General features: G+C 45.5%; 1 protein-coding gene and 1 pseudogene across 2 annotated transcripts; both read right to left on the minus strand.

Moving 5' to 3' along the window:
- Positions 1-37745: 37745 nt before the first annotated feature.
- Positions 37746-59714, minus strand: LOC149525763 (endogenous retroviral envelope protein HEMO-like; annotated as a pseudogene). Its single transcript, XR_016348479.1, has 2 exons — positions 55358-59714; positions 37746-42920 (listed from the first exon to the last, which is right to left on the minus strand). The product of XR_016348479.1 is annotated as an endogenous retroviral envelope protein HEMO-like (transcript).
- On the minus strand, positions 53282-55362 carry LOC142826495 (uncharacterized). The gene is made up of 2 exons (XM_075919035.2): positions 54352-55362; positions 53282-54121 (listed from the first exon to the last, which is right to left on the minus strand). Exons 1-2 carry the CDS (start codon positions 54799-54801, stop codon positions 53723-53725), a joined length of 849 nt encoding a protein of 282 aa, XP_075775150.1. The 5' UTR covers positions 54802-55362; the 3' UTR covers positions 53282-53722.
- Positions 59715-68201: the final 8487 nt, after the last annotated feature.

Raw genomic sequence — 68201 nt, forward strand, 5'->3', positions numbered from 1 at the left:
GGAAAGCTGGAGACCCAATGGCACTCCACTGGCATAGCGGTCTACCCACATCCTGAGCTGCAAGTTCTGAGCCTAAATTAAGACATTTGTAGTGACAACAGATTGGGTAGAACTGAGGGAATCAGAGCTAGAACTGATAGGGTGAAGAATCTGTGGTCACTGTGACCTGGATCCACAAATTAACTTGAGCATTGCAACACTGAGAGTCACAACACCTAACTTTTAAACACTAAGAAAAATCACAGGAACAACAAAGCGATCCACAAAGCCTGAGCTGGGTACCCAGGATCTCTATATAATGCATGGAAACCTGGGTACCCAGGATCTCTATATAATGCATGGGGGTCTAAGACCGAGATTCACAGAATACTAGATGGGGAGCGGTCTAAAATAGCCAATGAGAGATGACGAAAATAGAAGTGGGTCATAAGCCCTGCCCCTCTCATAGACTTAAGTGACTAAATCTGGGCTGCAGGGAGGACCTTCTCTCTCCTTGCAATCCACAACCAAGAATCTTTTCCAGGAGTCAGGAGGTTTAGGTAATTAGCTTATTTCCTGTGCGAATGAGTTAGGCACCTTCCTAACATCATACAGGAAAGAGGTAGTGTCAATATCTAACTTTCAGCCCACTGGTTCCTGCACTTAGTTAGGATGTGGAAAACCCAGGTTCAATTCCCCTTCTCAAGTAAATAGGGGAAGAGGAACTTGAATAATGGTTTCCTACCACTCAGCAGAGTTCTCTAATCACAGAGCTGTGGGATTGTTGGAAGATGGGGATGTTTCTACTGATTATACATATGGAGAGAGTCATTGGGACAGTCAGAGAGAATGACTCAGTAGCCTGACAATTAGAGTATCCAGTGGGGAAGCAGGAGACCCCTCCTCCAATGACTAATTCTTTATCCAAAATGGAGGTACATCAACAGAAAAGTCTGAGGCAACTCCTCGTCAGTGGTTGGAGCACTTAGACCTTACAGTTTGGTGTAGCTTTAGAAAATCCATGTATATAAATCAAGTAAGCTCCGGCGGAGGCTTTTTTATGCAACAGAGGGGATGAAGGGGCTGCAACAAAAGAGACAAGGGTAGAAATATTGGATAAAATGAGGCAAAGTGGGTGTGAAGGAGTAGAGAGTGAAAGACGTTATAGTAATTAAGGTGGATGAGTGCCTAAATAAGAGTTTAGCTGTGGGAAGAGGTTGGGGGGAAAGGGAGAGACAGAACTAGGAAATGTAATGGAAGGAAAAATGGCAGGATTTGTATCTGGCCCAGGTATGTGATGTGGGAGATGGGGAGATGAGAGGAGCTCAGGTAAAGGATATGAATGATAGACTAGCTTTTCACTGGGCTTAAAGATTGCAGAGAGCAGGAAGGGCGTGGGAAGAAAGACATTTATAAAATAAAATTAATAAGCTGACAACACTTTAATTATAAGTGTGAGAGGAGAATTCTTCCCAATCGAATGGTTCCACAGGAGCCCAGGTGTGGTTCCCTCCAGTGCTTTTTTTGTGGCAGAACTGCCCGTTAAGCAGTACCAGCACCTCCAGTCAGAGCTTACCTGGAAAGAACAGAATGTACCAGCACCTCTGTATGCAAATGTCCAACAGTTGGCTGGGTCATGTGTCTTAAAGGGGCCGTATGTCTTAAAAGGGCAATGCCGGCCCCACCCTGGCTTTTTTTTTTTAATACAAAAAAAGCACTGGTTCCCGCCAAACCCTGGCTCTGGAAGAAGGGGAAGAGAAGGTCAAATGATTGTTTGTGTGTGATGTGTGTATCTTAAAAGACACATGCAGTTATTTATTTTTAGGCTGTTTTGTTGAAGAAGGGCAGGGAAGCATGTTGTCCTTCAGGAATAGACCGATTCATCTGAAACTTTTGTTAGCAGCTAGAGTAGCAAGAAATTGTATCGTCATAAAAGTAGGATAATTTGAGAAAGAAAGCAGTCGAGCATGATTATACCCATTGGGGGGTAGCCCACAGGACTGGTTGTGACAAACTTATCAGTCTATAATGGAAGCTGTCTTTTTTGTTGCTGTTATATAGCCCACTGCAGTAACTTCCTATGGACACCAGGGGCTTAATGCAGTTCAGATCTTAGCTGATGTGACAGAAACAACAATTCTTATTAGATGCTTGAAAATTACAGGCTACTGTAAAGGAGGGTTGGGGGATTGCAATCATGAGTGAAAAAGCGGAAAGATGCCACAGGCTTTTAGGTTTGAACTCTGTAATTGCTTGTGGATTTTGTGAATTGCAATATTTGAAGATTCAATTGATGCTTTTTCATTATGCTTTGAACAAAATTAATGAAATAAACATCATTATAAGAACACGCTTCAAGATACCCTAAAACCGGACAATGTTAACTCAGATTTTTTTTATGTTAACTAAAGAGGCTGCATCTACAAAATCAACTAATTTCTCGCTTTTAAAAATACATCTTAAAATCACATTAAGGAAAACTATAACATTGATTGTTACTTCTATGTAACATCCTACACCAGTAGTGGGGAACCTCCAGCCCACGTGTGGTTCATCAGAGTTAGCCACTGGCAGGTCACCAGACACTTTGCTTACCTGAGTGTCTTCTGACCCAGCTGCTCGCAGTTCCCATGGACTGCAGTTCACTGTTCCTGGCCAATAGGAATTGTGGGAAGCATCATGGGCCAAGTCACCACTTCCTATAGCTCCCTTTGGCTGCGAAGGGTGAATCATGGCCAGCAGGAGCTGAGAGAAGCCATGTCTGCAGATGCCCAAGTAAAAAAACCATCTGGCAGCCCACCAGTGGCTAACCATGATGAACCACATGTGGCCTGTTGGGCTGAGGTTCCCCACCTCTGCCCTGCTTGAATCATGGGATGGTCTTTAAATAATTGCCTATTAGTGGTAGAGAAGACATGGAAAACTGCAGAAAAATAATGGACCTTTATTAATTACAGTCATTTGAAAAAGCTGCAGCAGACCTATTTTTTAAGAAAAATAGCTAGAATATAAACATTCAACTATTTTGTATTCCTATGATTTTTTATAACTAGATAATTAGATACAACTAGACGGTTAGGAGTGGAGAAGCAGAGCAGCTGCCCAGGATGCAAAAGTGGGGACAGGAGAGAAAAATGAGACATCAAAATGGTGGCAGTGCTGTCTTCAGCGGTGGGCACTCAGCCAGCAGCCACCTCTCAGGGCAGCGCAGCCATCCGTAACAGAAGTAAGTGTGGCAATACCAGGCCCGCTGCAGGGCTCTACTCCTTACTGTTTGTTTCCTTATCCTTCCCCCACACCTAGGCTTTGTGCCTTGGTAACAGCCCTGCCCAAAACGCTCCAAGATCATTTAAATGCACTAATAGAGGGGTGGGGGGAATTGTGTACCTGCAAATGTATACAAAATTCTGAAACTGTGCCAAGTAAGCTAATTTAAAACAAAATTTCAGTGGAAGATGAGTATTATAGAATCCACAATTGCCACAGTATCCCAAATGAAATAGGACCTTATTTATATACCCCTTTAGTGTGTGATCACTATTTTGTAAACGCATACTTATATTGGATACTTAATTCCATATTCTTGTGCAGAGTAATTGCTATACATTGCACTACAGATTAAACAGAATTGTTCAATAACCTGTCCGTACTTCCAGAGATCAGACAATATCATTATTATTATTTTGGTAGTATACAAGATAGTCCTGATCCAACAAGCCAAATGCTTCAGATTCCATTGAAATCAGCACACACTTAAATGTTTTACTGGATTAAGGTCTCTACCATCAGCCGGAATGTAAGATTAAAGAAACATAATGCTGTTGGAGGATCTAAATGAGCATCTTAAAATATGACCCAGAAGATTGTTTTTTAAAAGGACTGAAAAAAAAACCCTCTGCTGCTCTTACTGTTTATTCATAGCTGATACTGTGTATAATTTCCCCCAAAAGATATAGTAAGGAAGTTACCCAAGATGACCAAATCTCCTGATGGGAACAAGAGTTTCTGCAAGTGTAACCCATACATGAGTGGGTGTGGTTCACTGTCCCACATAGTGGTCCTTAGACTATTTACAGTGAGAGATCAGAATGAGTGAGCTATAAAGCCTAAGATGGGATGGGCAAAAGCCGCTCTGTGGGGCAGATCCAGCCCACCGATGCCTTTGATCTGGTCCCCTAGCCGGAGTCCCACGAGTCCTTTTAATTGTTTTTATTTAAAGGGCTCATGCCTTTCCCACACCTATCAGGCAACACATTGCCTGGCAGTCACGGGGAAGGCACCAGCCCTTTAAATAGAAGCAGTGGAAAGCATTGTTCCCTCTAAGCTGTGTGCCTCCATGGCCATGCGCTAAAAATTGTAGGTCTACCCACGTCTCTTTAAGAACCGTGCAGCAACACTCACTGCTTACGTTCCTGCTGGAACGGAAGACGAGTGGTGACAATGGCGGCAGCAGCAGCCAGAGGCCTGGTGGTTTTCCTGGTGGTGGGCAGCTGCCTTTTTGCTCTGCCTGGAGCAGGAGCATGAGGTGAGGCTGTTCCCATAAAGCTGCCCCAGATGGAACAGCCTCATCTTGCGCACCCCAGCTCCAGCTGGAGTAAAGTGGCAGCCACATGAGGCCCATTCCAGGGAGGCTGCCCCACTTGGAATGGCCTTGTGTGGCTGCTGCTTTACTCCAGCTGGAGCCGGGGCCACCCACAGTGCTATTTTTAGTACTGCGGGGACCAGGACCACAGAGCTAAAACTAGCACCACAAGCAGCCTCTACTCCAGTCCCAGCACATAGTCCCAGCCCGGGAGCAGCTGGGACCGGGGCCGCAGAGACTTCTGTGGCCAGACTGCACTACTAAAAATAGCACCGTGGCCCCGGCTCCAACCCCCACAAGCTGCTTTCCACAACAAAGGCAGAAGGGGGAAGGAAAGGGACAGGGGGAGAACTAAGGGGAAGGGAGTGAGGAGAGGAAAGAGTTTGTGCTGAGAGGAGGGGGGGCAGGGCAGGAGAAGAAAAGGACAGGCACCAAGGAGCAGGGTGGAAGAAAAACAAATGCTGCCTGCATCTACACGTGACAGTGAAACGGGAGTCTGATTTAAAGCCCTAGTTCGAATTAGCTGGTAAACCTCATTGCAGGAGGAATACCAGCTAATTCAAGTTAGGGCTTTAAATTGGACTCCTGTTTCACTGCCGCATGTAGACACGGGCAGTTACTCCGAGCTAGTGAATTTCTAAAATGGTTACCGGCCGAGAACATGCAAATCAAGCACGGGATGTTTAAAGTACTTCGAAGTAGGGGGCAAGTGTAGACATACCCTATGTGTGAAATGGATTGTTCCTTCCTAAATGGAGCACTTTGCATTTTTCCTTATTAAACTTCATCCTGTTTACCTCAGACCATTTCCCAGATCATTTTAAATTATGACCTTATCCTTCAAAGCAGTTGCAACCCCTCCCAGCTTGGTATCATCTGCAAACTTAATAAGCATACTCGCTATGCCATCATCCAAATCGTTGATAAAGATATTGAACAGAACCGGTCCCAAAACAGATCCCTGAAAAACTCCATTTGTTATGCCAGCAAGGAACACAGTTTCATTTGCCCAGTTTATTGATAAGAAGGTCATGCGAGACCTTATCAAATGCCTTACTAAAGTTTAGGTATACCACATCCACTGCTTCTCCCTTATCCACAAGACTTGTTATCCTATCAAAGAAAGCTATTTGTTGCATTTCATTACGAACAACTCTAAAGGACCCACCCTCTCTTGAGCACCCCCTTTTTGGCAGAGGATGTGTGCTAACAAGCCCTTTCAAGGCTTTGAGACAAAGTTCTCACAGGACCCTGTTCAGGGTTCTGCAATTCGCCATAGTACACCTTGGTGGGTCTTCAGCCACCAGACCTGGGCTTCAGAGCTGTCCAAGGTGGTGCCAGTGCCTTCCCAGTCAGACACTAGTGTCACGTTACTAGATTTTGAGGGGAGCAGCCAGATCACTGCTGCACCCATGGGGGGTGTTGGCCCCAAAAATGGTATAAAAGGGGGCCATGTGAGGTGTTGAATAGAAGCTTACTGTCTGCTAATCCTATGCATGCTGTTCATGTGATTGTATAATGCCTGTGTGTGAAATTATAAGCATGTACTTTGTATGGATACTGAATATTTCTCTGCATGTGGTTGAGCATTGGGCAGAGCCCAGCCTATGGACATGATAATTAGCGAGGCCCTGTGGGACAATGGCACTCAATGGGCCAAGGACACACCTAAAGAATGAGGGCTGCCAGCAAGGAACACAGGGATAGGTCGCTGGCCAGGTGACCTGCTGCAGCCAGGAAGAGACCAGGAAGGATGTATAAAGAGTTCATGTGGTTGACTCCATCTTGGGACTCAGCTCAGCACTTCATCCCAGAGGCAGCAGTGCAGGGATCGAAGGGCCAGAAAGAACTGTGGACCCATCCTGATCTAGGATGCGCAACAAGGACATTTAAGCCAGCAGCTGTAACATCTCTGCTAGAGCCTGCATCGAGAACTGGGAGATTTGATGCATGTAATGTACGATACTTTAGCAACCTTACACTCATGCTTTTCTTTCTTGTAGTAATAAACCTTTAGATGTTAGATGGTAAAGGATTGGCTCAGCGTGATTTGTGGGTAAGATCCAGAGGGTAAATTGACCAGGGATCTGTGGCTGGTTTCTTGGAACTGGACAGAACTTGTTCGGGGTAGGTGGGATTGGGTTCTAAGACCCCCCCACCGGTGTATGAGGCCCGGGGCCATCTGGGGCACGGATATTGCTGGGGTGTCGGAGGGGTTTTGCTCATGAGGCTTCAGGCAGGCTGCTGAAGCACTCTGTGGGACTGGTTTATGGCCTGTTTCAAAAGGTCACCAGTCTGGAGGTTGTAAGGAGCCCCGAAGTTGAGCAATTCACCCTGAGTGGACACCCTCAGCTGTGCCCAGACATGGCCTGGTCCGTCACAACTAGATCTGCCTGGCTTGAGCTTCAGCAAGGAACTACCAGACCCTGGCCCACCAGCATCTTTATACCAGCTTGCTGGGCCCTGATTGGCTGCAGCAGAAGCAGCCACTCTAGCTTGCCTGGAGGACCGCTCTTCTGCTCTTTTCCCTGGGGCAGGTATGGCAAGGGGACTTCAGGCCTAGTCCACCCTATCACAAAAACAAAAAAGAACATCAGTGGCTTTCACAACTTATCCATCTCAAGAGATTTTTAGCCTATCTTTCTTACACACACTGTTTTCTAATTACGTCATATATTGTGTTCTTGTTTTTCTTTTTGTGCCAAGTTATTCTATAGCAACTAGCTTCCTGGTTCCTAGCAATGTTCTGCATAAGATTGCCTCTTTCTATGAAGAGCTATAGTTACAACAAAAGAGTCCCCTCCTTTCCTACACTTTCTTGTTTTTGATTAAATATAGCTACACCATTATTGGCAAAGCGTCCACATGTTGTCCAGATTTTTTTGAACAAGCTAAATGCAGTTATGCTTTCTATTAATCATAATATTGGAGTTTTGATCACTTTCCTTGTTTGAATGGATTAGTATTGTTAATGTGGGGGAGAAAACTATTTCTATACACATTTATAAATTACTTCATGATTTTTAAGTCACATTTTCTTTTTGTTAAAGAGGGGGGAAAGCTTTTCATGTGTCTGTACCTTGAGCGGCATGCACATTCCATGCACACTGTTGCTAGGCTACCTGCTGTACAGTATGATGTACAAAGACAAAGAATAAGTGGATTGTAGATAACCAAGTTGCATAGCCATGGACAGAGGAGAACCATCATTCTCTGTATGCATGGGACTCAACAACAACAAATATCAAAATAACCTAGGCACCAAACTTTGTGGTTCAATCCACTCCCTCTTGGCCCTGAATAGGAAACCCTCCTAAATACATTATCTCATACTGCTCCCTTATAATCCTTCCCCATAGCACCTGTATAAGGGGAGTTGGAAGCTGACTCAATTTTATCCTTACACCCTATCACAAAGAACTAGTAGCTAAGGCCCAGATCAAAGGTAAGTAGGTGCCTAACTCACGTTGAAATCAACAGGAGTTAGGTGCCCAAATCTTTTTGAGAATCCGGGACTAAGTGTTTGCTGATATTTTATTCTTATTAGTATAGTAAATGGTTGTCTAAACTTAGAGCAGATTAACATTAGTTCTCAACATGGTTGCTCCCTCTAAGGTACAAAAAATCCAGGACATCAAAACTGGACAGCTGGCAGTGCATACTTACAGATCTCCCAGGACTGCTGCTTCAAAAAAGAGTCAGTCTTAGACGGGCGATTCTAGTTCTACAATGAGTGTTTATGGCACAGTTAAACATTTTATAAATGGTACTAATTGAGTACATTGCAAAGACTTTGTGTCTTGTTTGATGTTCTTCAATGGCTTACATTGAGCTTACAAGACATGTCTGGTTCAAGATGTAATTAGCACAGTACTTGAGAATTCCCCAGACACTTTAAAATTATGCTACATGCATATTAGATAGTTTTCATTATCAGGTTTAAATCTTTGGAGGAAAGACATCCTAACCACATTAACATGTCTTAATGGCTAATAATGGCATCTAAAGATAGGAGCAACAGCTAGTAATACTTCTAGTGGTACTATAGCATGTTCTGTTTAAAATGGCTTCAGAAGTGCACAATTATGGCTCTCGTGTTTTCTGTGCCATCACTGATGACCAAGACAGCCCATTTCAGCATGGCAGCAGCCTTCAGGCAAAGGTTTGGGGTTTTCCCACTCAAGATTTACAGCTTACCCTGAAAATACACACATAAAAGGAGACAACCCCACTCTGCCTAGCCACTCCTTGCTAAGATGTCAAGCTGTCTTTAGCAAGAAGGGCAAGATTTTGAAAATTGCCTATGGCTCCACAGCCAAACTATATTACTCCAGGTGAATCTTACCATCCCATAATGCCAAAGAACTCAAACATGGGTTTACAAGGCTCCTTTATCAACTGATTCCTCCCTACTAATACCCAGATGGTTGCTACTCAGTAAATGAACAGAAAGACCATGAAACTTGAAGCTACATCAGGAACACTTCCCTTGGCACCTATCTGGAAGAAAATTGAGAACTCTGGCTAAGACTGCCTATTAAACCAGAGAGAAGCGCAGGAAGTTGTCTGTATGAGTGAATGGAGTCCTGGATGGCCACTACATTGGACCCTATCTTCTTGCCTGACTCTTGAGTCCAGCTTTCCTGACTTGTTCCTGCATATTGCTTCCTTGTTCTCCTCCAGCATCCTGCTTTCCTGACCGGTTCCTGCCTTCCTCCAGCATCCTACCACAGGAATCTGCCTCCATCCCTGACCCTTGGCTTCACTCTCAATTCTGACTTTGGTGCAGACCATTAGGTCTTCCTGCCCACGCCTTGGTCATGACACTCCAGGAAAGACTGCACCTCAGGGGCCATAGTCATTCTGTCATATAACGCTCATTTTGTCCCTCTGAAAATCCCTTAGAACATGAAGGGGTCACTCAGGCTCTCGTCATCTGGGTTTGGTTGGTGAGGTACGGAAACTCAGCCTTCCACCTGAGTTCCTCTGGGGTCAACTCCTTGCATGATTCCCAAGAAACAAAAAAATTTCTTTCTTCAGAGAGTCTTGAGCTAGCTGCAGTCTGGCTCAATATCCTCTGGTAAGCCACCATACATAATCACTTAGAATCCCACACAGTGGCCTTTCTGTGTGCTCAGACAGGTCATAGGCCTGGGAGCTGGCTCTGCCCTCTGCCCGGCCTCTCCCCAGCAGCTGAGGGGCTACAGGTCTGTTGTCCACCCACAATAACCTCCTACTGCAGTGGTTCTCAACTCATTTCAGTCCACAGACCACCAGGCCAATCAAAAAATTTTCGTGGATCACCTCCAGCACATGTAGCACAGGACGAATGACACAGCAACCGCTCAGCACAACAGCGGTAGCTACACTGACACTCAGAGCCTCAGACAGAAGTTACTGGCAACACAACACGGTTGCGTCCTAGGTGATGCTACGGATGGCGCATCACGTGCTTGTGAACATGGCGTAAAACAGCCTAACGGCAGCACCTGCTCACACCGTGTGACTTTGGACAAAGTTCCTGTGGACCACCGAAAAAGTCACCATGGACCACCAGTGGTCCATGGATCACCAGTTGAGCACAACAGTCCTACTGAGTTGTGCTTCTCTCCGTCTTCCTCCAGTCCTGCCATGCCTTGTTAGCGTTGCAAGGCAGAGCTACACAAACCCATAGCAACTCTTTAACCCTTTGCTGTCTGGTGCAAGGTTTGTATACCTCATCAGAATGGCCACACTGGGTCAGACCAAAAGTCCATCTAGCCCAGTATTCTGTCTGCCGACAGTGGCTGATACAGATGCCCCCAAGGGAGGGAACCCAACAGGTAATCCTCACATGATCCCTCTCTGTCGCCCTTTTCCAGACAAACAGAAGCTAGGGACATCATTCCTACCCATCCTAGCTACTAGTCATTGATGGACCTAACCCCCATGAATCTATCTAGCTCTTTTTGGAACCCTATTAAAGTCCTAGTCTTCACAATATCCTCTGGCAGGAAGTTCCACAGGTTGACAGTGCTCTGAGTGAAGAAAATCTCCCTGTTGTTTAAACTCACTGCCTATTAATTACACTTGGTGAACCCTAGTTCTTATATTATGGGAATAAGTAAATAACTTTTCCTTATTCACTTTTTCCACACCTCGCCTTACAATCCCACATTCCCCATATGAAGGATGTAGCAACCTTTGGCACGATGCAGACCACTACACGTTAAGTGCCTAGTCATCCCTGCAGGCTAGGTAAAGAGTACAGATTATAGACTTACTTTCTTCTCTTCCCCCTTGGGAGCAATTCATCCTCCCTCCTTCTCCCTTCTGCCCCCTTACCCCCTCCACCGCCATGCTCCTTTTGGGAGAAGTCCTGCATTCTCTTGAATACAGGGCTAGCTACTGTGAGAACCCCTGGATAGGCACACAAAGAGGGGGGAAGATTTTTGTTTCTGTCTTTCATGAAATCAAGAAAGGACCAAGGACAAACTTCACAAAATAAAACTAGACTATGCACAGGTCAGATGATGGATTTCTTCTTGTAAGTATAATATTCAGATTTATATGGCTTAGATTTCATTTATCTAACTGGTAAGTTAAAAGCCAGCTACTAAATGAAGAGGTCTGACAAAGAAGCAGCAGGCTCTGTTTATTCTGGGGTGGAGACTTGTTCTGTCATTTTTTTTTTTTTTTTTGTGGGGAGCTGTCTTTGGTCACCAGGCAGATTTAGGTGAAAAGTGTTCAGCTTTTACTGTCTATCAGTGTTCCCTGTAAGCTGAGTGCTTGGGCAGCGGCCCACAAGATATTCAAATGCTGCCCAGCTGATTAGCAGAACATCCACAGCCGGCAGCATGTGTTTCTACTGGTGGTGCACATCTGCACATGCCTTAGTGCACATAGCAATATTTATTCTGCACATGGATAGAAAAAATTACATTGCTAGGCACCCATCATGATAGTGTTTTCGGATAATAATTCAAGTTACTGCATAGAAGCAAATTGAGCTGAAGTGAGTTAATAAATGAGTCTTTCATTCAGTTGCACTGAATTTATTCAAGAACAAATTAAGCTTGCACTGCCCTGAGGCTGCTCTGCATCAGGCTAATCCCTCAGGCCACTCCAAAAAGCTCCTTAAAGTGGCTCAAACATGCATCAGCTGTCAACAGCCTGCAGGGCAGCCAACAGCAGTCTGGGATTGCCAGAGCATAAGGGAGCTCTGGCTGTACTCCCTCTGCCAAGCTACATCACCCAAGGATTGTGCAAGGCAGGAGAAATTCTCCAGGAGCTGGTTGAGTAGGTTTAGATTTGATTTGTGCAAGGGGAGCCACTGAAACTGTCCAGGGCACAGCTCAGAGTCAGTGCCTCTGGGTCCAGTTCTGTCTGACTGCACAGCATGGGTGCGCCAACACTGCACCCTTACCTCGAAATAAGCTACGCAATTTGCACTACACACATTGTGTAGCTTATTTTGAGGTAATTTCAAAATAAAGCACTATTCCAAAACGTCCCTTAGCCCTCATGCACCCATACTGTGTGCAAATGGCCTCTTTTCGAAAAAACTTTCCTTGCATCTAAACTGCTGCCGCGTTCTTTCGAAAGTAAATCGAAAAAACCCAGCAGTTTTTTCGACCGCGGAAAACCTCGTTTTACGAGGAAGAACGCCTTTTTTCGAAAGTGCTCTTTCGAAAAAAGGCACTATGTAATGCAAACTGTGCTTTTTCGAAAGAGAGCATCCAGACTGCCTGGGTGCTCTCTTTTGAAAAAGTGGCTTGCTTTTTCAAAAGTACTGGTTGCTGTCTAGACGCTCTTTTTTGAAAAAGGCTTGCAGTCTAGACATATCTGGAACGAGGTTTACATGGACATCAGAACAGTGAGCCCATTATATTTTTAAATAATGAGCACAGCTCAATAGATGTAGAATAGCTATTTTGGAATACTTCGGGATATTCCAGGATCCCAAAATAGTGTCTCAGTGTAGACGTAACCTATGTAAAGGGAGTGCATTCTTTGTACACATCTCTGTCATGTTACTCATGTACATCTGTTACTGGTGGATCTGTTCATTCACATTACCAGAGAGAAGCAGGGGAGCATTTGAACTGGAGACTACATACCTAGAGAGTCTCCTTCTTCCAAATTCAAAGCAGGTCAAGGAGATTGCTGTCCAGTAGTGTAATATTGGATATCCACTCAAAGTGTCAAGTAGTATCACAGGGGCAATACTGGACAAGACTGGGGCTTTCCCTTCAGGGATGCACAAGTGACAGTAGAGACTGAGGCAATGTCTACACTGCAGAGTTTTTGCACAAAAACTCGTGGAGCGTCCACACCTCAAGTGCGTTTAAGTGCAAGAAAATTTACAGTGAACTGACAGAAGAGAGGGCTTTTTGCGGTGTAGGTATTCCTCTTTCTAGGAGGAATAACTCCTTTTTGCACAAGAGCTATTGTGCAAAAAGGTATGTGTGGACAGGAAACGGGGGGGGGGAGGGTTGCGCAAAAACAGCCTATCAAAAGAAGCACAATTGCCCTGGTGACCATTCTGTTAACAGCGATCAGAGCTTTCTTGTGAGAGAGCATCCATGCAGTCTGGATACTTTCTTGTGCAAAAGCGCATCATTTTTCCAATGCACTTTTGCAGTGTGGATGTGCTCTCGTGCAAGAAGTTTTTGAAGAAGATCTCTTCCGCAAAAAGCTTCTTTTGCAAAAAGCCTACAGAGTAGATGTAGCCTGAGTTATTTTATTTGCTCTTGGGAGCGCCTCCATGCCCCTCTGACACACATAGATCACTTGGGAGATGATGTATTTTCCTTCCTACACTCCATAAAGGGATGATCATGGTGCTGCAACTTCCAACCTATGTGTAAGATCAGTTCTGGTAAATGGCAGGCTAGAGGATGTATAGCTACACTGTGGCTGACAGGAGAGTTTCCAAGCATGGGTAGACAAACTCATGTCAGGTTCCACTGTTCTTTAAAAATGTTGCCTTGCTTTCAGTGTTACTAATGCATCCATTGAAGGAAAACACAGACAAATATTACAATTCCATATCAGCACTCAGTGCTAATAAGGATATAGAATTAACCGCTAGTTAGTGGTGGGGATTTTTTAGTATAATACTGCTCTAAAATTTGCTTTTGAAGCCTCTCATGCCATTTCATTCTTTTCATTTCAAAAATATTTCCTAGAAAACACTGCAGCTTCTTCCACCGAAACCCAGTGTGCATCATCCAGATCCACGGCTTTAACTGCACATATCCTATTTCTCAAAGTATGCTCAGCCGCAATATTTACAGTGTGTTAATTCCTAATGGTCTGAAACCAGTTTAGTAATTGTTCTGTCATTTTAGATTCATTTTCATCTCTCTCTTTTAAATTGCATATTTAGTTTGCAGTACCTGGGACACAGTTATTAATTAAACAAATCTAAGGGCTTCATGAAATTTAGCAGGAAGAAGCCAATGATTAAACAAAGCAATGTCTGTGATGTGGATTCATATCTTTCTTGGTGATTAAAATAGCTCAGAATAAAATGGAGTAGGGGATCTCTATTATGTCCATTTCTCCCAAAGAAAACCAGACCCCCAGGGTAGGAAGAGGCAGGATGGGGGCAGAGCAGGGTCTTGAGGGAAGAAGTGGAATGAGGGTGGATCAGAGGTAGGAAGAGGTGGGGTGGGGGTGGGGCACTAAGTGGAAGGTTGTTCCAGTCCCCACATCTCTCTATAGATGGCCCTGCACCTAGGTCAGTGGTCACCAACCAGTAGATCAGGATCTACTGGTAGATCTTGGAACCTTTGACAGGTGATACTGACTGGTTTGGCCAGGAGGCTGTCAAGCGCCAGCACTTCATCTGCTCATCTTAGCACTGCCGTGCTGCTCCTGCCCTCTGCCTTGGCAGTGTCCCTCACCCTCAGGAGTCTCCTGGTTGCTGTGCAGAGCATGGGAACAAGAGGAGGGGGGTGCTGATGTCAGAAGTGTCCCCCCCAACCTGTACCCCATCTCCACAGAGCTGGGGGGGGCAAGGATGGAAAGAGTTTCCTGGCTGCCTTGGGAGTGGTGCAGAGCCAGAGCAGGGATGAGCCTGCCTTAGCCCCACTGCACCACCACCCAGAAGCCACCTGTGGTAAGCGGTGCCCAGCTGGAACCCACTTTCCATACCCCAGCCCCAATCCTGGACCCCTCCTACACCCCAAACCCCTGCCCATGCACCCAAACTCCCTCCCAGAGCCTGCACCCTGAACCCCCTCTGCACCTCAACTCCCTGCCCCAGGCTCAGCTCAGAACCCCTCCCACACTCCAAATCCTTTAGCCCAAGACTAGCATCTGCATCCCTTCCCCAACACCCCAACCCTCTGCCCTCAGCCTGATAAAAGTGAGTGGGGATGGGGGAGGGAGGGAGGAGAGAGCAGAGCAGGGCCTCAGAGAAAGGGTGGGAAGGAGGCAGGGCAAGGATGTTTGGATTTGAGGTAGATCCTGGATTGCACTTCAATTCAAAAAGTGATCTCATGCTTAAAAAGGCCAGAGACCCCTGCCCTAGGGATTCTGCTGTACGAAGAAAATCTGCAACTATCCCAGTGGGGAAGGCTTTGAGCGTTTTTGTGCTGCCTGAGCAGTGTAAATTACAGATGTCAGTGGTTAACCAGTTAACCTGGCTGGGCCAGAGCAGCCCCCCTGCTGGCCCATGGTGCAGTGCAGTGGGGCTCAATCCCAGCCTAGAGTAGACCCCACTCTTAACAGGGGACCCCTCCAAACTGGCTGCACCCATCACACCACGCCACAGCAGGGGATCTTTCCAGCATTGGCAGGGGGCTTGCTCCTGGTCTGAGTAGCCCAGGAGGCTACTTCTTCTGAGTTTGAGCAACCCCTGCCTGCAGGCGGGCTGGGGGTCGCTCCAACCTGGTCAGGCCTGCCAGACCATGCCACGGGCAGGGGGCTACTCCAGCCTGGCTGGGCTGGAGAATCCCATCTGTCTGTCCCCATTAAAGTGGTTAACCAGTTAAATGTAACATTTAACCGGTTAACTAGTTAAATAGGTTTTTGCATTCTTAGTGTAAACAGCTAGAAGCAGGGTTAAGGATTTGTCCATGAGTCAGGAGCAGGAAAAGGAATTTCTGAAGGAAAGAATTGGATGAAGGCTAAGATGGGCTGGGGATTTTGATGGAAAAAAGACAGAAAGCTTTGCAGATAGTAGGTATAGAAAGTGTTGTGACAAAGTGTGGTAGATGGATGAGAGGCAGGGAGGGGCCCAGGTGGAGGAGGAGGTCGGTCCCTATGTCTGTGGCTCAAGATGACCAAAACATGGACCAAGCTTTTAGCAAGGAGGGCCAAGAAGAAAGAGTGGACCTTAGTGCTACTGAGGAGAAAGAAGTGACAGGAGTTACGAAAGGCCTGGACATGAGCAGCAGAAGACAAAGGAATATAAGCTGATGCCAGTGCTGAAGGTCCTTGGGGCATGGACAATAGTGGAGTTATTCAGAGAGAGAGATTATACCATTAATAATAGATAACAATTTTAAAAGTTATGCTTACAATTTAGTGATTATGGGGCTGGAGCAATTCCCTGCTCCAGGACCAGCCTTGGCTGCGCTGCCAGCAAAGACAGTCACCTTCCAGCAGGGCCAGTGAGTGCGGCCAGCAGGCAGGGTGTGGGGGAGTGAGTCTTTAGTGGATCTGGGGGGGCTGTCAGATAGTGAGAATGATGTGTGTGTTGGGGGACTAGGGAGTGCGGGTTCTGGGCAGCTGTGGCAGGGGAGCACTGGGCAGGGGTGGTGTGCAGGGTGCTGTACTTCTGGCAGAGCTGTGGGGGGCTCTGGCCATAGGAAGATGGGATGTTGAGACAGGGGCTGTGGGTCACAGCATAGCCCTGCCCTCAAGGGAAAGGGGCAGGATGGAAGCACAGGTCCGGGCAGCCGACTGTGCGTCTGACAGGTGCCGGCTTATAAATAATGCCCTCAGACCGGCCTGGCGCGGAGTCGCCCCTGCCATGCCGTGCCCCTTTGTCTTTTGCTGGACTCTTGCTCTAGAGCAGGGGTCAGCAACCTTTCAGAGGTGGAGTGCTGAGATTTACCTTATTCACCGGTTTGCACACGTCCGAGTGCTGGTGATGCTTTTTAAAGTCAGTAATAGTCCTACTTACAGCAGCTTCATGAATAAATGAGTTAAGATGCAGCTCTTACCATTTAGTGTGATCCATGGCCTTGCTTTGCCTTGCTGAGTTCTCCCATCTCAGGCTCGTGGTTTGATACTTTAAGCAGCACACAAGCCTCTGAGTGTTCAGTCAGAACCCCAAATAAATTCTCCCGGCTTCTGCCTCACCACACAGATGCCAGCACCCACCCATCTCCTCTTTCCCCCACCCACCCCTGTGGAATCTGCTCCCCCAGCCCAGGTGGGGGCTGGGATAAAATCCTGCTTCTCAAAGTAGCAGGCACCAGCTGTCTGTCCTGTCCTAACTCCCAGCTAAAGCACAAGCAAATTATACACACCTCCCCCACCTTACAGCACAGGCAAACTACCTCCCTGCCTCCACCTCACCTCCACTGCCAGCACCCACCCACCCCTGCTTTCCCCCACGCACCCCATGAAGTCACACATGTGCTGCCCTCGTCCCCAGCTTGGTTGCCTCTGCCCCACTACCGTGGCTCCATTACTGGGGGAGAAGCCACATGGCCCAAGCCTTGGTCCCAGCCACCCAGGAACAGCCTCCTACCCCAGTCTTGGCCCTGCTGCCAAAGGAGCAGTCCACATGGCCCAAGCCTTGGCCACCAGAGCTTGCCCAGCTGAGCCCCCACAAACACCCACCACCAGCAGCAGCAGCAGCAGCTCACCTGCTTTCATTGGCTCATCGCTGCTTTCACTGGATCACTTCTATAACAGAGTTGGGCAGGTGGAGAAGGGGGAGAGCACCGACCACTGGCTGGCACACAGCCCAGTCTGCCTGCCCCCTAGAGCTGGTGCTGTGGCTGCATGCCGGCTCTCCCACAGCCCAATCAGCAGCCTCCCCACATGCTCCACAGAGCTGGTTCTATGGTTGTGCACTGACCACAAGGCTCGAGCGGCAGCACAGGCTCTCGCTCTGCGGGGGAGGAGGGACAGGGCTGAGCTCCTGCCCCGCGTGCCAATAAAAATCGACTTGTGTGCCGCCTGTGGCACGCATGCCAAGGGTTGCCAACCCCTGCTCTAGAGACTGACCTCCCTGCACCATGCTCTACTACAGCCCACAAAAATGTTGGGCTCCAGGTCCACAGAAAGTTAATCCAGCCCTGATTCTGCCCAATGGGCTCTGGAGGCTTCTCCCTCACAGGGAACACGGGGCACACAGAGTTAATCCTGCCACTCCTAGCTTGAGCCTCACTACTCATGGCCTGGAGGTGGGGGTTGGAAGGAAGCACAGGGCTTTGTGGGGGGTGCTGGAGATTCAGGTGACATTGAAAATCAGAGTTTCAGCCTGGGGAAGGAGCAGCTGGGAATTCAGCCCCATGGGAGTCCACCAGGGATTGGATTGGGGCTTCAGCCCCATGGCAGGGGCTGCAGCTATAGCTATGCTGACCACAGATTGACCAAAACCATCAAGGGGAATGAAAAATACAGGACAATTTGCCCATTTTTTTAAAAAAGGAAGGACACCAGCAAAAAGGCTTAGATAAGGGACTGTCCCATTACAAATCCTACAAATCCTAGATCTATGTATCTACAAAAGCTATTTTTGAGAAATGGGCTGGTATCACCTTGGGATATAAACACTAGGAAAAAAGGAGTTCGTGAAAAAAATTGTTACTTTTCTTCATTCTCCTGTGCACAAGGGACGGTGACTATGTTTCCACTGGAGATATGGTTTTGCGGGGGGGTTGCTGTTTACAAATTTTATTCCTTAGAGAAAGCTCCCTTGGGAAATTCAAATCAGACTAAACAGCATTGTTCTAATCAAATCTGACAAGGAATTCCACAGCAGCGTTGGGCAAATAATGACTTTGTCAGGGCACTGGAAATTCCAGGAAAAAAGTTTCATTTCAGGTTAAAGCAAAATCAAATTTCCCAGGACACCAGAAGCAAACGAAAATGGAGTCAATTCAGGGGACAAGGTGACCTCCCGTATCATCTTTAGCCCGGTGGCTAGAGCCCTCGCCCAGGAGGTGGGAGATCTCCATTCACTTCTCCCCACTCCTGATGTTGAGAAGAGATTTGAACTTGGGTTCCCACACTGCAGGAGAATGCCCCAGCCTCTGTGTCTCTCCTGCTCCACATTTTAGAAATAATTAAGTGATCTTTAGCGCAGGAGCGTGAGTCTTCCACATTCTAGGTGAGTGCAGTAAGCACCAGACTATAGAATCATTCTCACTCTCTTTCCCTGGTCCAATGACTATCCATTGTCATTCACAGTTGCAATTTGTAGTTATTCATAATGAGGGAAATCATGTTCCAGTCTAGACTGCTGTTAGCTGCCATGGTTACGAGGCAAAGATGTGGTCAAAATCCATATTCAGAGCCAATGACGCCACTAACTGGTTGAAAACTCAATTAAACATTGTAGTGTGAAAAGGGCCTTAAGCTTTTCTACACTAAACACCACTGCTGGCCCACATCAGCTGACTCAGGTGTGTGGAACTCAGACTACAAGACATTGCAGTGTTGGTGTTTGGGCTTGAGATGACCGGGACTCTGGGGTCCTTCCCCCTCACCGTCCTGGAGCCCAGGCTCTGGCCCAAGGTTGAGGGTGTACAGTACAATTATACAGGCAGCTGACTTCGGTCAGCCACCAGTGTTTCACTGCAGAGTAGACACACCCTGAGGGTATGTCTACACTAGCCACCCTAATTTGAACTAGGGTGGCTAATGTAGTCATTCAAACTTGCAAATGAAGCCCAGGATTAAAATATCCTGGGCTTCATTTGCATGTTCCCAGGCACCGCCATTTTTAAATGCCCGGTAGTTCGGACTCCGTGTCCACAGCTACATGTGGCACTGGCTAGGTAGTTCGAACTAAAGCCCCTAATTCGGACTTCCATTACTCCTCATTGCAGGAGGAGTAACGGTAGTCTGAATTAGGGGCTTTAGTCCGAACTACCTAGCCCGTGCCCCGTGTAGCCGCAGGCAGAGAGCTCGAACTACCAGGCATTTAAAAAAGGCGGCGCCTGGGAACATGCACATAAAGCCCGGGATAGTTTAATCCCAGGCTTCATTTGCAAATTCGAATGACTACATTAGCTACCCTAATTCGAACTAGGGGGACTAGTGTAGACATACCCTTAGTGAGTGTAGTGGGTAAGCCAATGGAGATGATGTGTAGCTGAATCTCATCTAGATGCTGGTAACATGAAAGTATGTGGCTTTTTGTCTCCCCAAAGAACCTCAGTTTGGTGTTGGTGAGGAGGGGAGAAAGCACAGTAGACTTGTAGAAGTACATAACATGGGGTCTCTGGTGAGAATGTCCATCATGACTCTGTGGGAACTGTCTGACAGGACCAAGTGAACCCAGCTGAACGCTGCTTCTTTCGTACCCAATGTGAATCATCATTACAGCACTCTCTGATTCACCACTAGCAGGACTGCTTCTTGTCCAAGACCAGGAGATAGTCATCCATTAGCCCCAGAAGAGCCTGTGGTTTGAAGCCTGAAAGAGCGCCAGGGCATTGGCACTGGAGAAATGCTACTGGAGTTTGGGACCACTGGCACTTTCTGAATAACTTTACCAGGAACCTGGATACTGAGCAGTAATAGGCAAGGTCTTTGGCATTAAATGTAGGTTTCTTCAGGGCCAACAGAGTGTGAGGGCAGAATTGGGACCTAGATATTATCATTGCAGTAACATTTTATGGTGCCATTTTACAAACACTGGAGCAACATCAGTGTTCTTTTTAAATGTTGACTCTTGTTTGTTTATATAAACATCAAACATATTAGAAATAATGCTGCTAATGAACATCCCCTGTGCAACAGAGCTCTTCTCTACCACCCCAGTTATGCCCAGCATCACCATCCTCAATACCTACTATAGTTTCAAGCCCACAGTGTCTCCTCTTGAAAGCTCTTTGCAAACATTAGCTCACAAGTCACAACAAACCCTGCTCACCTCAGTGAAGAAGGCAATTGAGATAAAGCTCTGCAGCTTCAGATCTGTGCACACAATGCTAGAGAGGTGATCTATTTTGATTCAGAAATTGTGGGGCAGTGAGTGTCCTCTGTCACATAAAACATGAACACAGTGTCTAGGGAATAGGCAAGGTATAAAGAAAACACTGAGGCTGCATCTACACTGGCATGATTTTGCGCAAATACTTTTAACGGAAAAGTTTTTCCGTTAAAAGTATTTGCGCAAGAGAGTGTCTATACTGGCATGTGCCTTGGCGCAAAAGATTTGCTTTTGCACAAAAGCATCCGTGCCAGTGTAGATGCTCTCTTGCGCAAGAAAGCTCCAATGGCCATTTTAGCCATCGGGCTTTCTTGCGCAAGAAATTAACGTTGCCTGTCTACACTGGCCCTCTTGCGCAAGAATATTTGCGCAAAAGGGCTTATCCCTGAGCAGGAGTGTCAGAGTATTTGCGCAAGAACCACTGATTTTGTACAGTACAAAGTCAGTGTTCTTGCGCAAATACTCGTGGCCAGTGTAGACAGGCAGCAAGATTTTGCACAAAAGTGGCCGCTTTTGCGCAAAATCATGCCAGTGTAGACGCAGCCTGAGGCACTAAGAAAAGCCAGAATGGGAAGTTAACTCCCCTGAATTCTCCCAGCAGAGATGTTGCCAGTAGAATATGAAGTTTTCACCTCTTACCTTTCAAACAGGGAAAGCCCCTCACAGAATCTGTCAAGGTGGGAGAGCTAGTCCCAGCAATGCTGTGTGCTGCTAATCGAGTCCATTGTCTGTCAGCCCAGCACTTTTGGGCCAGATCCTCGCAGCATCCGTTACATCCCTCAGTTCAAAACAAGGCCAGAATTATACTCTGGGGTATTCAGGGCAAGGGCAGCTGGCCTGACACACTGTGGTACAATTTCTTGGGGGAAGCTCAACCACGCTGAAGCAGGGCATTGAGAATGAGGCAGCTTGGCATGTGGTTGAACCCTGCCACTGCTGGTCTCAAGCCATCAAGTACAGAGGAGGGAGTGGGGATGAAGGTGTCTGAGGGAGCAGTGAGCAGCAGTGAGATACGATCATTTTCTGAAAGGCATGACTGCACGGGGGTACACAATGCCAGGAAACTCCGACCCTCCATTGCACACATGTCCAGTCGTCACAAGTGTAGCAGAAGGGAGTGAAACCAAGAACAAAAGGGGAATATTAGCATGGAAAGTTACTCCATCAGCAGGTGAGCATGGAAAGAGTATAAATAGCTCTGCTGTTGTGTATACCAGACCCATTACACCCATAGAAGGTACTTATTTGAGCTCCTCACAATGTATTTACTCACATAACATCATGGGAGGTAGAGAAATGCTATCCTTCCTCATTTTACCGCAGGGGAACTGAGGCACAGAAAAGGTAAGTCACTTGCCCCATGCCACGCAGAAAATCTGCAGTGGGTAGAAATTGAACTCAAGTCTCTGGCTGCTTCGCCAACCACTGAAACATCCTCCCTCACCGGGGACAGTCCCATTTCGTTTAGGGATTTGCATCATGTCACATCATACCTAGCAACTGGCCAGACAGGCAAATGTAAGTCCTGTAGGATGAGTCCAAGCAGGCAGGGATGAGAAAGGCTGCAAGGGGCATGTTACAGGGAAACAGACTGAGCACTGGAGACATTCCAGGTGAGAAAAGGAACCCAACTCTCAGGGACATGAAGGAATAATGGACTCAGCCTGGCCATGATGCAACAGGAGATACTGGATACTTCACTAGAAAGATCTCTTCCCACCCACATGAGCCTGTATAAACAAATGCTGTGGGATCAAAAGGGACAGTCTGTTATGAAGGGTATGTTTTCACTACAGAATTAACCCAGGTTCTCAGCTGCGTTTCAGCCCTAACCCCTCTGCTGTTCAGACGTAGAAACCCTCTGATCCAGATTTAGAGGTACATTGTGTCTGAGCTAGCAGACCTGACTGAGAGCCCAACACTCTGCTTTAATGTGAGCTGACCTCACCCACTTTGCAGGGAAGACAAAGACTGAAACACTCACGTGTTGATAGTCCTCCAATGCCCTTCCCACAGTTCCCTTGGAAGGACAGATCAGTTCTCCTGAAGTTGTGTCAATGATTAGGAAAGATCATTTGAGTACAAAGAAGTAGGGGATATTCCCCCAGACACGAGGTGAGTGCAAAAACAGTGAGGACACAGTAAAGCAGGTAACTCCTAGCAATGCAAATACTCACAGCTAGATTAGGCTAATGCCTGAGTTCAGACCAAGATGCCAGTCACCGGAATTAACTGTGCAGGACAGACATAGCTAATATAAGACATTACTACCAATTATCATGTTATCATCACTGTTACTACATCTGTGACTTGCCGGTGACAGCTGGCCCAGCTTCATGGGCTTCCGGTTGAGGGGTTGTTTAATTGCAGTATGCATGTCTGGACTCTAGGACCATGTGAGATAGGAAGGTCCTGGAGCCCGGACAATCCAAGGTTGAACATCGACATCACAGTTAAACAGCCCTTGAGCCTGAGACAGCTGGCATGGGCCAGCCACAAGTCTCTAACTGCAATGTAGACATTCCCACAGAGTAGCCATGAAATGACCACAAAATATCACACAGTGGGCTAGATATTCCAAGTGATTTAGGTGGGTTGGCAGATGGTGTGAACAGAATAAAACAGATGTTGTCTATGGTGCTCGTGAGGAGAGTGGCAGCTTGCCAGGAGGGTTTTTATTACATGCTGGCTAGCTGCACACACTTGAGGCCATGGAGACAGATTGTGGAAAGATCAGCTAAATATTCACTGCCATAAAAAGGCAAGCCCCCATGAAGTATGTGGGAAATGACCCTACTGAAAGCAGCAGGCACAACATTTCTTAGCAGTTGGAGCCTTCTCTCGCTAATGATCCATTATCTACATGGAAAAAAAGTCTGTGCTCAGAGAAACTTCCTCATCTCCTGCCTGTGTGTCCAAGCCGAGCGCTGAAAGGCCCAGTTGCACCCTGCTAGCGCTGACACTTCCATACCCATTAATGGTCTGGCAGATTCCAAAAGCCTCAGTGTAATAGCAGGCTCTTTTCTGGCTAGGCCTCGTACGCATAACCTTCCGAGCCCAAGATTACCTTCCCCTCAAACCAAAAATCCTGCTCTATGTGATTTAAGATCAGTAAAAAGCAGGAGTAAAAAAAAAAGCCAGACAGGTAAGGGTCATGCAGAGTTTGCGCTGGCCAAGAGCCATCTCACCCCCTCCCTTTCCTCCTCAGTCCTGTCACCAGGCAGACAGAATCTGTTAAGCCTTTGACAACGAACCGCGGGAAAGCTCTTGCTCTCTCTATAAAACAACTTCTCCTCCTGCATCCAGTTGAGGGTTCCCGAAAATTTGGAAGGCAGAACACGAGCCAGGTCTGAGGGCTGATCACCTGAGGGTCCCCTCCCGTTCACGGAATCAACTGAATCTTCCGCAGAGCGTAACGAATAACGAATATGCTACTGTCTCTGTTGTCCCTTGTATGTCTGATAAGTGTGAGTACTGCTGTCTGATGTTAATTAGAGGTTTGTTAAATAATAGTGTTAGGAGTAAGTTAGTTAGAAGTTTGTGAATAGTACTGTTAGGAGTTAGATAAATGTTAGACCTTATGAGTGAAATTAATGTAAATATAATTGTTAAAAATCCCTGGGTTGTTATTGATAATTACTGGGACTTGGAAAAACCTCAAGGTATTTTCCTCTATTGCACTGCATTTTGCTTACTGTTCCTGTTAATAGTTATTTGGCGCCCACGCCTGTAAAAACTGTTAAATAGAAAGTTATAGCTAAAAGCATTTTAATTAAAGTTAAAAGATATTCAGTACAAGGTTGCCTGTTTCTGCACCTCCCCGGGGCTGGCCACATTCCCGAACCTTCCACTTTATATTGACACTCAGGACCACTTTCACTGCATTCCAGCGGGCCACCAAACATACAGCTCCTCAAAGCCTGAGCTTGCATCTGCTGCTTTTTTAGCAACTGAAACGTATCATCTTGCATCTCTGTCACCTAAAAGAAAAAATAATATCAACATGCTACCCCTTGGGCAGTCACTTGGAACACAGAACAGCTATATGTAAAGACTGTATAAACACACAGTAAAGACCCACCTTCCAAGACTGAGTTGCAAGGAAACAATTATAGGAGCAAGCATATGGAATAGAAGACAGGGGAGTTCAGGGAAAGTTTTTTTTGAAGATGGTTCATTGCTCTTTCTATTCCTCTCAACAACTGGCAAAGTGTATGGACCCATATTGAAAACCAGGTTTCCCTTCTTTGGCCTACCATTATTACACATAAATTATGTACAGGTGCATACAAACGTTCTCTGTGGCTGTAGATCAAGGAATTAGATGTTTTAATCACCACATTTTAGCTTTTAACAACTTGTTGAGTTTAAAAAAGAGACCACGTTATGATTTTCTTTTTCCAAATCAGCCTGAAGTCTGGGATGATGCTGAATTATCTTTGTGAGCCGAGGTGCCTTGGGTAGCCCACACTGAAAATGCCAAGGAGGCAGGCTGCAAGAACAGGTGGTAAGAACTGTGGTTAGAGTCACCAGTCAGTCACAGAACTGCCCTGCGGAACTACCTGCCTCAAGGCACTGATTGGTGTGAGGCCCAAAGACAGGGGGGAATCCAGAAAATCATCTTTATACCACAGCCCAACACTCATAAGCAAATAAAATTAACATTACTGAGCCTGGCAAATGTAGCGTAATTCTGAACATTAAAAAAACAGATGTCAAATAAAGCCAGATGCCCCTCAGTAACATTAAAACTTTAACATCTACAACCTTGGGACCCTGCCCTTGATTGCCTCCTCCCCAAGGCCTGAAAAGAACAAACAGGAGCATCTCCTGCACAGAGCTTGGGGGCTGGACACATGTTAGATTCAGGACAGTCTTGGGTTCACCATTCCCCTCTTGCACAATCCCCGCCCCCTTGCTTCCCAGGAGCCATTGCAGGTGTTGTGCTTTGAGTCCTGCAGCCTCCCGCATCACTGGCAGAGTGGCCTCCTCCATCTCAGCAGCAGCAGGAGTTCAAGGAGAATCAATGTGTCACTTCTCAGACACTCAGCATATGTCTAGACTGCATTCCTCTGTTGGCAGAGGGATGCAGATTAGGCAGGTCGACATTGCAAATGAGGCAGGGATTTAAATATCCTGCGCCTAATTTGCATAAAAATGGCTGTCGCGTTTTGTCGACTTAGCACTTTGTCGGCAAAAAGCGGCAGTCTAGAGGGGGATCTGTCGAGAAAGAAAGCTTTCTCGACAGATCCTGTAAACCTCCTTGCAGGAGATACGAGATCTTTAAATCCCTGCCTCATTTGCAATGTCGACCTGCCTAATCTGCATCCCTCTGCCAACAGAGGAATGCAGTCTAGACATACCCTCAGTGGCTATTATACCAGGCGGGCCCTGAATCCTTTCCACCACCACATAAACCAGGGTCTGCCACTGGGCATGCTGCAAATGCCTTGGAACAAGTGCCTGTTCCCTGCATCCCAGGCACCAGATCCTTATTGTCTCTAGAAAAAAACATTCCTCCCACTCAACAGCCTGTTCCTTCCGTTCTCTCATAAAGTCAAACTGCTCCTGGCTCCTTCTGTCACTGCCACCGAGCAGATCCTCAAGTGTACGTCTTCGTCTGCCCCGACTGTCCCTGGGCTGATGCTCCTAATTCCTGGGCACAGTGGGTTCCATCTCCTTAGCCAAAGGCCCTGCCAAGTCAGTCCTAAGAGCAGTGTTTCAAAGTGGGGTAAAAAAAAAGAAAAAAGCTATAACATAGCTGAATGTTGAGGCTTTTCAGCACTTCAGAAAGGCTTATTTCTCAGACAAGAAAGGAGACCCTGCTGAAAATGGGAGGGAGCCTGTTGCTTGATCTTGCCGTGAGGGTAGGGGACTGGACTTGATGACGTCTCGAGTTTAAGAATTGTATGATTAACAGGGTGGTTTTTTTAAAATTTAATCTTTCAGTGTGTAACTGGGCCAGTGCACTGGGGGCACACTTATTTCAGGAGTAACATTATTGGTTCTCAATGTCTTCTTTTAAGGCTGGCCATCAATTGGAAGAGAGGGCAATTTTGAAAGTACTTGGCTAGAATAGGGAGATGGTTTTCTAAACCTTTGGCAGTGATCCAGCAATCTGTGCCCACGAGTTGTTTGTGTTGTGTATCACCCCTCTACATATCACTGAATGGAGTGATCTGGTGAGCTATGAAGGCGAACCAAGCACAGTTGAACTGCCATTGAATCTTAAGAGCCAGCTGCGGTTTCTGCTGCACCAGAAATTTGCAGATACAGGCTTATAGGACTGGAAGCAATCCAAATGAAAATAAATTATATTCTAAGGTATCAGACAGTCTGCATAACAGAGGAGAAGCAAACCAATACAAATGCCCACCTGTTCCCAAACAAGGCTCTTGCAGTGCCAGGAAATCTGGTCCTTTCATCCAGAGAAGAGCAGAGAAAGAAACAGGGAAAGAAAGAGTCACAGTAACTGCACTTCGTTCCATGAATTTTCTAATCAAGACCACAAGCTACTCACATCCCCACTGCAAAGGAACACTGCATTCTGTACATGCAACTGCCAGAGAAGATCCACCCCTTTTCTCCTGGGTTGTGTGGCCTGGCTCCAAGCAGAGAGACCCTGGGCACCAAAGACTAGAAATGCATTGTACTGTAATGGAGTACCACTGTTATATTCCTCAGAGAAGCAAAGATTCCCTTTCTCCTTCCTGTACCTCACCTGGAGTTACTCTAGCGAAAGTTTGTAATCCTTGAAAGGAGCAGAAGACAGGTGTAATTTAGCAGCACTATTTATCTTGTGCAAATGCCCTGTTCCTAAACCAGACCTTTCAATCTTCTCCCTCCCTATCAGCCTGCTGGTTGATAAACTAAGCTCAGGAGCAATAGGATAGTTTGCTGACAGTCTGGTCTATAGCTGCTGCCAGAAGCTCGATAGGGGTCTATAGCAATTAAATAAAATGTTGAATTTATAGCTGTGTCTTGGTTGAGGACCAGAAGGGGACCTTCCGGTCCTCAGATACTCATGGATTGCAAGGCCAAAAGGGACCATCATGATCATCTAGTCCAGGGCTGAGCAATAATTTTAGAAGGGGGAGCCACTTCACAAATTTTTGAAGGGGCCTTGGCCCGCCCCGTAAGGGGTGGGGCCTCGTGTGGAAGAGGAAGGACCAGGACACTTCCATGCTCCCCACAGTCCCTGATTGGCCTGGGGGTGGGAAAAGCACGTGAAGTCTTTGCCCCCACCCTCCCTCCCAGAGAGAACCACCTGCTGTTCGGAAGAGCTGGTGGTTCCTTCTAGGTGCCTGCACCCCTGGCAGTGGGAGGAAACGTCACACGCTCCCCCCCATCCCCAAGCCAATCAGATCCTGGGGGCGGGGAGTCTATGAGAAGTGTCTTGCTCCCTGCCCCCGCACTGCAAGGGGCACACGGTGCTTAGAGTGAACCGCCAGCATTCACTCTAAGTGCCACACACCCCTGGTGGGGGAGAAGACTTTGAGCAGGGCATCTACGGGCAGGATCAACCTTCTTGGTGGGCTGGATCCAACCTGCGGAGGCCCTTTTGCCCATCCCTGATCTAGTCTCACCTCCTGCACATTGCAGGTCACAGAACCTCACTCACACTCCTGTAATAGACCCCTAGCCTCTGGCTGAGCTACTGAAATATTCATGCACCTCTGGAGATAGAGGGAAGAGGTGTTGGGGGGTTAACTTATTAGTCTGGGGTTTCAGTTTCTGCTGAGACATAGCATTCACTTCCAGCCCTTTAGGAAGGGCTTACAGAGGTGGCTCCTATGTGTAGAGGTACAAGATAACTTGCTCCTCTTCTGATAGGTCTTCCAGGGCCTCCTCCGTCACCATAATCACTGCCTTCTCACCTGGCCCTATTGGAAGAAAATGGGAAAGAGAAAAAGTCACCAATGACACAATTTGTTATATCCCTCAATGCATTACTGGAAAGTGCTCTAATACTACGGAGATGAGAGTGGTATAAGAACTTATATAGGATAGACCAGAGGGTGAGGATAAAAGGAGTGAAATTCAATAACAACCCTGGTAAAAAAAGATGTCTGGGGAGTTTGGGGTTTATTAGGTCTCTTTGGAGTGGCATTTCCTGTACTGTTTGTGGTTCCATGTTGCTTCTTATGCAAGTCCTCCATGATCTGATCTGTAAGGTCACTAATCTTTAATATCCACTATATGCCTCCTCTGGCCTTACTTCTGTGTTGCTTATAAGACATTGACCAGTTAATGATAGCTAAGGGAGAAGCAGTCTGCCACTTATATTTATGTGACTAAACATATAGACATAAGTGAAGTATATAAAGGCCTGGAAACATTTTGAGTGTATGTTGCTCACATCTTCTGGAAGTTGCCTGTCTTCTTTGTTTTCAGGATATTTGAGGCAGAGACTGTGTGGAGCCATGATTCTCATTGGGACTTCTGGGCACTCGCTACTACAGTTTATTAATAATAATAATAATAATAAATAAAGCAAATTGTGGTGTCAGGAGCTCTTGCTGAAGGGAGTATGTCATTGATCTCTGCTCCGGCAGTAAGCATAAATATTCAGTTTAAAACAGAATTATGTTGCTCATCTGTAAGTCTTCACCTTCCATTAATAATTTGCAACCTAATGCAATTTTTTATGCAAGCTTTGCAGTTCACTTTTCACTGTTTCCACACCCAGGAACATGTGCCAGCAGAGTGCAGAAAATAAATATAGCTTCTGGATGTTTTCCTTTAAGAAAAAAGCACAGATGTAAAAAAAAAAATGTCAGTCATTGGCTAGCACAAAGTTGGCTGCAATGAAAGCCAGAGAAAGCCTCTCAGAATGAGCTTGATATTCTATATATGACAAATTATTCCTTTTCATACTTTGCTGTCATTCCTATAGCTCAAACATCACTTGTTTGCCCCTGGCAAACCATGACCTGTGTTCCAAGAGGCATTTTGATTGTTTGTGTTTATTGCTGAGCTGGGAACTTCAGCTGGGCTTATGAAAAAGGAAAAAATAAATACTGGTTCATGTCTTTTAGATCACTCAATCATACCCATTCTTGCTAGCCATGAATGAAAAACTGTCAGCCCTAGGCTCAAGAGGAAGATGGAATAAATTTCAGCACTTACTGATGTTTCAGCCTCCTTACGGAATCCTCATTGGGAAAGTTGCAAGAAAATCCTATTGTCAATATTATTTCAGCCTCAATTCAGACACTAGACCAGCTAATGAAGAGGAGACATTCAGCACAAAAGCAGCTGAAGTCTGAATCAATCCAGCATCCTTTTCCCTACCTTTGTAATAATATTGTGCATATATAAAGCACCTTTCCTCTCCAAATATCTCATGTATAATTTCACTTTGGGAGTGCCAATAGGGTGCTAGATAGCATACAAAACAGAAAGGTAAGTGAAATCAGTGCTCTGATTGGTTTACAGAATGCAAAAGAAATATGAGTGTGTGTATATAAAACTTATATCTATGTACCCGCAGACAAGTGTAGCTGAATAGTAGACGCAAACTATCAATGAATATATATACATACAGGCAGTCCCCGAGTTACGCGGATCCGACTTATGTTAGATCCGCAGTTACGAACAGGGTTTTTCTCACCCCGGAAGACGGGAGCGGCGGGGCACCCAGATGCGCCGCGGTCCCGCCGCCCGCCTCAGGGGCGAGAAAAGCTGCTCCGCGTCTCCCTGGTCTGCTGGGGGGAGACCCCCCCAGCAGACCAGGGAGACGCTGAGCAAAGCCGTGGAGCATGCGGGCAGCGGGACAGCCCAGATGCGCCGCGGCTGTCCCGCTGCCCGCGTGCTCCTTGGCTTTGCTCCTCGTCTCCCTAGTCTGCTGGCCTGCTGGAGACCAGCAGACCAGGGAGACGGGGAGCAAAGCCTCGGAGGACGCCGGCAGCGGGACAGCAGAGAAAAGCTGTCTTACGAACACGCGGCACGGGGTTCGAACTAGCCGGCATTTAAAAATGGCGCCGGCCGGCTTCATGCAAATGAAGCCCGGGAAATTCAAATCCCGGGCTTCATTTGCAATTGCGGATGACTACATTACCCCCGCTAGTTCGAACTAGTGGGGTAGTGTAGACATACCCTCACATACTGAGGTTTCATGAAGACCATCACTTCTAGACTGGAATTCATTGCACGGCTATTTAAGAGCAAGCTGCAGCATTAAATTGCTGTTGTGAAGAATACCATGCCTGACTGGGACCATCTTGGGAATTTAGGGAGGCAAAATATATCTACTTTGGTTGGGATTGGTCTAGAACACCTGAGTTACCACTCCTACTCTTACAAAAAGTGCCATGAAAGTTTTATTGACCATTAAAGGCAAGGGCCTCAGTGTTATATCTCATCTGAACCATAGTACCTCCAGAATCCTAGTGACATACAGCATGATGGGTCACCAGCTGAGTACAAATTCATGCCACCTACCGAGTCATCACTTACACATATCCCTATAATAGAATCATAAGTCCATATTCAGCTCTGGGATAAGCAGATGTCTTCAGGGAGGTGCATGCTGCATATACAAAATGACTGAATTTGGCCCATAAAATCATTTGCAAGATAATGTCAGTAAAAATGGTCAAAAGCCACAGAGAGTCTTAATTCAAGCTGCTTTAATTATACAACACTTTGTCAGACAGATACAATAAGAAAAATGCCTCTTGCATCTTGGCAGATTTTCTTTATAACTTTCTTATGAGGTCAGCAGTGTCAGAAATACAGACACTATCATACCTCAAAACTCTTGTATTTCTTTGGTTCCACGTGCAGAGGAAACTTTGGAGGTCTCTAGGTTGCAAATGACTCATGGCACTGAATTTTAAAGGTGGAATCCCCTACAGGAAAGTTTGTGAGGAAGAGAGAAAAAGAAAGCTCATGCTCTTCTTATGGTTAGAATATTTTGAAAGTATTCTGTTATCCATAATGAAAAATAACTAATAAGGAAGGTATAATTGAGCACACTAGATTAGAATGCTGTCAGCTTAGGTTAATTATCCCAGGTATGTGCCCCAGTTCTCCTATGCTGACAAATATTCCTAGGATATTATGACAGTTTTTTGCAGATGTGACAGAGCTGTATACCTGCAGATGACTGATTACACTGATGTCTTTGGGCTTTGAAGACAATGGGGGAGGGCACCTAGAAATCATACCATACTTCAGGACTGCTTTTTATGTGATATTGTTCATAACCACATATACTGAAAGCTTCTTACCCTAATACGTTTTCTGGGGGGGTAGGGAAGGATCCTTCAGTTAGCCTATTATGGCTTGTAAAGTATTTTAGATCCAGAATCTAATCAGTAATTAACTGTTACAATATGTGATCTGCAATAAGAAACCCAGGCCATAACACTTCTCTTCACCTGTGAGCTTTGTAAGATACCACAGCTATTGTCTACAGGAAAAAAAAAACCTCACAGATGTGGCCCCAGACTAACAAGCAAAAAGAAAAAGATAGAGAGAGATGCACCTCACTCATGCAACTCGGGGCACCAGTGTTCCCCTCACACTCCAGCCTCACGAAGGGGGTGGGGAGCGCTGAAGCTTCCCCTTAGGGCTGGATTAACTCTTTTGAGGGCTGAGAGCTAGTAGATTTTGTGGGGCTTCCCTAAGATTTACGCTGGGGCCAAAAATGAGGGGTTTTTACTTGGTGCAGCTCAGGGGAGGAATATGTGGCTCCATGTGACCTTATGTTTGCAGGCACCATCCCCCACTGCTCCCACTGGCCGTCATGCCTAAATCCTGGCCAAGGCAATGAGGGGAAAGCCTGAATGCCCCTGCACTAACTTCCCTGCACTGAGGTTCCTCTAGCTGGGGGGAAGGGTAATGGCAGCACTCAGAGCCGCTTCCTCCGCCTGCCAGACAAAGCCGGCCACAAAGGGCTTTAGTGCCGGCTCACTGCTGTCTTCCCTCTCCGCAGGGGAGAAGCTCTGAGCCTCACAGGCCAGACCAAGGACTCCGGGACCCAGATCCAGCCCATGTGCCATAGGTTCCCCATCCCTAGTGTACAATGAGAAGATATGAAAGACAACACAAAATGCAACAGTTTTGCTTCAGTAGCTCTTGGAACAGATTTGAAAGCTACGGGGAGTATTTCTAGAGAGATAAGTCCAAAATTTTTGAGAGTGACTAATGATTTTGGGTGCCTTGCTTTTTGAGTGCTCAGTTTGACATTTCTGACAGGGCCTAGTTTTCAGTGGGAGGGCAGGTGTTCATTGTACTTTGAAAAGCAGGTCTCCTTAAGATATGCAAGGCTGGACACCCAAAGACTGAGACATTCAAAATCACTAATCACTTTTGAAAATGTTGGCGCTAAAATTTGCGTAATTAGCATCGTGAGGGAGCTCAAAATGCTTCTTTATGCCCAGACAAATGGAGGAGAAGGTGCTCTACAACTGCAATGGAGTGTTTCTATTACGTAATAATGGGAGGTGTGTAAAGAGTAAGCCAAACAGCATGTGCATTATTTGTCTACCATCGACGCCCGCCATACACATGCCTGGTGAGACTCAAGGCTGAAGGAAGAGTTCTTCAAACCAAACAGAACAGCACCAACAATTTACTAATGTATAAACCAGCATGTCTTACTGCTGTTAGAATATATGTAGAAAAGATTAGACAAGAGAGATTTGAGCACTAATAGTTGACTAAGTATGACAGAAAAATGAGTGTCTAGATAGTCAGGTGTGAGATTCGGTACTGCACCACTCAGAGGCCCAGCACAGATCTCAAAGGCCAATGAGAAAGAAAGGCTAATGCAGTTTTTAGTTACCCCTTCCTCCTGCCGAATGCTGGGCTGCTCCAGGACCTAGAGGGACACCCCCAGCAAAATTCAGAAAGCCCTCGGGATCTGAGCTACCACAGTAGTCTGCAACACTGTGTAAAACCTCCTCAGCATGAGGTGCTATCATCTTGCCCCTCACATACTCATCTCTCCCCTCAACACCACCCTTACTACATCCCCAACACTAGGAATTATGAAGGGCTCCTCAGACGGCACCAGGCTTACAGCCATCTTCCACAATGCCTGCACCAGGGGAATCCTCACCTAGTGACAACTAATGCTCTTTGGGGCCCTTCACACCTTTTCAGTCCTTTGACCTGGCCTACAGGTGCAAGGGGGATTTTACACCGGATGTTTTGTGAAAAGGGATCATTTGTAATGCAATAAGTGGCATGAAAATATTAAAGGTCCATCCATAGGCTATTAGCTACCCCTGAACTCCTTTCTAACTGGGGGAGGAGAAGGAGGAAAATAGTTCAACTGACAGGCTACGTCTGCACTACAGGCTTCTTGCACAATAACTTTTTGCGGAAGAAATCTTCCCCAAAAAGTTCTTGCACAAGTGTGTCCACACTGCCATATGCTTTTGCACAAGAACATCCATAGCAGTGTGGACGCTCTCTTGCACAAGAAAGCTCTGATGGCAATTTTAGCCATAGGAGTTTCTTGCACAAGAAACCCCTGTTGCCTATTAACACATGCCATTTTGTGCAAGAGCTCTTGTGCAAAAGGGCTTATTCCTCATGGGGAGAGGAATAACTCTTGCGCAAAAAGCCCTGTGTTCTTACGCTTCACTGTACTTTTTCTTGCACAAGAACGGGCTTGTAGTGTGGATGCTCCACAAGTTTTTGCAAAAAAACAGCTGTTTTTGCACAAAAACTCTGCAGTATAGACATAGCCTTAGTGTAAATGAGACAAAACCATTTTAAGCTCTGTTATGGAAAGAAAGCTTTGTTATGATCACTGGTGACCATAAGTGTTGGAATGAGGGATATTGGGTGATGCTGTAGAACCCCCTGGATTGAAGTGGTTTCATTTTATGCAGGTTTACCATTTGGTTCAATGTCTCTCAGCACCCTCTCCCCCCCCCCCCGATACAAATTATTCCTGCACCCTGCTAGAGACTCCCTCACACTTTCTGCAAAGGTGTTGAAAATAATCTTGTCCTCTCCACAGTAACTTTGTCACTTAGATTATTACTACAGAGAAACTAAGACACACACTAAAAAAGAACAAAATCGAAAGAAACTGGCCTGAGGAGCAGGAATCTCCCCCCCCCCTCCCCCCCTCCCCCCCGATCTATGTAGAATACAGACCATGTTGAGAAAGCTGTTAACGGGCCACTCGGGTTTGTTTAACTTAAGGTTCCGCACTCATAGAGTGGCCTGTTAGCAGCTTTAGCTGTTAGCTAACCCCATGGCCCACGTTGAGAAACTCTGATCTAAAACTACTCAGCGCACACAACAGTTATTCCAGCTACGTACTAAGGACAGGATTTGACCCAGCAAGAGCAGAATTTAGCCCATGTAGTCCCAGCTTTGAAAGGTGATAAACATGTATAGCTGCATTTTACAGCTTTGTAATCTTGCTCCTTTGACATTATCATGGAGATTTAGAGAATGTTAGAAATTGGATGGACAAAATAAGTGTCTCATCCATTGAACCACACATCAGCCCACAGTGTTTGTTTCCTCTGCATTATGTGCTCCTTTGCTTTGCTTTTTTGTTCCATATGTTAACTATGCAAAAGTATTCTTTCTAAGATTAGAGGATTCAGGGGTATCCACGTTAGTCTGTTTTAGCAAGAACAACAAGAAGTCCGGTGACACCTAAAAGACTAACATTTTTTTATGACATAAGCTTTTGTGAGTTGTAACTCACTTCATCAGATGCATGAAGTGAAAGAGAAAGAAAAAGAAACAGATAGTTGTGATACAGAGATGGGAGTGTTATATCAGAGCTAATTCAATCGGGGTGGATGAGAAGTGGAGTGCAGCGAACTGGGATGGGACAGAGAGGAGTGGAACAGGTTGCTGGGCTGCTCCAGTTCCTGCTGCTGTGGTGAGTGCAGGGGGAGGGGGAGGAGAGACTCTTGCTGCCGCCCCACATCAGGCCCCCTGTAATTCCCTGCCTCACATTGCTTGGGGGAGGAGGCTTTGGCAAGGGGGTGGGAACAGAGGCAGGCTTCCTCCATCAAGCTCAGAACTTCCACCTGAGCTGAAATGTATCTTGCGGAAAAACATTCTGTCTTGATTTAAAGACTTCAGGTGAGCAACAGTCAACCACATCTCTCAATAAGTTGTTCTAGTGATCAACTACCAGGGCTGCAGAGAAACCTGATGGGCCCCTGAATAAGATGGGAGCGTGCCTAGCTCTGTGCCCATGGAAGGGGTGGGGGCTCGGGTGGGTAGGGCATGGCTGGGGCTAGCCTTCCCCAGCTAGCCCTTTGGAGTGCCCAGAGCATGCTATGTGGGACTCCAATGGTGATAAAGGGAACTGGAGCTCTGGCTGCTGCCATAGTAGTTGTTATGGTAGCTAGGAACCCTGGGCCCTTTTAATCACTAGGCCCCAAAGCAGCTGCTCCCTTTGCCTTCCCGCTCTCCTACCATCAGCAGCCCTGTTAATTACCTTCACTGCTAAAAAAGGAGCTTTATTTCTAGTTAGAATTTGTCTAGCTTCAGCTTCCAGCCACTGGATCGTTATGCTTTGTCTAAACTAAAACACTCTCTACTCTCAGCAATCTCCCCAATGCAGGGACTTAGAAGCTGTAATCATCTCTTTGTGTTCAATTTACTGAGGAGTAACACAGTCTCTTGGTTTTTTTCTCTCCAGTCTTTTTCATATCTGGATCTCCAGCCAGTCTAAACCACCCTCTCTCAGGAAACCAGCTTTCCATTCAAATGAACACAAATGTTCCAAATCAACCAAATCCAAAAATAAACAAATTTCTTCTCCTGAGTCATCTCAGTCATCTAGCGCCTTTCAAATAAAAGACTATCAGCAACTCCTTCTCTTTCCCAGGCCAGGTCTATTCTGGTGGAGAAAATCAATGCAAGATACGCAATCCAGATACATGAATTGTGTAGCTGGAATCGACTTACCTTGCACCAATTTTCTGGAGCAGCCCCACAGCAGGAAGTCAATAGAAAAAATACTCCGGTCGACTTCCTTACACCTTGTGACAGCGAGGAGTGCCAGCACCAAAGAGGTGCCCTCAGCATTTGATTTAGCGGGTCTTTACTAGACCCGCTAAATCAAATCCCATAGGATTGCTCACCAGAGTGTCAATCCTCTGGTAAGTAGAGACGTGACCCCAATCTCTCACTGCTCTGAAGGCAGAAGGAAGCTATTTATGGCTCACATGGCTCACATGGCAGACCCCTTTCCCAGGATGACTTGCTTCAGTAGCCTACAATTCTTAACTCTTTCCTAGACTACAGCTGTCAGCATGCCCCAAAATTGAGATTAAACTAGGAACAAGGCTATTTTCTGCTTTAAGAGTTCATGTTAAAGTTGCTGTATATTTGGTTTTCTTTTCCCTCAACCCTTTGTTATTTTTCAATGCTACTAATGTACATTAAAAATAAAATATAGTTGTTAGAATACAGAAAAACTTGCAATTTGTAAAATGAGCAAGCTAATAAATAACTTGTAATTTCACAGCAACATTTTCAGAATGAAAACAATGAATACACAGGTACCAAAACCTGAGGCCTTGATTCAGTTTTTACTCATCCCTTACTCAACACAAAAGCTTCACATTTTGCTGCAACAAAATCTGCCTCTTTCCCTCCTCTTTTTCCATACAGAATCACTGCAGCATTTGTCAAATGATGTTATAGAGCAAGTTGTAACATGTAATAAGTGGCCATTTCAGTGAGCAATTTTACAATAGAAAAAAAACCACCCCCAAAGATTAAAACTCTCTATCCTTCTTAGAGCCCAGTAAAGCCAATTACAAAAATGTCTCAGAGACTGGCTGTGCAATACAAAGAACTAAGGAAACTGAAGGTGTTAGAACAGCGGTTCGCAACCTTTTCCAGATGGAGACCCATTCTGACAATTCGGGAAGATGGTGACCCAAGACAATTAAAAAATGGGGGGAAGAAAGGGAGACAGAGCCATCTGGGGAGACACTTAGTGACCCTTTTGAAATGTAATGGTGACCCATATTTGGGTTGCGACCCATAGGTTGGGAAACCCTGTGTTAGAGGAAGGCTGTAAAGATAATTGTGGGTGTGGAAATAGAGACAAAGGTCACTAGTGAACAGACAAAAAGTTTTTCTTTTATTTATAGAAATTCTTCCTTAAATCTTACAAAAGACTTGTCAGAAGTATTCACCTACATGAAAACCTCATTGTTTTCCAAAAGACAAACGTGATAAATCACATACCATCTCATAAAAGGCAAGTAAACATTGGTCAAGTTGATATGACATAAAGAAACAGAAAATGCTTTTTAAGGATGTATTCACTTACCTCAGCTGACAATGCTGGCTCCAGACAAAACAGCAAAGAAACTGCAGAAACATGGTGGGTACCTGGGCCACATTCTATTCAGTTCAAGTTCTTATGCTTCCTTCATCAACACAGTATCTGAGCATCTTCCAGTAGTACATTAAACAACAAGTCTAACATCTGTCATTTCTGATTCATTCTCTCTCTCACCTTCTCCCCACAGACAGATTTGTATGTTCAGTGGAGGGGCGGGTATTAAATATATGTATACACTGCTATATTCCTGGTAAGTTGGTAGAGAAAGCAGACTGAAGACATTCTCCTTGCACCTAGAGTGGAAGATTTGTGATTGTCTTTTGTTCCTAGGGAAGTTCATTCCACAGTACTAGACTTGCATCCAGGAAAACTCTATCTCCTTTACATTATCTATCCTGTCCTACTTGCAGGCCATTACGGTTAAATCTGAACCAAGGCTAAGCAGGATCATACCAAGATTATCCTCAATTCTCAAAAGACAAATGCAGAGGAAATAAAGGAAATGTAAGGTTAAAAGAGAAAAGCAGAGCAAAGACTGAAGTACAAGAGAGCCTGTGAATTGATCTTTCAGTCTAGCTTTCTGTATGTGGTGTTGATGTGCTTTCTCAAATGTTCCTCCAGTTATTTGATTAGAAAGCTCAAAACTCTCCTGTCCATAAAATACTTTCACATGTGAGTGAGGCTGGTTCAAAATGCAAATGCAAACTAAAAATGATGCCCCAGAAAAAAAGATGGCTGTACCACCTAAAGAAGTGTGTATGGAACTCAGATATATTCCCAAGTCATCTACGCTAAAAAGTATTGTGGAGCAATAGGTTACCTGAGCACTTTTAGATTTGGCTCCTTGAGCATTTGTATTATGATAGTCTTAAATTGAAATATAATATTATTTTTCCATGGGACCCCATCATATTGTTTGTGTACAACAAACTCTGTTTGGGCATCATAACCAAAAGCATGACATTTTCTCCCTTTATTCTTTGTATCCTAACTGGCAATCCAGTTAAGTATAAACCTACATGGTTACGTCTTTATCTCCCCTGCTAATGGTAACTATAATAGTGTTGGGGGGGGGAAGCCTCTGAAATAACTAGGTCTCAGATGACCTGCTATTGCCACCATAAGACTATGTCTAGACTATGGAGTTTTTCTGGGATACCTCCGACATTTTTTGCGGAAGAACAGACACACTCTTTTGGAAGCCATGTATTCCTCATTTTATGAGGAAGAAGGGCTCTTCTGAAAGAGGAGGTTTTTCTAAAATTTGGCCCAGTGTAGATGGGCCAAATTTCAGTAAAGCCTCTTCCGACGAAACTATCAGAAAAAGATATGCAAATCGCAGAGCACAATTTGCGTACCTTTTGCCAAAAAAAGCAGCAGTCTAGACATAGCCTAACTCAACTACGCTAGATCTACACTGCAATGTTAAATTGGAAAAAGAAACACAATTTGCTTTACTTTCGAAGAGGCTCTTTCGAAGCTTGGTGCGTCTACACAGCACCAAATGTCAAAAGAAAGTGCTCTTTCGACACATCCCTTCTTCCTCATAGAACGAGGTTTACAGGGATGGTGAAAGAGTGCATCTGCTTTTTCGATTTTTTTTCGAAAAAGCAAGCACATTCCTTGGACACGGCATTGCTTTTCCAGGATACATCCAGTATCCTGAAAAAGCAATGCAGTCTAGATGTAGCCCTAGATTACTATATTATTCCTCAAGTAGCAGCCTTTGTTTCAATGGGACTATTTGAGGAATAAGCTTCTACCTGGCTTGATTATGGCCCAGACCATTTAGGATTTCTAAATTAAAACCAATATTTTGAAATCCACCCATTGCCTTACTTCAAACAGTAAGATAGACTGCAGGGTTCTCTGTGAAGGAACATGAACTTCTCATTCTGACAAGGGAAGCATTGATGTCACAGCACTCCCAACCCAAGAAACAAGAGACTTAACCAATGACTAATGCCTTGGTTTCCCTTTAAACAACAGAGAACACAACTATAAAAACATAAACAGATATATTCAGTCAGATCAAAGGTCCATCTAGCCCAGTATCCTGTTTTCTCACAGTGGCCAATGCCAGGTGCCCCACAGGGAATGAACACAACAGATACACATTAACTGATCCATTCCCTATCGCCCATTCCCTGCTATTAATAAAAAGAGGCTAGGAACATTATCCCTGCCCATCCTAGTTAATAGCCATTGATGGACCTAATCCACATCAATGTATCTACTTCTTTTTTGAACCCTGCTAGTCTTGGCCTCCACAACATCCTCTGGCAAGGCGTTCTACATGTTGACTGTGTGTTGGGAAAAAATTACTTCCTTTTGTTTGTTTTAAACCTGTTGCCTATTTATTTCATTTGGTAACCCCTAGTTCTTGTATTATGAGAAAGAGTAAACAACACTTCCTAATTTACTTTCTCTACATTATCCAAGATTTTTATAGACCTTTATTATATTCCCCCCCCCCCCCCTTAGCTGTCTCTTTTTCAAGCTGAAAAGTCCAAGTCTCAATCTCACATGGAAGCTGTTCCATATCCCTAATCATTTTTGTTGTCCTTTTTGGAACCCATTCCAATTCCATTATATCTTTTTTGAGATGGGATGATCACATCTGCCTGCAGTATTTAAGATGTGGGCGTACCATGGATTTATATAGAGACAATATGATATTTTTTGTCTGATTATCTATCCCTTTGCTAATAATTTCCAACATTTAATTAGCTTTTTTCACTGCTGCTGTACATTTAGATGTTTTCAGAAAATGATCCACAATGACTCTTAGATCTCTTTCTTGAGTGGTAATTGCTAATTTAGATCCATCATTTTATATGTATAGTTAAGATTATGTTATCCAATGTGCATTTATCAACTTTGCATTTATCTACATTGAATTTCATCCGCCATTTTGTTGCCCAGTCACCCAGTTTTCTGAGATCCTTTTGTAAGTGTTTGAAATCTGATTTGGACTTAACTATCTTGAGCAGTTTTATATCAAATGCAAGTTTTGCCATCTCCCTGTATACATCTGTTTACATCAGACCAGCCCTCTCTTACAAACATATTCAAATACATTCAAATACATCATGGATTTACCCTTGCTTCATAAGTACTTATTTGTTTTGCATGAATAATACTTGAGCAAAATGCCCTCTAAGTTTCGTGTGCCATAATGAAAATACAGCCATTATGGTTTTTCAGTGTCATTGTAGATGCCCAAACTGGCACGATAAACATCGCACACACAAAAAAAACACGTTTACAGATTGGAACTCCTATCCTGCTTGCGTCTCAGAAACACTGTTGATTGTTACTATTGTCACAGTACATCTCACTGAAGTCCTTGACCAGAGAATGAATCCATAGTCACTTGAATGCTTTTTGTGATCTTTTATGACACACAATTTGTTAGTAAACAGCTAAATTCTCAGATACAATTGTCAGAACTTTGCCTTTAAAAGCATCATTTATTCAGCCCACTTGAATATGGCGCTTCTGCTCCTCTTTTAATGCTTGCGATAAAGAAAAAAAAACACGAGAGCTGCATTGAGTATGCCTAGAGCATCTGCAGTGTGGTTGAGGGCTATTTCCAGCTGACCTGAAACATTTACTAAGGCTTGTTCAAGCTCATTTACTCCAAGCCAAGGCCAAAATGCACGGGCAAATGCGTGAAAACCTGAGGGGTGTTCTCTGAGAGGGTTTAGGGTGAATTTCCTCCTGGATCTGTGTAGGAAGCTTCTGAGGTTGGTAATACCTGGAGCCGTGATGTGTGGGTGCACTGTTAATCCGCCGGGCACAGCGTGTCCCAGGGAGCACCATCCTGTCCAGCCTACTGGCAGGTATTTATAGGCCTTTTCTCCACAAATGAAAAATAGTCCAGGTTCCTTGTTAAGGATAGGGGAATATGGTCCCTTATACCATCCCTTCCCCAGGGGCTTTTCTTTGGGGGCATGATATGCAGCACAGTAGCTGTTGTTAGTGATGGAGCACTGGAGGGCAATTAATAGGTCCTGTAGGATCTGGTCTGGTCGAAAAAGATTTGCCTTAGCACACTGGCCAGGCAGCAGGCTATTGCCTTTTACCAGCGTAGGGTTATAAATGTGTCCAGTGCTAGGGACTATGAAGAGGGAATTATTATGCCAGGTCTTACTTTCTGGGTATTGACTAAAGTTTAGGGGGATAATGGCGGCATTGCTAATGCCAAACAGGAGTCTGTGGCCAAGGGAGACATTGAGAATGTTTCCCCAGCACTTTAGGGTGTCTCAGTCGGTGTGGCTATCCTGATGTGAATACATATCCCAGGCCCCTGATCCTTTATTAAAAGTTGCAATGTGGGTGCATTGGTGGTCCTCAAAACTACCTAGTTGAGGTCCACTGCCTTCCTTATTTTCGAAACAAATGGGGTACATGTCTGTGGAGATTCCAGTTACATATTCTATTGGCTTACCCCATACCGTCTGTTGCCACTTTCCTTGCCACCCCCTGAGTTCCCCCCAAGAGTCATTTTTAGGAGTGTGGTGGTCGCTGTCGTTAAACCATACCGGCCCCCATCGGAAAACATCACTCTTGTTCCACCAGTCATTCAGGCTAAGAGGGACAAACTCGATTCCTAGTCCAGTGGATGAATTGAGCAAGGTGCACATCCAACAGTTCGTGGCCCCAGCAGCGGAGGCGATGGCTTGAATAGCACCTTTGAGCGGATGTTCTGGTGTGGCAGCAACAGTTGAGATGAGGATGGAAACTATGGCGAGTCGGAGTACCATGTCTTGCTTCAGTTTAGGGTTTCTCACAAAGTTCAGTCTATGGCTAGCAACAGCAATTGCAAGCGTCACAGCAAGGAGTGATGTATATACAACAAGTTCATAGCAGCTTCCCGGATTCAAGTCAGCATTGGGAAGGGTCCATTCCGCTGGAGCACTGTCCGGGATCGTTGCCTCGGTTTCCTGGAATAAAACATAAGGTCAGCTGGTCTTGGATACGATCCAAGCCTCAGTAATGGTTATTGGTGTTAGTTCAGCATTGGCAGTGGTCCAGACTCCTTTTCCCTTGTAGGAGTGTAGTACACGTGTTTGTGTCCCCAAGCTGGGGTGCTTGATTACCACAGTGTCTCCAGGTGCATATTTAGGATCCTTGAGTGGTACAGTGGGGCTAGGAGGGGTTCTCCCTGTAGGGAAGAATCCCTTGTGGAGTGGACTGCATGTAGGGGTCTGCCGGTTGTTTAATCTCTGCACCACAGTATCCAGTCTGTTTCCCCATTTGCCATCCGTAGGCCTCAGGTGGGATTTTAACAGTCCATTCCAGCGTTCGACTATGCCATTAGACTGGGGTCGATACAGGAGGTGGAAAGTCCACTGGATTCCATTGCGGAGGGCCCACTCATTTACCAGCTTGTTTTTAAAATGTGAGTCGTTGTCGGACTGGATTTCTTGGGGTGTTGGGACAAGGGCTATTAAGCGGTTTAGTCCCATGACTGTAGATAATCCTGTTGCCACTAGAGTTGGGTAAGCAAACCCAATTCCTGAAATAACTTCTACTCCAGTTAAAACGTACTTCCACCCTTCCTTACTGGTGGGTAGTGGACCAATATAATCTACTTGCCAGGTTGCCCATAGTACCTTTCCATCTCTCAGTCTGGCAAACCGTTGTCCTTCTGTTATATGTTTCCTGAGCTCAGCACACAGGGTGCAAGCTTGGACCAATTCTCTGGCTTGTTTGTGGGTGATAGGCCACCCCCCGGCATGTGCCTGCTGTACTAGTTCATCGCTTCCTCTGTGTCCCAAGGTTTCATGTAGCCAAATGTACAGGCGGTTCCAATCCACCTGAACAGCAGAGATCTGTGCTACTGCAGCTGCCAGGTTATTCAGCTGTGCAGTCGGGGTGTTATTCTTTTGGTGAGCTGCCACATGGCCTATGCTCAGTGCATGTTGGGTTGCATGCTGGTATATCCATTTCCAATATTCCACTCCCCAAACAGGCTTTCCTCCTATTTCCCAGTTATTATTTTTCCAGTTAGTTATCCACTGGGTGGCTCCAGCCCATACAGCGTAGGAGTCAGTATAGATGGTACTGGCGCCTGCCTCACAAGCTAGTTTAATTGCCGCCAGCTCTGCAAGCTGGGCTGATCCCTCTATGTTTGCAGTCAGAGGTGTAGCAGATGTGTCTGCTGATACAGCAGCGGCCTTCCCTGTCCACTTTCCTTTCACTAGTTTGGCACTGCCATCTGTGAACCATACTCCCCCGGGTTGTGATGGGTTAAATGGGGCTGCATCCTTAATAGGAGATTGCTGTGGGGGCTGATGGTATTCCTCAGGCATTCCCACCCTCCACAGGGACTCTTTAATCATGGTGGGGTTTTGTGCAGTATCTGCCCCACCTACCCTGTGGTGCAAATAAAGTGCCCATCTCTGTACAGTCATTTTCTGGGCTACGCCTGGTGGCAGCTCCTTTCCCTCCAGTATGGGCTTAATGATTGGAAGAGGAGTGTGTAGTGTTATGGTTTGAGCTTGGGTTAGCTCCTCTGTTTCCCTTAGGGCTGTGTAGGCTGCCAGAAGCACCTTTTCATAAGGCAAGTAATTTGACTGTGACCCCTGCCATAACTTTGAGCCAAACTGTATAGGACGACGGGGTACAGTTTCACCTTCCTGCCATAAGGCATGGGACATTCCTGTATTTCCCACGGTAAGGAACAAATGGAACGGGGCATTAGGGTGTATGGGGCCCATGGACTGATAAGTCTGTATTTCGTTTATGAGCTGTTTCATAGCTTCCTCATGGTTAGGGCCCCACTCCCATTTAGCATGTTTTCTAAGCAAATTGTACAATGGTCGAGTTATGACCGCAAAGCCAGGTACATGTTTCCTCCAAAATCCCAAAATTCCTAGCAATTGTCTCAACTGTGTTTTATCCTCGGGGGGTGGTGCTTGGCTAAGTTCCTGTACTGTCTCATTTGGGACCATCCTCCTGCCTCCCATCCAGACAGTGCCCAGGAATTTTACCTCATGAGAGGGGCCTTGGCATTTGTCCGGTGGTAAATCCAAACCAAGACCTTCTAATGTTGTTCTTACTTGATTCATGGCCTCTTGGACCTCATCGGAGAAATCTCCTCCTATTAAGATGTCATCTATGTACTGCAATATTTGGACACTCGATGGCAGGGTCAGACCATCTAGGACCCTTGCCAGTGCCCCATGGCAGATTGTTGGGGAATGTTTATAGCCTTGAGGCATACGAGTAAAAGTATATTGAACCCCTTTCCAGGTGAAAGCTAATTTTTCCCGATCTGCAGGTTGCAGGGGAACCATGAAAAACATATCCTTTACATCTAGTACAGCCAACCACTGCTTGTTCCAAGTCTGTATGCTGTTTACAATGTCGACCATGCTAGGAACTGCAGCCGTTAAAGGTCCCATGGTGCTATTTAGTTTTCGATAGTCTATAGTGAGTCTCCATTTCCCATTTGGTTTATTTACTGGCCATACTGGTGAGTTATATGGGGAGTAAGTGCGAACTAAGATTCCCCGTTTTTCCAAGTCTTTGATTAGTTCAGAGACCGGAGCTATAGCTTCGGCTGGGATACTGTACTGTTTCATTGTGGTTACTGTGGAAGGCGGGAGAGCGGGGGCTTGAGTCAGCAAACTAATCTTGTAGCGAGGGGTGTCTGTATCACCCAGGACAGTCACGTGTGACTTAAGGCCAGCTCCAAAAGCCCATCTTTCTCCATTAATCACTCCCTCCCTTCCTCTTAAGACATCCATGCCAAGTATGTTGGCATTTCCAAGGACTATTTCATGCTTTCGGGGCTATCTGTGGGGTTTTAAGGGAATATCCAATTTTACTTTGACCAGGGGATAAGTTGTAACTGTGTCATTTACTCCGGTAACTAGTATTTGCTTTTGGCCAGAAGTTGGCAGGCCATGAAAATCTTCCTGCCTAATCATGGATATTTGAGCTCCAGTATCCACCAGAAAAGATACTGTGTGTTTATCATTTACAATTATTTGGATCCGGGGGTCATTGCTGGGATTTTCCTCCCCTTTGAGCATGTTTATGTGGAGGGGAGGCTGACCCCCACTATTTAGTTTCCCTGGTCACAGCTAACTGGGGAAAGTGGCAGCTCATGCAGTTGCTGTCGCAGTGTCGTATAAGGGGTGTCTGTAGCAGGAGGGGCACTACGAGTTATGTTTGCCCCCTCTGAATCAGCTTTCTTAAAAGTGGCCAGGAGCTTTAATCTTCCAGTTGGTAGTCCGTGAATTACATCTCTGGGGTAGCCTAAGGCTAAGCTCTGCTTCCAGAGTCTAGTTCGGAGCTCCTTTTCTTCTGGAGTTATCTCACGCCTGGGCTTGAAACCCTCTGGTTTACCTTTAGGGTTTCCTTTTAGCTCCCACACCTTGGCTTTAGCCGGTGGCGCGCCGCCTTCCCCAAACTCCCGGAAGTACTGTATCATCATTGTCAGTAACCCTTGATAGGTGGTGTCCGGCTCCGCTCGGACGGTGTCTCGGAGACTTAGGGACATAGCCTTATGGGCACTGGGTGCTCCCTTCAGAAGCGGTCTGAGTTCATCTAGTCGGCCCTTTTGTTTCCAGGGGTTCCCTACCTCCCGCTCGGGGTTGGATTTGATCTGATTCAACAGGCTGATAGTGGCTGCTATTTGCAGGGCCCGCATAACTTCATCTACATTCGCCCACGGTGTAGTTGTAGGCTTGCTTCGGTCTGCCCGAAAGATTCCTGTAGCCCACCTACAGGCTAAGACCCAGAGAGTTTTTGGGCCTCTTATCTGAGTGACTGAGAAATACTCCAGCACCCAGATTAAGCCTACTGCACTCTGAGGAGGATAAATGCGTGTGTCCGGCTCCGCTGTCCCATATACGGACTAGCCAATCTATGATTCCTTCCTCAGGTCTCTTAGGCTATGTCTAGACTGCAGGCTTCTTTCGAAAGATGCTCTTTCGAAAGCATCTTTCGAAAGAGCATCTTTCGAAAGATCGCGTCTAGACTGCACGCGGATCTTTCGAAAGAAAAATCCGCTTTTTCGAAAGAGAGCACCCAGCGAGTCTGGATGCTCTCTTTCGAAGACGGCCTCTTTACATTGAAGAACGCCTTCCTTCGAAAGAGGAACTTTCGAAGGAAGGCGTTCTTCCTCGTGAAACGAGGTTTACCACCATCGAAAGAAAAGCCGCATTCTTTCAAAATAATTTCGAAAGAACGCGGCTTGAGTCTGGACGCAGGGGAAGTTTTTTTGGGAAAAGGCTACTTTTCCCGAAAAAACCCCTGAGTCTGGACACGGCCTTAGTGAATTCTGCCTGTATTTCCCGTAATTCTGCGGGCTTATAGGATAGTGTAGTCCTTTCTGTTCAGCTCCCTTTCTTCCTCTGATTTTCTGATTTACACCCATCAGAAATGCCAGAGGTGGAAGTTTCCTCCCCCTCACTGCCTGAGCTTCCTCCTTCCTCACCTGATATTTTAAAGGTGACAACTGGTCTCATCTGAACTGGGGCTGCTTTCCTTTCGTTAGGTGAATAGGAAACTGATTCTCCGTCAGAGGAATCCCAGATGTCTCCGCCCCAATCATCTGGATCTAACCACAGAGCAGTTTCTACTTTGGCTCTATTAATGCTTCGTGGCTTGGTTTCCAATTTCCCTATACGTGCAATCCCTTCCTTTTCTAACATTGGGAGGAGCCGCCCCTGTAGGTGCTCCATGTCTTTACTTAGTGTCCGCACCCGGCTATCTAAGTTCTGACATTGTTTCCGCAGTTCCTCCTTCTCATTTCTAACCTTTATCAGCTCAGTTTCTAAGTCCCAGTAGCTAGCACAGGCTGCCTGCCAGGCACCCTTTAACAGCCAGATGCAAGCACCTTTCCCTTTTCCCTTTTTGATCTTACAAGCGGCTCGCCAGCTATGAAACTGTTCCCAGATCTCCTGGGATTTCCCCCAATCTTTCTCTAACATCTCTTTGTCCCATTTAGGGTTACCCCATCCCTCTCGGGCAAACCCTTTTTCTATACCACTAAAATCCATGTCTATCATGACAGACTTCATGTTGCTGTATGTGAACCAGTAGCACAATCCTGCTGACTACACCAATTCTGTCAGCCGACAGTCAGGGCAGTGAGTGGTGTGTGTGTGTGTGTATACTATACACCCGAGACTTCAACTGCTGAGACCGGGGTCCCTTGCAGTGGGCAACCTGGAAGAGGTTGATGGGCGCCCCAATAAGTGTACAGGAAGAGCTTATTACACTTCAGATTTTAGCTGCTAGAATCTGTGATTCCTTCGCAGCGGGCAGCCTGGGGGAGGCTGAGAAGTGCCCCAATGGATTTTGCCACCTGGGTGTGACACAAATCCAAACACCCAAGCTCTTCCTATACTGTCCCTAATGACCGGCTGAAGTTCTTTTTAAATTGTGCCTGGTTCTGTTACAGCAACTGAAGGAGTCAGGTTAAAGCTTAAACATTTACAGGTTTATTGAGGAAGCTTATAAATCATATGGTTGCAATGGCTATTGTTCTATTTCTTAACTGCTGACAAATATATATCTATATATATAGAAAAAAATGGTTACAAAGATGATAAAGATAGGAAATAGAAAATAATGGTACCAAATGACAGCTTAATCTTTAAAGAGCTCTATTCTATGCATGCACTATAACAAAAGGACACATACAGGTACAATTTTTACCCCCTTCTGCGTCACTAGGTCCCAGCGTGTCAGGCCAGGATCGGTCCCTCAATTCCTCGGAAAGACGAAAATAAGAGGTGGGCATCCCCGTGGAACCTCGGGAGGTCAAACACCGAACCCGACCAACAGGTAGAGGGCAGATTGACACTCAAAAGAGAGTGTGCTGCTGTACCACCTTATATACCCGTTGGGTCTCGTATTTTCTCTTTCTTATCTGTAATGCCAAATGGTGCTGGTCTGTCTTTTGTGAGACCAGTTCTTACAAGGGAGTTGTGAACTTAATTTACACTTGTAAGAGAAAGTTGAGAGGATTAAATTGGAAGTACTGGACATTCTTTTTCTCAGTGGGAAATTCCTCTCCCAGGGACTGTGTGTGTTCGAATCAACATGGGTGCCAGCCGGGCACTTCTTGCAGCCTCGAGCTCAGTTTATTTCCTTAATCGTTACTCAGAGTCAGAGAAACTTGCATATCCTGGTCTCGCATCAAAGCAGATCAAAGCTTAATGGCTATGCTGATTTTCTTATTGTTCCTTCTCTGCCCTGTATACAGACATCTCAGAGGGCAAGCAAGATTGTTTGAGATGGGGGGGGGCCTGTCTGGCTACAGACTTATATAGAGAAGCCCCCTTGTGCATATGCATTATAAAAATCTGTAGTTACATGGTCGTCATATGCTATATTTTCTCTGGGATGGACCATGCTCTGGGGATTAACCAGGGTTGTGTAGTGAAGTGGACTGTTGTCTATAGGGCCCTGTGCTTCTTTTTGTGCAGAAGTTGAAAGTAGTGTTGTGAGTGAGGCAGGGGATTACAAGAACAGAACAGCATTAGAGGAGTAGCTGTGTTAGCCTGTAGTCATAAAAACAAACGAGGAATCTTGCGGCACCCTAACAGATTTATTTGGGCATAAGCTTCTCAGGGCAAAAACCCTCTTTATCATGCACCTGATGAAGTGGGGTTTTGCCCACAAACGTTTATGTCCAAATAAATTTTTACAGTGCCACAAGATTCCTTGTTGTTTTTTTCAGGAAGAGACTAGATGGTCTAATAATGGTTCAGGCAGCTCAATGTTGTCCTGCGGAACTGGATTTTTTCCTGCTTCTACCATAGAGTTCTTATGTGATGTTAGGCAAGTCACTTGAACCCCGGGGGTCACTAATCAGGTGTTCCTCATTTCTTCAAGTACTCAGTTTGAGACACGAGGGCCTGATTTGCACTCACAGCTGCATCTGAAGTCAAGGGGAATTGTGCTTTGGACTTTTAAAGTGCTATATAATACTAAGTACTCAGAAAAAAATCAGATCCTGGGAGTTTCAAACTGGGCACCCAAAATTAGTGGATACTTTTGACCTTAATCTCTTGGTGCATCAGTTCCCTGTGTGTGCAATGGAGATAATAGACCCTCAACCTCACAGGAGTGTTATAAAAATAAATCAGTATTTCGAAGCTGTCAGCTTCTGAGGAAGAAGTCAATATTTCTCTCTTCAGAGCAGGGTTTGAATAGCGTGCAATAAATATGGCTCAGGGCGACACATTGAACAATGAGGAGAAAACAATATGGAGTAACTGCTCATTAAATGAGCACCATCCATCCTGTGCACTATTAGGCAGAGGTCATGTGGAAAAACTAGTATGTAATCAAGTAATTAAAGATTATATCATAACATATATAGAAAGGAGGCAGCTTTAATTCTGATGTGTCCTAACATTTGTATCTATACCATTCTTTTAACATTTTCTTTGTATGTAATATTATTACAGAGTCTGAAAACATTCGGTAAATGGATTCTGAATTCCCATTTGGTCTCCTGGAAAACATTAACTGACAACCTTTCCATAGATAGCATCTAATCCTTCACTGTTTAAAGCTATGGGAGTTTTCCAATTATTTCAGTGTGAGAAGGAGTGATGCTGTAGTCCCAGTAAAATCAATGACCCTACTCCCATGAGTAACAGATATTCTCAAGATTAAGGATTAAAAAACTGAGTCCTTACCCTATCAAGATGACAGATTTGGAAGTCAATAGAAACCTAATCAGATACTTTGGGTATTTTTTCCCCTCACACATTTTATAAATATTAAGGACTGGCAGAAGAAGATGCAAAGATTTCATTAGTGTTATGAGGCTTCATTCTTAACTCAGACTTTTTACATTTTAAAAATCTGTTACATTAATTGATGATTTCACTCTAGTTCTTAAGGGGCAAATATTTTCATCATAAAAGCCACAACTGGCACTCTTGTTAGCAATCTTAGAGAAGGTTTAGGACTGAATGACCATGAAAAAGTTTCAGGGGGGTAGCCGTGTTAGTCTGTAACTGAAAAAAAATGTAAAAAAACCCCAACAAATAGTCCTGCAGTATCTTAAAGGCTAACAAAAAAAAAGCAGACTAACAACAAATGTATGAGTTTTCATGGGCACAACCCACTTCTTTACATGAATAGAGTTAAGGGGTCCAGGTTGCAAATAAACAGCAGAGAAAGAGAGGTGATGGGGAGAGAGAGAGAAGAAAAAAAACGGGGAAAAAATATTGTCAGTCAGAGTGCCCATGCTAAATGAAGCTGATTCTAAGTACTCTAAAGGACCCGGTACTTGGCTTTTTATGTCATTCGGATGTGGAATGTAGCAGGTCATCCAGTTAAGGTCTTTGTTTTAACCTCTATTGCAGATGTCAGACTTGTAAATGAAATCAAGTTCCGCAGCCTCTTTTTCAAGCTGAAACAAAAGACAGGACTATGCAACACTTTAAAGACTAACAAGATGGTTTATTAGGTGATGAGCTTTTGTGGGCCTAATTAATGACTAAAAAGACAGTTTATTAGGCCCACAAAAGCTCATCACCTAATAAACCATCTTGTTAGTCGTTAAAGTGCAGCATAGTCCTGTCTTTTGTTTCAGCAAGACCAGACTGAGGGTATGTCTACACTACAAAGTTAATTCGAACTAACAGCCGTTAGTTCGAATTAACTTTAATAGCGTCTATACATACAAATCCCTAGTTCGAATTTAATTTGAACTGGTGGAGTGCTTTATTCAAACTAGGTAAACATTCTATGAGGACTAACGCCTAGTTCGAATTAAGTAGTTAAAATTAAGGGCTGTGTAGCCACTTAATTCAAACTAGTTGGAAGCTATCCCTTCTCAGCTTGCCCTGGTGGCCACTCTGGGCCAAACCAGGGAAACTCTTCTGCCCCCCTCCCAGCCTCAGAGCCCTTAAAGGGCCATGGTCTGGCTACTGTGCTTGTGCCAGTTACAAGCCCGCCAGCACCCAGCCAGCAGACCCTCCACCTGGCACAAGATAAGCCAGCCACCCGCTGCCACCCAGCCCTCCGCCCCTTCCCAGGACCAGGCTGGCAGCTCACAGGAGCCTGCCTGGGGCTGCAAGAGGCAGGCGCCTGCCTGGTTGAGTGTGGAGATCGTGGACCTCATTGAGGTTTGGGGGGAGGCCTCCAACGTCCACGATCTCCGCACTAACCACAGTAACGCGGCTGTCTACAGCCGCATGGCTGACAGCCTGGCCACCAGAGGCCACATGCAGACACAGGAGCAGGTCCGCTGCAAAATTAAGGACCTGCGGCAGGCCTACTCCAGGGCCTCCCAGGCAGGGGCCAACCCGAAGGCATGCCCTCACTTTGAGACCCTGGACTGCATCCTGGGGGCTCACGCAGTCCATGCCCCCCGGGTGGTGATCAACCCGGGGCAGAGGGACCTATCCCTGACACAGAAGAGAAGGAGGAGGATGCTGAGAGCCAGGAGCCTGCAGGGAGCCTGCCCAGGACCCAGGACCCAGGACCCCTGAAGTACCCCACAGAGCACATCGGCTGGGTCGTCCGAGGCCGGGGACAGCTCCATATGTGAGTGCCATCATGGTCCCCTTAGGTGTATGGCTGGCATAGGGGGAAGAGGGAGCCCAGGGACCGTGCACCTGGGCCTTGCCCACCATGGAGCAGCAGCTGGGTGTCATGCAGTGGCCCTGGCCCTTTCCCCACATGCTGACCTCGCCTTGCAGAGGGGGGTTGGGTTTCACCCACCATGTCCCCACAGAGAACTGACCACTGCTCTTGTTTCACCACAACCGCAGCACCTGGGACGCAGGGCACACCACCCTGCCTGCAACAGCCACCCGCACCCGGGCCAGCAGGCGCACCCACAACCTGGAGGACTACCACCGGCAGCACCTGTGACTACTGGAGCACCATGTCCTCATCCAGGACCACTAGGTCTGGGAGGATCTGCAGCTGCGGCAGCAGAGCTTGGAGGTGCTAGAGGAGGAGAGCTGTGCTCTCAGAGATCACCTCCAGACCCTGGTGGACAGGTTCCTGCCTCCTCCTGCTCCAGCCCCTGCGGCTGCCCCAGCTCTCACTCCTCCTCCCATCCCTGCTCCCCCTCCCGCTTCCTCCACACCTCTCGTCCCTCCTGCCCTACCCTCCACACCCACTCCCCCTCGACGCCCCCGCACCTGCAGTGCTGTGAGATGGGAGAGCCAGCAGGACCCTCAACCCTGAGTTTTCCCTTCCCTTCCTCCCCCTTCCAGCTCCCTCCTCCCAGGTTTCCCCCTCCCCTCTCCCACTCTCACTCCTCCCTCCCCCACCCCAGTTATGTACAATAAAGAGATTTTTGTTGGCAAAACAGATGTGTTTATTTTACATTAGGAAGGGGGGGTTAGGGAGAGGAAAGGGGAAGAAGGCCCCAGTGGGGCATGCAGGGAGAGTTCAGTCCTCTTCCACCTTGAAGCTCTCCCTCAGGGCTTCCCGGATCCAGATGGCCTCCTGCTGGGCCTCCCGGATGGTGGCAGTATGGCGGTGCACGTACTGGCCAGCCATGCGCTCAGCCTCAGCCATCTAGGCTAGCAGGAAAGCCTCCCACTTGACTCACATAAATTGTGCAGCACACAACATGCTGCCACCACGGGAGGGATATTGTGCTCGGCAAGGTCAAGGCAGGTGAGGAGACATCGAAATCGGGATTTCAGGCATCCGAAGGCCCCCTCGACCTCGATGTAGGCCCTGGTGAATCTGGCATTGAAGGCTTGCCGGGAGGGGTTGAGGTGCCCCGTGTACGGCTTCATCAGCCAGAGCTGTAGGAGGTAAGCCGCATCCCACACCAGGCAGACGGGCATGTCCACGTCCCCAACCCTGATGTGGCACAGTCGGGGAAGAAGGTCCCAGCCTGCAGCCTCTGGCACACAGAGGAGTTCCAGAACACCCCGGAGTCGTGTGCCTTGCCGGACCAGCCCACATTAATGCCCCAGTGGTCACACACGGCCTGCAGGAAGATGGAGAAGTACCCCTTGTGGTTGATGTACTGGGAGACCTGGTGTTCCATGGCCCGGATGGGGATGTGCGTTCCATCGATGGCCCCCCCGCAGTTGGAGAAGCCGAGGGCGCCAAACCCCCGGATGACCATGTCCGGGTCGGTGAGGTGGACCACCCTGTGGAGCAGCACCTGGTTGATGACCTTGACCACCTGCAGAGAGACACAGCAATCCGCGAATCACTGGGGCGCCCAGGTGGCTGGGAGTGTTCGTTCCCTGGCACTGCCCCATTCCCAGAAGCAACCCCCGCGGGCGGCACGTAGGACGGCCGGGACAGACTGAACCCTCCCATGAGGGACACTTTCACTTCCTCCCCCCCACACGTTTTCCCTGGGGCGGCCCATCCCCTTCTTGCAGCCCCAGTGACCGGTGGGTGCCATACCTCCATGAGCACTGCTCCGATGGTGGATCTCCCCACGCCAAACTGGTTCCCGACGGATCGGCAGCTGTCCGGCATAGAGAGCTTCCACAGGGCGATGGCCACATGCTTCTGGAGGCAGTTGGCGGGCCTCATGCGAGTGTCCCATCGCTGCAGAGCAGGGGCGAGCCACTCGCAGAGCTCCAGGAAGGTGTCCTTCTTCATCCTGAAGTTCTGGGTCCACTGTTGGTCTCCCCAGCGCTCCAGGACGATGAGGTCCCACCAGTCGCTGCTGGTGTCCAGACGCCAGATGCGGCAGGGCACGCTGGCTTTCGGGCGCTGCTGCCACTCCTCCACGACCCCCGGGGAGGCCAGGAGGAGAGGCAGGGGGCTGACGTGTACCAGATGGTGCAAGGCAGCCTCCAGACATTGCTGGCAGGCTTGCAGCAGCAAGTCCAAAAACTGGAGCAGCATGCCCAGGGCGAGCTCTGGCTCTCTGGTGCCAACTGCGGCGGCATCCCCAATAGGAAGCACCGACACAGGCAGGCAGAGAGAGAAACATTTTGCTGTCCCTCGGCGAGGTAGGCAAGCAAGCAGAAAAGCTGAGAACCGGCTGTTCAGGGGGGTCCCTTTAAGCACAAGCCTCAGATAGCCTCAGACAGCAGCCACACAAAGCAACTACTGACCTGATGCCCTGCCGGAACCGGTTTCAGCTGCCTTTAAATGCGACCCAGCGTATAATCAGTGTGGACGCGCTAGTTTGAATTAGCAAAATGCTAATTCGAATTAGTTTTTAGGTCTAGATGCGCTAATTTGAATTAGCTTAGTTCGAATTAACTAATTCGAATTAAGTTCATTCGAATTAGTGCTGTAGTGTAGACATACCCTAACACGGCTACATCTCTATTACTATTCTTTTTCAAGCTGTTTTTTTTTTTTAATTGGCTTGTAATAATAGGGTAACTTTGAGATCTATTAATGAGTTCCCCAGGCAAGTTAAAATGTTCCCCAACAAGTTTCTGTGACTTACCTTTTTGAATATCTGACTTGTGTCCATTAATCCTTTGTCACAGAGACTGTCCAGTTTGGCCAATATACATGGCAGAGGGGAATTGCTGGCACTTGGTGGCATAGATCACATTGGTGGTTGTGCAGTTGTATGAGTCTCCGATGTGGTGGTTTATGTGGTTAGGTCTTGTGATGATGTCGCTTGTATAGATGTGTGGACAGAGTTGGCACCGGAGTTGATTGCAGGGGTGGGTTCCTGGATGAGTATGATGGAGGTGTGCTGCGTGGTTGCTGGAAAGAATTTGTTTAAGGTTAGGGGGTTGTCTGTAGGCGAGAATTGGCCTGTACCACAAGTCCTGCAAGAGTGAGGGATCATTTTCCAGGATAGGTTGTATATTGTTGATAATGCGCTGGAGAGGTTTAAGTTGGGGGCTGTCGGTGATGACAAGTGGAGTTCTGTTGTTTTCTTTGTTGGGCCTATCTTGAAGAAGCTGATGTCTGGGTACCAGTCTGGCTCTGTCAATCTGTTTTTTCACTTCTCCGGGTGGGTATTTGACTTTTAAGAATGCTCTATATAGGTCCAGTAGGTGTTTGTCTCTGTCCGTGGGATTGGAGCAAATTCGGTTGAATCTTAGGACCTGGCTGTAAACAATTGATTGGGAAATGTGTCTGGGATGCAAGCTAGAGGCATGTAGGTAAGTGTAACCGTTGGTAGGTTTCTGGTATAAGGTGGTGGAAATGTGTCCATCATGTAATTGTACTGTAGTGTCAAGGAAGCAGATTTATCATGGGGCTGATCAAGGCTGAGATTGATGGTGGGTGGAAGTTGTTGAAATCCCTGTGGAAGGTCTCCTTCCTGTGGGTCCATATGAGGATGATGTCATCAATGTAACATAAGTAGAGTAAGGATGCTACAGGGCAGGAGCCGAGGAAACATTGTTCAAGGTGAGCCATAAAGATGTTGGCATACTGTGGAGTCATGCGGATGCCCATGGCTGTGCCACTGACTTGAAGATATAAATTGTCCCCAAATTGAAAATAGTTGTGGGTAAGGACAAAGTTGCAGAGCTCTGTAACCAGGTGTGCAGTGGTGTCACCAGGGATAGTGTTCCTGACATGGAAAGCTAATCACACCCTCTCCCCTAAAGATCCCTATAGTGTATGTTTCAGGCAGAAAAGTAGGGGGTAGGACATATCAGTTTCCAGGATTGTCAATGCAGACCTTTAAGAAGGGCTGGAGGCTCTCAGAATTAGAGGAAAGAACCTCTGAATGAAAAACAGCAACCAGGGGCTCCCCAAAGATAAATGCTGGAATTTCTAGGTGAATAGGTTCCTATAGTACAAAAACATTTCAGACACTTGTTCCTAGCTGTCACACAATCTCATCAGTGCAAAGGCTTTGCCCTTTAAAGCTCCTCAAAAATCACTACATCCTCTAGCAAAGAGTTCCTCAGAGTGACTAGAAAGATAAAGATGACACCTTTTTTTTTTTTTCTGTGACACAGAAACATTCTCTATTAGGTTTTTCTACCTGTACAGGAAATCATGAAATAAGTCTTAAAAGATTTGACACGTAATGTCATTCAAAAATATTTTATGTTAATATTAAACCTATTTAACATATTCACAAACTATCTAGAAAAAGGGGTAAGCCATGAGGTGACAAAATTTGCAGATGATACTAAACAGCTCAAGATAGTTAAGTCCACACTAGACAGCAAAGACTTAAAAGGGGATCTCGCAAACCTGAGGGCATGTCTAAACTACATCCCTCTTTTGAAAGAGGGATGTAATTTAGACATATCGAAATTGCAAATGAAGCCGGGATTTGAATTTCCTGTGCTTCATTTGCGTAATGGCGGCCGCACATTCTTTCGAAAATGATTATTTCGGAAGTGAAACAGCCGTTTAGACACAGTTTAGACTCTGTTGGCCAAAAGCTGGAAATGGATGGCAGGAGATGGATCACTTAGGGTACATCTAGACTGCAAGGATCTATCGGGAAAAGATACACAAAATGGCTCTGCATTTTGCATATCTTTTTCTGATACTTTTGTCGGAAGAGGCTTTTCTGAAATTTGGCCAGTTTAGGCTAGGTCAAATTTCAGAAAACCTCTCTCTTTCAAAAGCCCCCTTCTTCCTCGTGGAATGAGGAATTCAGGAGCTTCCGAAAGAGGACATTTGCTCTTCCACAAAAAAAAAAAAAAACAACCAGAAGAGCAAACGCATTCCCTGGACAGGGCGGAGTTTTTTCAGGATACCTCTGGTATCCCAAAAATACCCTGCAGTCTAGCCGTACCCTTAATGATTACTTTTTCTGTTCATTCCTTCTTGGGCATCTGGCATTGGCCACTGTTGGAACACAGGATACTGAGCTAAGGTGGTTCTTTGATCTGACACAGTAGAGTTGTTCTTATTTTCATTTCAATAATCATTGCTATTTAACTGATTAATTTTATGCTGGTAAAACCTTTGAGTGGTAGTAACAGTCTGGATTAACCTCAATACAAAATACTTGATGGCTCGAAAGCAAGAAACTCTCATGCCCCTTTGGAAAATGTAGCAATTCTGAGTAGCTTTGATTTTATCTCTCCATATGCTTCAAACTGTTGCCAGTCTCTGGCATCATGGATTCCTCTCTCTCATCACTTAGGAAGAAAGAGAATATGTTGTTTGTCTGATAGCACAGCAGAAGGCCAGGCTAGGTAAATAACAGTGTGAAACTCAGCATTATAATCCACTATTGAGTTTTCTTTGTTGATATATGGGTGGCTAGCATTTCAATCAGCTTCAGTACCAATAGCAGTGAAAAGATGAAGCTTTTAGCATTTAATATGCTCATTTGATTTCTCTCTCTTTCCAACATTGCACAGACTTTCTTACAGTAGATGAAGACTTTTCTGCCAGCATTCCTAATGATTCTTCTGTGTCATGGATAAAAATTTCACTAATTTTCTTTCTTTCGCTACTGATTTTAGTAGATTCACGTTGTCTCTTTAAGGTCGAGAAACTCACATTTAACAGCTGTGCCTAGGATTTCAAACCATATTAGAGGTTTTAGAACATAATCCTTGGACTCAATGGAACAGAAGATCTGTAGGTCCTTAAACCATCATATTATTTAATTATCTCTTGAAGACAGTCAGCCAATTTAGGTCTGAAGGTTAACATTCTTTAAAGAAAGGTAAATTCCATTCAATATCTTTAGAGACTGAACATAAACATTGGTTTGGATTTCAACCCCAAACATGTCATAGGCATTGAACATTTATATGGGCAGAATCACACTTACTAGTGTCCATATACTATTTCATAACATTAATATTTATTAATAATGATCTTCTGCAATGTGATCTGAAGCCATGAGGCTGGCCCATTTGGCCAAGTCTGAGAAGGCTCCGCTAAGATCTTGCTAAATGCTGTACAATGGAGTATCTTCACCACCAAGATTTTTAAAAGAACCAGCACAAGTAGGAGCCACACTATGCTGAGACTAGGAGGTAAAGGACATAGAGAAGACTGCTGAAGGTACAAGAGAAATTCTAATCTCTGAAGTGGGACTGATAAGTGGAAGAGTTTAAATCAATGGACTTGTACCAGGGATGAATTTGGACCAGAGTCTTTGTCTCTGATTTTTTTCTGAGTTGCAGGTTGTTTTTTTACTATTGATTGTGACTCAGACAGCAAGTGAACCTCAATGAACACCACCTAACATGCGAGGCCCCAAGAATACTGTGGCAAGGAGCCTGCATTCTGTGAAACTTCAAGAGAGCAGATTGGAAATTCCTCAACAGCCTCAGGTACATTACAAAAATTAAGGTTTTATTGAATTAAATATGAACATGAATAATACAATCAATGCAGTATTACCTGTGTTATTAATTTGATATTACTACATTTCATTGATTTTATGCTCTCCAACATTTCAAATGTTCTGCATGCTGCAGAATTCGGAACTCAAAATGAAAAAAAGTCCACTTAAAACGTTCTTAAAGAGAAAGCTGGATATTTTGGCATATGAGCAGGAAGTAGTTGAGGCTTTTTGATCTTGAAAGGTGTGGGAGGCAGTTTGGGATTGTAGAGTATGTACATTAGCTGGCTGCTTCTATTAAAATGATCAGCAGTGAAATAGCTAATATTGTAGATATTAAATTGTCATAATTATTTTTCAAAGTGGACTCCACATACACATACATATATAGGCAGTCCCCGGGTTACGTACAAGATAGGGACTGTAGGTTGTTCTTAAGTTGAATCTGTATGTAAGTCGGAACTGGAGTCAGCTGCTGCTGAAACTGATCAGTTTCAACCGCGGCTGAATCTGGACGCCAGTTCTGACTTACATACAGATTCAACTTAAGAACCCCAGGCGTCCCCAAGTCAGCTGCTGCTGAAACTGATCAGCGGCTGATTCCAGGAAGCCTGGGGCAGAGCAACTCTGCCTCGGGCTTTCTGTAGTCAGCCGCTGGTCAGTTTCAGCAGCGGCTGACTTGGGGACGCCTGGGGCAGAGCAGCTGGGGTGCTGCTGGGTTGCTCCAGTAGCGCGGCTCCTCGGCGCTACTGGAGCAACCCAGCAGCACCCCAGCTGCTCTGCCCCAGGCGTCCTGATTCAGCCGCTGCTGAAACTGACCAGCAGCAGCTGAATCAAGACGCCTGAGGCAGAGCAGCTGGGGTGCTGCCAGGTTGGTCCGGAGCGGCGTAGGCAAGAAAAGCCTGGTCTGCTGGCGGGGGAGCCACTAGCTGCACCCCCCCCAAGCAGACCAGGGACACGGGGGTGGCGGGACCGCCCAAGTCCTCCACGGCTTTGCTCCGTCTCCCTGGTCTGCTGACCTGAGAGACGCAGAGCAAAGCCGCAGAGCACGCGGGCAGCGGGACAGTCCAGGCGCACCGCGGCTGTCTCACTGCTGGCATGCTCCGAGGCTTTGCTCCCCATCTCCCTGGTCTGCTGGTCAGACCAGGGAGACGGGGAGCAAAGCCGCGGAGCACACCCGCAGCGGGACAGCCCAAGCGCGCCTGGGCTGTCCCGCTGCGGGCATGCTCCAAGGCTTTGCTCCCCGTCTCCCTGCAGACCAGGGAGACGGGGAGCAGCTTTTCTCGCCCCGGAGGACGGGGGCGGCGGACCGCGGCGCATCTGGGCGTCCCGCCGCTCCCATCCTCCGGGGCGAGAAAAGCCCCGTTCGTAACTGCGAATCCGACGTAAGTCGGATCCGCGTAACTCGGGGACTGCCTGTTCACACAACACCACTGGGGTAAATGGGACAGTGCACATCTTCCTGACAACTATCATTTCAGGCTAGTTGCAGACTCAGGCAGACACCAGGTCATCAACTTGTATTTAGACTCATAGAGCAGGAAGATCTCACGATATCATCAAGTCCAGCCCCCTGCCCAAGGCAGGACCAATCCCAACTATTTGGTTCATTACATTTTTTTAATGAAAGCTTAGATGCTTGAGCACAGTTCAGTTGCAGAAGTTGGAGTCTGTGCCTAAATCTAGGGCCAAGAAAAAAGTGAACATGGGACCCTGATTTTTTAATGATCCCATTACACTTGTTAGAGAAGATGTATTTTTATAAAAGATTCTACAAAAGAAACCTCTCATCTGGGGACAGAGGCCCATCATGAACAAAGCAGTGTCCCACCAACGTAGTGTTGATGTATACACGTCAGTCTGTTGCGTTTCCATAAGTTATAACATCACAATGACTTTCCTAGAGTTATCAAGGATGAATTTGGACACTGGGCTATAATTGCACATTATTGCACATGGCTTTGGTTTCTTTACATACAGCAAATCTTTGGCATCTGGATAAAAGTAGGTAAAATTTTCCAGCACATCCTAGACAAATACATCTAGCAAATTATTATTTCTGTATTTTACGGTCCTCAGAAGTGGTAGGTCTGGTTTACAGAGTGAATAAATGGGTGAAATGATGACTCTAATGAAGTCAATGGGAATTTTGTCACTGTCTTCACTGGGGCCAGGATTTCACTCAAAGGATTTTGAATCCAAATGGAGATGTGACCCAAGCATGAGGGTAACATACAAAATAAAAGACAGTGGATGAGGAAGGCCAAGAGTCCCAGTAAAAAGGTCACACAGTTAGTCCATTTAGTCATGGGCACATCTTGAAGAGTTAAGTGTGTCTCTGTGTATGACAAGCATATTCGACATAGTCCTAATTTTACCTAGATATTCCGCATCATCCTACTTATACTCAGATAATCCCATGCATGTAGGAAAAAAGCTGCAGTGTCTGCTTACCAGATAGACCTGCTTTCTAGCAAACTTGCTATATTCCTGAAAGTTTTAATTAATAAAATTAAGCAGTTGAGTTGCTGGCCTACTGCCAAAGCAGCTCCTTTAGTTTGCATCTTCAAAATGGCAGCCTTCCAAATACGAGCCAACAAAGACAACAGAGAAAACACTTTGCTCAGAAAACAGCGCAGTTTACACTTCAGGGGACCCTCACATTGCCCTTGGCTTCCACTTTGGAGGGCTGCAATTCTCCCTTCTTCGCAGAACTTTGATTCAGTGGATTTTGATGGTCAGTGCTCACTCTTGCACATGCAGAGCAAAACAAAGGCTCTAGTCCTGAATTTCTGAATTCAGACCACAAAGGATGACTCCCACAATGACTAACTCCTTCGGAAAATGAAATTCCACAATAGACCAGTGATTTTAGACATCCTTGGGCCTCCCATAGCTTCACGGCAGCCATTGCACACATTATTCTGTGCTGAAGTGCCCTTTCTGCTAAATTTCTTCCTGCACCAGAATCGTTGGTTCTAAGTAGAATGGAAACACACGGGTGAGATGAATTCCTCCCAAAGGGCTTGTCACTAAAGAGAAGTGTTCTGGACAGCCTCTACTCATTACCTTGGGTGCTGCTCATTTCACTGGATCAGCTCCACCAAACACTAAGATTATGAAGAATTTCACTTGAATGTTCCTTTGGGAATTTATTATAGGGGAAAAAATAACATAAGGCCTGATGCTGCTCCTAATTAAGTCCCTGAGTGCTTGCTGATAAGTTCAATGAAGCAGGGGCAGCCACACAATATTGACCAATTATTTCTTTTAGAGAATAGGTAGTGTTTTTTAAACAGAAGCAAAAAAAATAGAGGGACAGCTTTTTAATGGTAATTGGGTGCTGCAAGATGCAGGGTGGTGCTTCTAAAAATTCCACTAGGCATCTTAGTACCTAACTTCCATTTGGGAGTTAGACATCTATGGGATTTTTAAAAAAGAATGTAGGTTTCTAAACCCCATTGTTTTCAAATGAAAGTTAGGCATCTCTGGGTACATCTTTAGGCACCTAGGTACCTTTAAAAAACTGGGTCGAAGCCAACAGTTCCTCCAAGTCTCAGGCTTGCTCTAACATTTACTGTTTCATGTGTAAAATAAATTTCATGTACAGCAACCTTGCATTTTATGTGCTTCAGAAAGTTCTTACTTCACGATAACACCAGGCTTTCTGTTTCTAATTAGCTTTCTTTCTTCATTTGATTCCTTATTCAGAATGATGTTTGATATTGATATTTCCCCTCCTCCTCCTCTGCCTCTCTGTGAAGGAGAACAGCTCCCTCGTGTGAACCATTCAGTTGTTTATCTGGCAGAAAGGACTAGCAGATGCCACTCTAAAGCAGTGGTTTTCAACCTGAGGTCTGTGGACCCCTGAGTATATGTGTGGGGGAGAGGGAAAGGTGTTGCAGACTATGTCTAAGATTTCCAAAGGGCTTACACCTCTGTTTGTAATTTCTTAGGGGTCTGTACCTGAAAAAAAGGTTGAAACCCATGGATCTAGAGAATTGATTTATCCACTCAGCCATTCATTTTGCTACTCCTGATCCAATTGCTGGAGTATAAAGCCAGGGCTGATCCCAGGAGTCCAATTATGATTCAAGCAATTGGCTGCCCACCAAAGGAACTTCTCTTCATTGTAACAAAGATGGAAAAAATGTGCTCACTACAGCAATATGAAAGTTCACATGGGAAACGACACACTGACTAAGCAGAAACTAAGAACTATGTTTGACAAAGATTCTTAGTAGAAGAGACATTTTTGAGTCTCAGTGTGGAAGCTCTCAGGCAGCTGAAAAGTGTCAGCTGTGACATCAACAGTACAGGGATACCACATTCTAAGCCAGTGTCTTTCTTGCTTTCACGTAAATGTAACATTCCAAAGAAGAACTTTACAAATCAGAATTTTGGAATGTTTAAGCACATTGGATAACATAATCTTAACTATACGTACAAAACAATGAGGTCTAAATTAGTTGTTACTACTCAAGAAAGAGATCTAGGGCTTATTGTGGATGTTCTCTGAAAATATCTATTTAATATGCAGTGGCAGTCAAAAAAACCTGACAAAATATTGGGAATCATTAGCAAAGGGATAAATAAAACAAAATATCATATTGCCTCATGATAGGTCCACATCTTGAATACTGCATGAAGCTCCAGTTGTCCCATTTCTAAAAAGATGTATTAGAATTGGAAAAGATTCAGAAAAGAGCAACAAAATGATTAGGGATATGAAACATCTGCTACATGGATATATCTAGTTTAAAACAAACTAGATAAATTCATGGAGGTTAGGTCCATCAATTGCTATAAGCCCAGATGGATAGAAACAGTGTCCCTAGCCTCTCTTTGTCAGATGCGGGAAATGGATGACAGGAGAGGAATCACATGATGATTACCTGTTCTGATCACTCCCTTTGGGGCAATTGGCATTGGCCACTGTCAGATACTGGGTTAGATGGACCTTTGGTTTGACTATGGCCGTTCCTATGTAGATTAATGAGACTGGGACTTTTCAGCTTCAAAAAGAAACAACTAAGGATGTGTTGGTCAGGACAGAGTTGTGCAGATCCTTGAAGATAACACATAAGGATAAGTTTAAACTTAACCTCATGGGTGAGGGACAGCCACTGGAGGGATTCAAAGAGGTGAATAAGGTGTACTGGACAACAGGCATCAAGGAAACTAGAGCAGTTGTATTTTGGATTGGCTGGCTGTGAATGACAGGGAATCAGAGAATCCAGCAGGGGGTTAAGACAGAAATTTCCTGTTATGTATATGTAAGTAATATCTGGTAAAGCCTGAGGTGGAAAGGCTTTACAAATAAAATTATTAATAGCAATAAGACCGCTTAATAAGGACCAGTTCCAAAATCCACTGATGACAGTGAAAAGACCGCCACTAAATTCAGCAAGCTTTGGATTGCACCATAAAAAATGTTCCCTAGTTATATTCCCACTAAAAATAATATCCCAACAAAGACAAACAAATTAGAGCAGTGTAATGCTCCAATCTGCATGCCATGTCAAGCTAAATCAAGTATCTTATTGTGAGTTGATGTAGAGCTATACATTTGTTATTTTACTTAATCGGGAGACAGGCTTGCGGGCCTGTGTCTTTCCAGAGACAAAGGGAAGCCTGAAACAACTAACACGGGCTGTATTATCAGTACTTAACACTCACAATCAAAATCATCAGGAAGACAGAGATGTAGAGCTTCTTTTTTAAGACCATCACACATACTGAGAAGTTCTCATTTCAGGAAAATCTGGGCCACTGAATACAATGTAAAAAACAATTAGAAATTTACTTCAAGAAATGGGTAGAATAAAATAAATAGGGTAAAAGTATTAATTGGGGGGATTGAAATTACATTCAGTTTTATGTATACTATTAACTGGATGGCTGACTATGCCAAATTCTGACTGAAACAAAAGAAAATAAGAAAAATAGCACTAGAATATTTCTTAAGATAGACTTTGATTTAAAAAGATACCCAGAGTGGTTTGTTTGCTTTTTTGTTTTGTTTTGTTTTTGGTGAGGGCTAGATATGAAAGTCCAGTCTCCATCACTGCTTCAGGTATTTGTGCAAATAATTCTTGCTGGTAAGAGTATGTGTATTGAACCCAATTCTCTTCTTACACTGGTGTAAATCAGGTGTATCAGGTGTATTTAATTCAATACAGTTACAATGATGTTCGCATGATGTAGGTGAGAAGAATCTGGCTTAAAATTCCAGACATGAAAAACAACAAATGATCTGGTAGCAATTTATAGACTAACAAAACATGTAGATGGTGTCATGAGCTTTCGTGGGCACAATACCATCTACATGTTTTGTTAGTTTATAAAGTGCTATCAGACCATTTGTTGTTGTTGGGGTTTTTTTTGTAACAGACTAACTCGGCTACCGCCTGAAGATTCCAGACTCAGTGACAGAAAAATAAACCTTATGAGGTTCTTCTACTTATACAACAGAAAATTTAAAAATAATACAATAAAACACATAACCATTCACCTGCCATCTGCATGTGTCAGAGTATGATATAAATGTTCATTTTTTAAGAGATTGTGAACTCCTCATTCCCACTGGTGAGTTGTTAATGACACAAGTAGTCCCTTTGACTTCATTGAGAGTGCTGTTATAGTAGCTACTCATTAATGTGGGTATGCAGATTTGCATATGGTTAACTCACTACTGTGAAACAAACTAGATTATCCCCTTCTCTCAAAGTATGTCTACACTGCAGCACTATTTTGGGATACTTCTGGTATCCCAAAATAGCTATTCCACATCTTTTAAACAAGCCCATTATTTCAAAATAGCTTTCAAAATAATGGGCTCGCTATTCCGATGTCCCTGTAAACCTCATTCCACAAGGATTAAGAGATATTTCACAATAGTGCTCTATTTCAAAATTTGGCGCTATGAATCTTATTCCGAGCTACGGGTGCAGTGTAGATGCACCTTCACATGGGGAAACTGTAACAATGATATTAAGTAAACTACCTGAGGCCTTACAGTAAAAATTGGGATAAAAATCTGGGTCTTCTGCTACCTACTTCTGTCCTCTGTTCACTGGACCACATTCCACACATCACCTCTCCTAGACAAAACAGTATGTATGGCTGTGTCCAGACTCAGGGGTTTTTCCGAAAAAAGTAGTCTTTTTTCAAAAAAAAAGTCACCTGCGTCTAGACTGCAGCGGAACTTTTGAAATTAAATCGAAAGAATGCGGCTTTTCTTTCGATGGCGGTAAACCTCAGTCCACGAGGAAGAACGCCTTCTTTCAAAAGTGCTCTTTCGAAAAAAGTCGTTCTTGAAAGCAAACAGGCTTTTTAGAAAGAGAGCATCCAGACTCACTGGGTGCTTTCTTTCGAAAAAGCGGCTTGCTTTTTCGAAAGTTCCGCTGCAGTCTAGACGCTCTCTTTCGAAAGAGGCTCTTTCGAAAGTATCTTTCGAAAGAGCCTCTTTCGAAAGAGTCTAGACATAGCCTATGAGAAAGAGAAAGAAAGCATTTACTTCTCAGGGAAATTAATGAAATGTAGTGCACACCAAAGATAGAAGTTTGATCCTCAGAAGTGTTTATGGTATTCCAGGATTAGCCATCTCTCATTGGGACAGTATAACCATGCCCACAACAGGTTGTGGCAAATCCCCGCCGGTGGTAATTCACATCCCAATGACAGCATGCGTATTGTCTTTAAACTGCAAAAGATGATTTGTAAGCTATGAGCAACCAATCTCCAGTTCCCATTAATCCCTCAGATGCCGACATAAGAGGCTTCTCTATTTTTATGAATATTAATGGCTCATTACAACATTCAAGAGGAAACCTCTGACACTATAGAGATTAAAAAGAGCTGACATTCAATCCTAGATAAGTATCAGAGGGATAGCCATGTTAGCCTGATAGCCTGAATCTGCAAAAGCGACGAGGAGTCCTGTGGCACCTTAGGGTATGTCTACACTACCCTCCTAGTTCGAACTAGGAGGGTAATGTAGGCATACCGCACTTGCAAATGAAGCCCGGGATTTGAATTTCCCGGGCTTCATTTGCATAAGCGGGGAGCCGTCATTTTTAAATCCCCGCTTGTTCGAACGGAACGAGGTGTACCGGTAGTTCGGAATAGGAACCTAGTCCGAACTACCTAGTTCAAGCCCCGTGTAGCCGTGCTACACGGGGTTCAAACAAGCGTGGATTTAAAAATGGCGGCTCCCCGCTTATGCAAATGAAGCCCGGGAAATTCAAATCCTGGGCTTCATTTGCAAGTGCGGTATGCCTACATTACCCCGCTAGTTCGAACTAGCGGGGTAGTGTAGACATACCCTTATAGACTAACAGATGTATTGAAGCATAAGCTTTTGTGGGTAAAGACCCACTTCGTCAGATGCATGTCTTTGCCCACGAAAGCTTATGCTCCAATAAATCTGTTAGTCTATAATGTGCCATAGGAATCCTAGATAAGTCTACTGGGAAAAAGATGAGAAACAGGTGGGATGAGATCCAGGATTTGCCTAAGTGTGCACTGGACTGTGAACAGAAAGGAGGAACAAATCCTTATGAAACGAAGTCAAAATAAGCAGAAGAAAGAGGCAGATGGAAATTTGGGTCATGATGAGTCATGTTGTTCTAGCTTTCTTCTCCAATAACTTAAGTTATAGTGCATGGTAGGTGTACACAACCCTATGCTATTAATAAACTGTGCCAAACAGATGACAAACTCTCTACCCCAGTTTGCAATTTAAGGGTCTGCGTCAATACCCACTGAAATCAAAAGACAGCGCTCCATCTCTCCCCCCTCCTCCCTTCCCCCGGGCTTCAGTGGTTAGATTAAGACCTAGTTTTAGACACAGGTTTGTATAATATGATTGTTATGACACAACAGAGAGAAACAGAAGTTTGTAATGCCAACTAAATGATCCTCAGAAGACTCTTGTATTAACAACGTCCAGATCCTTGGATGACTAGTCCTGTTGAATATGTATGAGTGTACACACAGGCTACTCTACATTTACCAACACTGATTGTGAATTAATTTCACAACTTTCAATTCC

This window comes from Pelodiscus sinensis, chromosome 1, assembly GCF_052426305.1.
Source record: "Pelodiscus sinensis isolate ZL-2025 chromosome 1, ASM5242630v1, whole genome shotgun sequence".
In the NCBI taxonomy this organism is placed as follows: Eukaryota; Metazoa; Chordata; order Testudines; family Trionychidae; genus Pelodiscus; species Pelodiscus sinensis.

Bases quoted from the DNA above. Each gene is read 5' to 3' on its own strand.
- LOC142826495 (XM_075919035.2), bottom strand. From the start codon at position 54,801: ATGCTGCTCCAGTTTTTGGACTTGCTGCTGCAAGCCTGCCAGCAATGT. The intron at 54,122-54,351 runs GTATGGCACCCA...GTCTCTCTGCAG, and splicing joins TCGGAGCAGTGCTCATGGAG to GTGGTCAAGGTCATCAACCA.